This window comes from Dama dama, chromosome 8, assembly GCF_033118175.1.
Source record: "Dama dama isolate Ldn47 chromosome 8, ASM3311817v1, whole genome shotgun sequence".
In the NCBI taxonomy this organism is placed as follows: domain Eukaryota; kingdom Metazoa; phylum Chordata; class Mammalia; order Artiodactyla; family Cervidae; genus Dama; species Dama dama.
Window position 1 is genome coordinate 1,365,314 of NC_083688.1, and position 70,652 is coordinate 1,435,965.

At 51.4% G+C, this 70,652-nt stretch overlaps 1 protein-coding gene across 1 annotated transcript; it reads left to right on the forward strand.

Annotated features, from left to right (window-relative positions):
* Nucleotides 1-15,750: 15,750 nt before the first annotated feature.
* Nucleotides 15,751-19,221, forward strand: ACTL8 (actin like 8). Its single transcript, XM_061147812.1, has 2 exons — nucleotides 15,751-16,098; nucleotides 18,472-19,221. The coding sequence occupies exons 1-2, from the start codon at nucleotides 15,751-15,753 to the stop codon at nucleotides 19,219-19,221; spliced, it is 1,098 nt and encodes a 365-aa protein (XP_061003795.1).
* The last annotated feature ends 51,431 nt before the right edge of the window (nucleotides 19,222-70,652 follow it).

A 70,652-nucleotide genomic window follows, 5' to 3' on the forward strand; every position in this document is an offset into this window, starting at 1 on the left:
AATACAACAATAATGAAAACATTTGAAATATTATAATAATTATCAAAATATGACATGGAGACATGAAGTGAGCAAATGCTCTTGGCAAAATTATACCCATAGACTTGTTCAAAACAGGATTGCCACAGACCTTCAATCTGTAAAAAGGAAGTATCTGCAAAATGCAATAGAGCGAGCTCTGCTCGTATCTACAGATCCCAGCACAGGCCTGGCACACAGAAGGTGCTCAGCAAGTATTTGCACAGGTGGTAGCTCTAAACCCACCACATCCTCCTAACAGCCCGGGAGCGCTTCCTTTCTCTCTCTCATCTGCCTGCCCTTGTCCTAGGGCCAGGGCGGGAGGGCCCAGGAAGCAGGTGTCCCCTGACCCAGTGATCTGAGCTATGTGGCTGGGGCATCGGTGTGTCCACTCTGGTTCTTGGGGGTGGCTGGTTAAAGTCATTGCTCCCCCGGCTGCTTCCTTTTCCTCCTCACTCTAAGCTGCCAGGATCTTATTAGCCCTGTTTACACGGCCGGGATGTCGAGCGATTAATTTTTAATGGCTTGGTTTATTGCATGTTTGAACGGTTTATTGAGTAATTCCCACATTTAAGTGATTAATTCCCCAGAGTTCAGAACGACTGGTTAGTTTTACATTAATCAGGGTTTCTGAATGCCAAGAGACAATCAATCAATCCTTCCTGCCAGGGAGAGTAATGTTAAAATACCTCAAGGCACAATGAGGTTAAGAAAAGGAGTAATTAAAACCCTGTCCTCCCCTCATGCAGATTTGGTATCTCTTTCTGTCTCTCTCTGCTGTGTCCTGTGCCCCCAACCCTTTGCACAGTAAAGGCTCAGACGGTAAAGCCTCTGCAACGTAGAAGACCCGGGTGTGATCCCTGGGTTGGGAAGATCCCCTGGAGAAGGAAATGACAACCCGCTCCAGTACCCTGGCCTGGAAAATCCTATGGACGGAGGAGCCTGGTAGGCTACAGTCCATGGGGTTGCAAAGAGTCGGACACAACTGAGCAGCTTCACTTTCACTTTGGACCCACATGCTCCTTGGAAGGATCAATACCACCTTTATAAAAAATTTTATTTGTGTATTTTTGCCTGCACTGGGTCTTCATTGCTGCATGCGGGCTTTCTCCAGTTGCGGGCAGACTCCTCACTGCAGTGGCTTCTCTTGTTGCGGAGTGCAGGCTCTAGGCACGCGGGCTTCAGTGTTGGGGGCATGCAGCCTTAGTTGCCCTGGGGCACGTGGAGTCGTCCCAGACCACGGACCGAACCCCTGTCCTTGGCATTGGCAGGTGAGTTCTTAACCGCTGGACCACCAGGGAAGTCTCTCCACTTCAGCTTTGTCCTTAGGCTTCTTGTAATGAGTTTCAGCCCTTCTGCCTCTGGCAGGTGGGGCCTGCCAGCACCTCGCCTCCAGGGAGGGGACTTGTGAGCCCATGTCCTCGGCCTGTTGTGTAGGGACCCTGGCTTCTGTGCTCCCAGCTTGGTTCCTGGTTTGCAGGGAAGCTGGGCCATGTCTGGTTCCGAGATAAAATGTCTGGTTTCCCTGGTAGGCAGACAAAGCCTGAGGGAGCCTTGGATGGATCCCCCCATGGGGGCCAGGGGAGGGTGCTGGGGTGGGCTCTGCCTTCGGACCCTGCCACTGGCTGTGATGGCCTGGCCAGCTTTGAGCAGGAAAGGGCTGTGAGCTGCTTCGGCATCTGTTTGAGTTTCCCATGGCTTCTGCTATAGCAAGAGACCACAGGCTTCATGCTTAAAATTGCAGGTTTAGTGCCTTGTTGTTTGGAGGTCAGAGAGCAGAATGGGTCTCACTGGGCTGAAATCAGGGCTGTGTTCCTTGGGAGGCTCTGGAGAAGGGTCCGATTCTTTGCCTGTTTTGGTTTCCGGAGGCTGCCTGCATTCCTTGGCTTGTGGCCCCTCCTCTGTCTTCAGAGCCAGCAGCACTGTTGTGTCTTCACACCCTTCTCTGCCTCCGTCTTCCTTCCTCTAAAAGGTCGTGTGGTTCCCCTGGAGAATCCAGGTAGCTCTCCCTAACGCATGGCCAGGTGATTAGGAACCCTCGTTGCCCTTTGCCCCGTATCCCAGCACGTTCACGGTGGGGGGATGTGGACGTCTTCGTGCTGTGCTGAACCCAGCAGCTGTGGGATGAGAAGCAAGGTGGCTGCCTGGTGAGAGGCCTGGACTCGGGAGCCAGAGACTGTGGGTTCTGACCCTAGTCCAGCTCCTCAAAAGCTGTGGGTAACAGGGTGGGTCTTCTGTGGCTCCATTGCCTGAGACATAAAACAGACCAGCGATAGTGCCTCCTTCACAGACAGGCTGTGCTCCGAAATGAGGACGGAAGTGCCCGGCAGGTGCCTAGGTTGTGGGAAGCACACTCCGCGTTCTCTAGCAGCAGAGGGTCCTGGAGATGGATTATGGGTACATAAATGAATGAACACCGGGATGATGGCACCCACCCCCTGGCACCAACCCTCTGCTAACCTCTCTAAGCTGTTTAAGAGTCCCTGAGAGTGGATCGGCCAAAAAGCTCATTTGGTTTTTTTATGTAGGATGTTATGGAAAAACTTGAACAAATTTTTTGGCCACCCAGTAGATAAAAGTGCCAAGTGGAGAACTCCTTGCAAAATATTTATAACCACAGAGCAGTTCACAGGGGCCCTGGATGGAGCCCTGATGGGCAGACCCTCAGGGGCCCCATGTGGACAGACACTGCAGACCCTGGGGAGCGGAGAGGTGATGGCCGGAGGGGAGAGGAGACCCCGGGCAGACAGTTAACGGGAGCAGGCGCAGTCGGGGCACTACAGGTTTAGCAAAAGCCAGTGTGTTCAGGTTTGCATCCTGTTTCCTTCAGACGGTATTGCTAATCCTTCGAGCATCCATGAAAGGGAGATTTTCTCATCTGAAAACTACGGCTTGGAGAATGGAGTAACGTAAGGTCACGTGGTCCATCACGTGGTAGTTAGGAGCTGGGCCTCTGGAAACCCACAGGCGTGGGTGTGACTCCTGATTGCCCTGAAGCCAGGGTGTCTTGGAGCCGATTCCGCGCTTCTCTAAACTTTGATTGCTCCATCCATAAGCCAGAGATATGACTAGAGTTCCGTGCCCTCGTCCTGGGGCTGTGCGGGTTAATGGGCTCCTCTGTGGCCAGCACCGCATGCACGGTGAGCGCTCAGCGAGCGTTGTATGGTCCGTGGAGGCACGAGCTGCCAGATGGAAGTTGTCTGGTGTGAAGTTGCCTTTGGGAGTGAAGGGTTGATTGGGATCTCAAAGACCGCTGAGGTGGGGTGGAAGAGAGCTGCAGACGGAACAGGTGCAGGAAGGGCCCGGTTTTTAAAGCAGCGTCTGCTGCAGCCCAGCTCTAGCGTCAGGTGTGTGGAGGGGAGAGGAGGCGGGGAGGCCGGCCGGGGGCCGCGACCAGGGGCCTGTGCAGATGAGGGTGAGCGCAGACTTCATCTTGTGGCCGTGTGTGGGCCTGCTTGGACTCTCAGTTGTGTCCATCTCTTTGCGACCCCCCCGTGGACTAGCCTGCCAGGCTCCTCTGTCCATGGGATTTCGCAGGCAAGAATATTGCAGTGGATTGCCATTTCCTCCTTCAGGGGCCCTTCCCAGGGATGGAACCCACATCTCTTGCGTCTCCTGCATGGCAGGCAGGTTCTTTACAACTGGCACCACCTGGGAAGCCTCCTTATTGGCTGTGGGAGCTGTTAAGGGGTTTTGAGCGGGCAGGGAACCAGAAGCCTGCAGAAGGATCTGCTGTTTGAGGGACATGGGCACGGAGTCCATATGGAACAGTGGCGCTGCCAGCGAGTTGGTGTATTCTAAGAAATGCATCATTCAGCCCAGATGGATTTAACAAAAGTATGCCAGTGATGTGATGGGGACATGGAAGCAGAAGACCAGAACTCGTCCACCTTGGACTCTAGATTCCTGTTTCCTGAGAGGGAGCCAGATGGCTAGACAGAAAAGTGAGCGAGGGCTTACTTGGGTGAGTGCTGTTCAGATAATAAGAGCAGCTAGTGTAAAATCGGTTGAGGACAGAGTGAGTGTGAAGCCTTCTCTGTGGGGTGACCCTTGAACTGAGCCTGGAAGGGGGGTTCCCTGTAGAGCTGGGACAGGTGTTTCAGACAGAAAGGGACGCACACGCCGGACCCCACGGGAGGAGGGGACAGGCTGTGGTCCAGGGACAGAGGAACAGGAAAGGTGAGTGGGGCTGGAGGCCGGCGATGTGGAGAAGTGGGCACGGGTTTGATAGTTCAGAGTCTAATCTACTGTGATTCTGCTTTCTGCCCCCACTGGATTATTGCAATCAGCATAAGCCCTTAGCATATTGTTTCTTATCTTAAAAAAACCCAAACCTCCTGGGGTCCCATACCTCTTCACATCTGTTGTATTTCTTTGCTTCCTTTCATAGTAGAACTCATCAAAATTGTCTACCGGCTGTCTCCAGTATAAACCAATTTCCTTCCTCTCATCTTTTCTTTTTCTCAAAGCTTTTAATTTTAAGAACTGTTCTTACCTAGAGGTGTAAGAATAGTTCCGTGCACCTCAGAATGCACCCTTCACCCATATTCAGTAGTTATTTTTTTGACCACTTTGCTTTGAGGCTCTTTCTATCTATACATGCTTTTTTCCCCTGATCTACTTGAAAGTAAATTGCATGACATTCTACCTGTAAATACCTCTTCACAGATCTTCTTAAAATCAAGGATATTCTCTTTCAAAACCACAATATAGTGATCAAGGGCAGGAAATTTAACATTGAAAATATAACCCATTTTCACATTTTACCCATAGTTCCTGAAATGTGCTTTTTAAAAATTTATGTGCAGTAAGAGTCACTCTTTTTGATGTGTAGTTCTAAATTTTGACAAATGCCCACAGGTATGTAACCAGCGCTGCTGCCAAGATATAATCTAGTCCCACCCCGCACTGTTCCCGCCTCCCCTGTGTGGTCTGCGCGTCCCCCCGCCCCCAGCCCCTGGCAATAGCTGATCCGTCCTCTGTCCTCAGAGCTGTGTCTTTTCCACAGTGCAGGTCAGTGGAAATTGCGCAGATAGGTCCGGCTTCCTTCACTCGGGGGCTGATTTTGGAAGTCGGTCACTGTGCTGTTTGCCTCGGTAGTCAGTTTCCTTTCATTACTGAGTGGAAGCAACACCGTGGAATGAGGGTACCAGAGTTTGTTTATCCATTCACCAGTTGAAGAACTGGTGAACAACCAGTTCCAGTTCTTAGTGATCTGCGTTGGTATGAAGTGATTTTTACGCTGGCACAAAGGCTTGTATGCGAACCTACGCTTTTATTGCTCTTCAGAGGAGAATTGGTGGTTTGAGTGGTATGTGTTTAACTTTGTAAGAAACGCCCAAGCTCTTTCGCTAATTGTACCTTTGTATATTCCCACCAGCAGCTTGTGAGAGTTCCAATTTCTCTAACCTTGCAGCAGTTGGTATTGTACTTAAATTTTATTTTAGTCTTTCTAGTATGTATGTAGTAGCATCTCACTGTGGTTTTAATTAGCATTTCCATCGTGATATTTAGCATCTTTTTGTGCCCTCACCATCTATAAAGCCTCTTTGATGGCATGTTCACATCTTTGGCCCAGTTTTAAAATATTCATTTTCTGTCATCTTTTTAATTTTAAATTGACATATACTTGACTTATAATATTATATTAATTTCAGGTGTACAACATAATGATTCAGTATTTGTATACATTGCAAAATGATCACCACAGTAAGTCTGGATACCATCTGTCACCATACAAAGTCACAAAAAAATTCTTTTTGTGATGAGAACTTTTAAGATTTATTCTTAGTAACTTTCAGATATGCAGTACAGTATTGCTGGCTGCAGTCACTGTGCTGGATGTTAAATCATTAAATCATTAAAGTGACTCACTCACTTTATAGCCTCTTCACCCCTTTACCCATTTTGACCTCCCCTCTGGCAGCCCCCAGCCTATTCTCTGTGTATGAGTTTTGTTCATTGTTTTTATATTTCACATATAAGTGAAATCATACAGTATTTGTCTTTCTCTGTCTTATTTCACTTAACATAATACCCTCAAGGTCTATCTATATCATCACGAATGGCAAACTTTCATTCTTTTTTTCTGGCTGAGTATTATTCCATTGTGCACACGCGTGTGCGCACACACGCACACACCTTTTTCTATTCATTTGTTCACACTTCTCCCAACCTGCTTCTTTAAAAACAGACCCAGAGCCTGTAGATGAGTGGTGTACCTGTAGCCTGCCCCTCTGGCTGCAGCTCCAGGCCTTTTTCACAGGAAGCCTGGGAGTGTGTCCGGTCTGAGGGTTCTGCAGTGCCCTGCAGGTGGTATCCTGCCAGGAAATGCCTTTGATTGCTTCAGGTCCACGGGGCCCGGAAACGTGAGCCCCCCTTGGACACCAGAGCCAGGCGCTCAGGGGGTGTCCCCTGTGGGGGCCACGTGTGCCCACCAGCTTTAGCAGGGCCACGGGGGAGTGTGAGGCTGGGGCACGCCTGCCGGCTTTAGCAGGGGCAGCGGGTAGCATGGAGGCGGGGCCTGCCGCCTGGCACTCGCGGGGTGGAGAGGGCATCCACACAGGAGGCTGGCTGGTGCCCCCATCCCGGGAGAGCCCCGCAGGCCCCTGTCCCTGCCGCAGACGCTGCCCGGCTGAGCGCTCAGTGCCTCGCGTGTGTCCAGGTGCTGACGCGCTCACTGCTTTTGCCTGGGGTCCTGAGGCAGGTCAGGCTGCCCACGAGCCCTCCCAGAGTGGATTCTCTGGCTGGACGATTGCCGTGTCTGTCCTACTTCTCACATCTACCCCCTTGTCCTGGAAAACCACGGGGAGTCTCTTCTATTTTGGGGGGACCTCTTTCGGTTCCCAGTTCGGCCGCTGCTCCAGCTGGCACTGATGCCGTGCCCCCCCACCGGGCTCCTCCTCACCCCACAAGTCTCCGTAGGCCCTCTTGGCCCAGCGAAACCCGACACATCCTTTTTGCAAACGTGTATGTCTCAGGCTTAGCATGACCCCCCAAAATAAAAAGGAAAACGTGTTAAAAGAAAGAGTGGAGTGTCCACTCCCTCTGGGATGTGAGTTCTGTTGGTATTCAAAGCCAGATGCGGTGGGGCGTCTGTCTCCAGGGCAGGCCCCAGGGTCGGGGTGCCCGGTGTGAGATACAGACCTCTCTCTGCAGAGAGAAGCGCCGTACTTGTGAGATCCCTCAGCTGTGGGTCTCTGGGTCGGGGATGGGGTTTTGGGTGAGACAGCCAGCGTCTCTGCCTCTTTTATCCTTTGTTGTCGAGGAGCAGTTGAGCTAGTTTTCAGAGGGAATTGTCCCGCATGTAGCTGTAGATTTGGTGTGTCCTGTGGGAGAGGGTGAATTCAGGGTCTTCCTACACTACCATCTTGAACCACCTCCATTTCTTTTCTTATTATTGATTTTTTGATAGCTCTTTATATTCTGGACACAAGTCCTATGTCAGAAGTTTGACTTGCAAATACAGTTGACCTTTGAACACATGGAGGTCAGAGACACCGGCCCTACACAGTTGAAACTCTGAATGTAGCTTTACAGGCGGTCCTCTGTGCCCACCTTTTTGCATCTTTGGATTCAGCCGTGGGCAGCATAGCCTTGTCGTGGGTGTTTATTGAAAAAGCCTGCCTGTGAGTGGACCTGTGCAGGGCAGAGTTCTGTATCATTCAAGGGTAAACTGTATTTTCTACCATCCTGTGACTTGTCTTTTGAATTTTCATTAATAGTGTCTTTCAAAAAGCAGGAGTTTTTAATTCTGATTAAGTCTCGGATACAAATGTTTCCTTTTATGGGTTCTGCTTTTGATGTTGTATTTGAGAACACTTAGATGTTCTTAGGTAAAGTCATAGAGATTTTCTCTTTTGTTTTCTCCTGTAAGTCTTACAGGTTTTTTTTGTTGTTGTTGTTTTATAATTATGGTTTACATAATTCATTCTGACTTAATGTTTGTATTAGAGGTGAAGAATGGGTTGAGGGTTTTTTTTTTAAACCTCTCAGAGGGATTCAGTTTTTTCCAGCATCGTTTGTTGAATAGACTCTTTCATCACTGAAATGTACTTGCGTCTTTGTCACAATCAGGTGGCTATATTTGTCGCAGTCTGTTCCTGGGTGCTGTTTTCCACTGATCTGAGTGCCCATCCTTTCACCAATACTGTACTTTCTTGATTACTATAGGTTTATAGTAGGTCTTGGAATCACATTGTATTAGTCTTCCAACTTTGTTCTTCTTTTTCAGAATTATTTTGACTATTGTAGTTTCTTTGTCTTCCTATATAAATTTTAGAATCATCTTGATATCTAAAGCAAAAATCCCACTGGGATTTTGAGTGAGTGAGTGAAAGTCGCTAAGTTGTGTCCATCTCATTGCAACCCCACGGACTGAAGCCTGCCAGGCTTCTCTGTGCATGGCGTTCTCCAGGCCAGAATACTGGAGTGGGCAGCCGTTCCCTTCTCCAGGAGGCCTCCTTGACCCAGGGACTGTCCCCTGCACTGCGGGCGGACTGTGTACCATCTTAGCCCCAGGGAAGCTTGATTTTGATGGGGATTAAATCTAAAGGTCAGTTTAGGGAGAATTAACACCTTAATGATGTTGAATCATCTAATCCATGAACACAGTATATCTATTTATTTATTTAGGTTTTCTTTGATTTCTTTCATCAGTGTTTGTAGTTGTTAGCATATTGTATTCAGTATAACATGTTTTGTTAGATTTATACCAAAGTATTTTATAGTTTTTGATGTTATTGTAAAAATTTTTGATTTCCAGCTGTTTATTGCTAGCTTATAAAATACAGTTGATTTTAAAAATATTGAACTTATCTCATGGGAGTTGTCCAAGCCCAGTTACTACTACTAAGATATTTTTTTGTAAGTTCTTTGGGATTTTCTCTGTAGACGGTTGTGTCTTCTGCAAACAGGAACAGTTTTATTTATTCTTTTCCAGTGTATATGCTCTTATTTCATGATTTCCTCACCTTATAGTGCTGGCTAGAACTTCCAGCAACTGAGTGTTGAGAATTGACCTCCTTGTCTTAGTCCTGGTCTCAGGAGGAAACTTAAGTGTGTTATTTGTAGGTTTTTTTTTTTTTTTTTTTGCAGATGCCTTTTTTTAGGTTAATAAAATTCTCCTTTATCCCTAGTAATTGAGAGTTTTTATTATAAGTTTATGTTGAATTTTATCCAATTGTTTTTTGCATCCACTGAGATGGTCGTGTAGTTTTTCTTCTTTCTTCTGTCAATAGGTTGAATTATATTAATTTAAAAATCTTAAACCAGCTTTACATTTCTGGGAAAAGCCCCATTTAGTTGATGAGTGTTGGGAAGATCTCCTGGAGAAGGAAATGGCAACCCACTGCAGTGTTCTTGCCTGGGAAATACCATGGACAGAGGAGCCTGGCAGGCCACAGCCCCTGGGGTCAGTCACAAAGAGTTGGACATGGACACAACTTAGTGACCAAACAACAAAAATTAACAAATTATTCCTTTTATATATTGCTGAGTTTGCTGATCTTTTATTCAGAATTTTGTTCATCAGAGACTTTGATTTGTATTTTTCTTTTTTTTAGAGTATCTTTGATTTGGTCACCAAGGTCACACTGCCCTCACGAGATATGGTACTTTATCTTCGGCTTTCTGGAAGATGTTGTATACAATTAGAATAACTTTTTCCCTTAAATTTTTGGTGGCATTTACCAGTGAAGCTATTTGGTCTAGAGTTCTCTTCATTGGGAGGTTTTAAACGCCGAATCTCTTTAATAGTCATAGTGCTGTTCAGGTTATATGTTCCTTCTTGAGTGAACTTGCATAGATTATGTCTTTGAAGGAATTTCTTCTTTTCACCTATATTGTCAAATTGATAGTCACAAAATTGTTCATGATCATTTCTTGTTATTCTTTCCATGTGTGTAGTGTCAGAGTGATGTCACCTCATTCCTGATAGCAATCCTTTGTGTCTTACCTCTTTTTTTTCCTCAACATGACTAGAGGTTTATCAATTTATTAATCATTTCAAAGAACCGGCTTCTGGTTTTATTGACTTTTCTCTATTGGTTTCCTATTGATTTTGTTCTTTATTTCCATCCACTGCTTGCTTTGAATTTAATGCATTCTTCTTTTTCCAACTTCTAAAGATGGAAGCTTATTTGAAACATGTTTTTCTTTTTAAAATATAAACATTTAATGCTATAAATGGTGCTAGAGAAGACTCTTGAGAGTCCTATGGACTGCAGGGAGATCAAAACAGTCAATCCTAAAGGAAACTAATCTTGAATATTTATTGGAGGGACTGATGCTGAACCTGAAACTCCAGTACTCTGACCACCTGCTGTGAAGAACCGACTCATTAGAAAAGACCGTGATGCTGGGAAAGAGTGAGGGCAGAAGGAGAAGGGTACGACAGAGGGTGAGATGGTTGGATGGCATCACTGACTTGATGGACATGAGTTTGAGTAAACTCCAGGAGATGGTGAAGGACAGGGAAGCCTGGTGAGCTGCATCCACGGGGTCACAGAGAGTCAGACATGACTGAGCGACTGAACCGCAGTGCTGTAACTCCCCCGAGCCCTGTTTTAGCCGTGTGTCCCAAGGTTTTAGATTCTGCTTCAGTTTTCGTTCAGTTTAAGTATTTCATAATTTTTTTCTTTGACCCAGGCACCCTTTTAACTTTATTTTCACATATTCGGAGGTTTTCCAGATATCATTCTGATTTTGACTTCTTTTAATTCCTTTATGATCGAAGGACATGCTTTATATGCCTCAAGTCAATGCTGCGAGAGAAGAGAGGACGCAGAACCAGCAGCAACCTCCCCCTTCCGTGGGTTGCTTCTCTAAGTTTGACTTTCCTCCTCAGTCTGTGGTTTTGTTTTCCTTTTCCTTTTCAGAGTCTCCAGGTAGTTGCTTTTTGTGTTTTCAAACTTGTTAGTTATCTTTCACGGTAGAGAGGGTATAGTGCACTTACTCCATCTTGACTGGTACCAGAAACATGTTACTGATGCGCTTTGTGGGAATTCATTTCTCAGTGATCCAGGACCAGAAAACGCACATTGTGTTGGTGGCCGTGTCCTTTAATTCTCAGCGCTCCCTCAGCCTTGCTTTTTGTTTCATAGAGTGCTGGTGTTTCTGCAGAGCAGACTCGGTTCTGTGGAATCTCCCCCACTCCTCAGACCTTTCTCCTCGCCTTTCCAGTGAAACTCTCTTGCCTGATGGCTTCTGTGTTGCTTCATCCAGTCGGTCTTTATCTTCATCTTGATTTCTCAGCACATGCAGTTCTTCTCTTCTTGAAATATTTTTTCTGCTTGGCCTTTGAGACAGTCCCTCTGGGTTCCTGCTCACCTCTATGGCTACTGCTTCTGATCCTCCTTACTGGTCCCTCTCAAGGCCTGGCCTCCAGACCGTAGAGCCCCTCAGACATCAGTGTTCCTCTTCACTGAGTCCCTGCATGATCTCATCCATCCCCAGAATCTGCAGTTCCACCCATTCATTAGGGCTCCCCAGGTGGGCGCTCGTGATAATGAGTCCGCCTGGCAACGCAGGAGACACGAGAGACATGGGTGCATTCGATCCCTGGGTCGGAAGATCCCCTGGAGGAGGAACTGTCAACCCAGGCCAGTATTCCTGCCTGGAGGATCCCATGGACAGAGGAGCCTGGCGGGCTATGGTCCACGGGGTCGCAAAGCGTCAGACAGGACTGAAGCGACTTAGCATGGGTGCACCCAGTCACTGATTCTCAGTTACAGCTCCAGCTCGGGCAACTGTAAACTCTGCCTCAAGACATCCTCATGTGTGTCTAGTAGACATCTCAGACTTCCATCATGTCCAAAATCAAATTCCCGATTTCCTCCCTATCCCAAACCTGTTCCTTCCATAGTCTTCATCTTAGTGAATGCATACATCATTCTTCTGGCTTTTGGGGTAAAAATCTTGGCATTGCACTTTATTCCTCATCTTGTCTCCCATTCTGTCGTATCCATCTTTCTTAAATACACCCAGACTCGGACCACTTCGCGCCTTCTCGGCAGTTTCCAGCTTAGTGCAGGCCACCATCATCTTTCATATCTTTCCTCCTCCTGCTTCTCCTCTTGCCCTCATTTTCTGTGCTTCACATCAGCCCAGTTGTCCTTTTTATAACTCAAGTCAGATAATATTCATTCCCCAAATCAAACCCTTAGTGGTTTCTCTCAGCTCGAAGCACAATACAGACACCCCCTGAAAGCCCCATCCGAGATCTTCAGCACCCTTCCCCTTGCCCGCCGTGTCCCCCACTGGCGCTGGGCTGCTCTTAGATCACGGCAGGCAGTTTTCGCCTCAGGGCCTTCGCGCTTGCTGTTCCTTCGCTTGGAAAGTATTCCCAGGTGATCACGTGCCTCGTTCTCTCACTGAATTCAGTTCTCTGCTCAGCCGTCACTCTGTAAAGAGGCCCTGTTTAGAATAACGCCAGGCCTCTGTGCCCCTTACACTCCGTGTTGCTTTTACCAGATTTTCCTTTTCTTTATTGCTCTGATCCCTCCTGGCATGACACATTTGATAAGGCACCATGATCTGACAGTCTTTCTCTGTAGACTGTAAGCTCTAGGAGGGCCGGAAGCTCTAGGAGGGCCGGAACCCTTTCAGAATGATTTGCATCCATAATGCTCAGTAGGGGTTTGTTTTGTACAATAGGCAACTCAGTAAAATGCTTTTGAACGTGTACATTTCAGTCTCTGTTCTGGGGATGGGCTCCTTGGAGCCATCCGGACTTTCTTCCTACAGTCATGGTCCAGGGGGCGGATGGCCCCCTGCTCCCCATCCTCAAGTTCCCAGGTGAGGGCAGCTGGGCCACCCACCTGGAGGCCCCTAAGTGAGCAATTCGATTCACCATCGCAGTGGACGTTAGCCTGCCCGCATCTGCTGTGATTCCAAATGCCGAGGCGGGCGCCAGGGGCGAGGAAGCAGTTACCAGTTGCCCCGCTCTTGAGGTGCAGAGAGGTCGGTGCTACAGCCTACCTCCCGGAAATCATCCAGGTGCCCATTTCCCCATCACTCTGGGTCCCAGCAGGCAAGGGAGGAGACCCGCGCCTTGCTTCCATCTTGCTCCTTCTCTCCACTCTCCCCCATCTGTTGTCAGAGCTAATTCAAGGAAGCCTAATCATGGCCCCAGGGCTGGTGACAGTGGGTGGCTGCTGGCCAGGGCCAGGCAGTGGCTGCCACTCTCTGTAGCGACAGGTCGATGCAGCTGCTGCTCAGAAACGGAAGCAGGCGCACCGCTGGTGGAGTGATGGCTCGGAGCGTGGCCTCGGGCGGGACTGCCCCTGGGCGTGTCTCTCACGCGAGACACCCACGTGCATCCTTGGTGCCAAGTCTGCTGAGTGTGTGACGGTTTGCCTTCTGCAGGGGGATTTCATGTATCTTTCATTTGTCTCCACACCCACTGGGTTTGCTTCTTAGTTTTTACTGTAAGGATGTGAGAGTTTTGACAAATGCATGCAGTTGTGTACCCACCACTACAGTCAGAATAGAACATCGCCCTCCAGGGCCTCCATGCCCCTTGAGGTCAGCCCTTCTCCATCTCTGGCTGCTGACAGCCACTGGTTTGTTTTGTCTTTACAGTTTTGCCTTTTCCAAAATGTCGTATGAATGGGAGCTCCTCCAGCATGCATCTTTTGAGTCTGACATCTTTCATTCAGCTTAATGCATTTGAGAATTATTCATGTTGTTGTGTTTTTCAGTTTTTCCTTGTTGTTGCTGAGTGTTAGTCCATTGAATGGAGATTTGTCTGTACCTCTCCGTTGATATTTAGGTTGTTGGTACACCTGAGTGATTATGAGTGAAACTTCTAAAAACATGTACATGTGTTTTTTGTACAAACAGAAGCTTTTGTTTCCCTTGGGTAAATCCTTGGAGTGGAAACACTAGGCCATATGGTAGGTGTGTGTTTAACTTTCTGAGAAGCTGCCAAACTGTTTTCTAAGGTGGTAGTACAGTCTTGCATCCCACCTGCAGGGCAGATGAGGGTTCTGGTTCCTCCACCTCCTTGTCAGCTCTTGGTATAGTCAGCCTTCAACTTTAGTCATTTTTATAGGTGTACAGTGGAGTCACCGTGTTTTTAATTTTCATTTTCCTAATGACCTTGAGCATCTTTTCATATGTATATTTGCCATATTGTCTTTTGTGAAGTGTTTAAATCTTCTGCCCATTTAAGAAATTGGGTTATTTTCATATTATTGGGCTTTGTGAGTCCTTTATATTTCTTGAATAAAAGTTCTTTATCAGGTATATGATTCGTAACTGTTTTCTCCCAGTCTGTATCTTGTATTTTATTCTGTTAATAGTTTCTTTTGAAGAGCAAAAGTTCTTAAGTTTGATGAAGCCCAACCTCTCAATTTGCTCTTTTATGAATCAGGCTATTAATGTTGTATCTTAGAAAACTTTGAGATCACAGTGATTTTTCTGCTATGTTTTCTTTCAAAAGTTTTATAATTTTACGTTCAATATTTAGGTTTATGATCTATTTTGAGTTAATTTTGAACAAAGTATGAGGTATGGATCAAAGATTTTTGTTTTTTGCATGCGGGTCTGCGGTTGTTCCCTACCGTTTTTTGTAATTTTTCCTCATGTCGTTGTTTTTGCACCTTGTCAAAAATCAGTTGACATTTTTTGTGTGGATTTATTTCTGGACTCTCTACCCTGCCCTGTAGATCTGTGTGATTATCCTTTTACCAATACCACGTGGTCTTAGCTAGTGTAGTTTTTATAGTTAAGTCTGAAAATCAGGTGGTGACCATGCCTGTCTTCTCAGGGTGTGTTTTTTATTGCCCTCACTTTACAGATAAGGAAACTGACCACGGTCATGATTAGCTGTCTCACTCACAGCCTCTTGCATACAGTCTGTTGGATACTCAGCACACACTCGAAACCCACGTCTTCTCATCAGCCTAGCCTGATGCTCGGAGTGTTCTTTGGAGTTTGGTTTGGGTTTAAGTCTCAGCTCTGCTTTTGTTAGTTGTGTGGCCCTGGGAGAGTAGTTTTAACCTCTGCATGCCTCAGCTTCCCTGCCTGTCAATGAGTGTCAGGATGGCACTTGCCAAATAGACGTGGTGAAAATGAGATGGGACCGTTTGTTGGGTCAAACCCTGTGAAATTGTTGATACTTGATCATTTTTGATGGACACACATTCGCCTCATTCAACCTACAATTCAGCCTCGCAGCGCTCGATAGGTGAGAGGCGTCTGCTGCAGAGGTGGTCTCCACGGTTGTCGTCGTCACCGTCGTCATTCCTGTTGCTGCTCCTGTTGTTTCACTGTTATTATCGAGGGCGATGGCCCCTGCAGCTGAAGCTTCGTCTTCCGCGTGTCCTCAGTCAGGCAGCCAAAGTCCGCCAGGTCCATCCTGTGTGGCCAGCTTCTCAGGAGTCTGCAGAATGTGAGAGGGCTTCGGGGAGCAGAAGTGCCCACTTGGTGTGGACGAGAGCGCCAAGTGCAGGAGGAGGAGCTTGGTGGGAAGTGGGGTGAGTGGATCAGCTGGGCGTCCTGCTGGGGCCTCTTAGGTGGACTTCGTAGAATGGGAGTTTGGGAAGAACCTTCCAGGTGCAGGCTGCAGCTTGTTCAAAGGTCTGGAAGGTGAGCAGAGCACATGAATTCAGGGGAGCCTGAGGTTTGACTGGGGTGAAGAAGCCAGTGGCGGCCTAGAGTTGGTTCATAATCACCCCTGTCCTCTCCCTCCACAGGTGGCCCGTGAGCAGACCTCCCCCCACCTCCGCCATGTCTGCGAGAACCATCATCATCGACCATGGCTCTGCCTTTCTGAAGGCTGGCTTGTCGGGCTGGAATGAGCCCCAGCTGGTCTTGCCCAGTGTTGTGAACTACATCCCCTGCCGGGAGAACCCGGGCCCCAGCTACGCCCGGCGGCGTGTGAGTCTCGGCATCGACATCTGCCGACCCGACACCTTCAGCTATCCCGTGCAACGGGGCCGCGTCATCAACTGGGAGGGTGTGGAGCACATCTGGTCATTTATCCTGGAGAAGCATCGGCTGGAGCATGGGGACTTCCCTGTGATCGTTACAGAGAGCCCCCTGAAAGAGCCCACAGACCGTCAGAAGACCCTGGAGGTAAGGTCTTCTCTGGGCTGCCCCTCCAGGGAGCAGGCCTGACACTGTTCAGACCCGCGTGGGCACAGGAGCTCCGCCTTCTGAAGCATTCACACTGTGAATACTGACTGTGTCCGAGTGTGTGCCCGGCGCGCGTGTTAGGCGAGAGGGGGCTCACAGAGCCGCTCCTAGAGAAGGAGGCACGGCAGGTCAGTGCTCTGTGAACAGGGTGCTGTGGGGAGGGGGGCACGCGGGGTACTCATGGGCTCCATAAATGTTCCCAGAGCATCTTCCAGTCCTCAAAGAGCTCATGTTCTGCAGGAAGACTTGACTGAACAAGTTAACAAAAATCCCAGGTAGTAATCAGTTCTAAAACCAAAATGCAATGGGGTAAAAACAGACTGAGGGGAAGAAGGGGAGCCCCTTTGAAGATGGTGATCAGGGAGGCCTTCTCTGGGAGGCTGGAGCCCAGCAAACCAGGGACGGTGGTAACAGGGAGACAGGCCAGATCTCATAGGTCTGGTAGGCTGTGGGATGTGGTTGGATTTTACTCTAAATCAAGGGTTGGCAAACTATAGCCAGTTGGCCAAGTGTGGCTTACCATCTGTCTTTATAAGTAAAGATTTATTGAAACATATCCATGCCCACTCATTTACATATCACCTATGGCTGCTTTCATCCTGTAGCAGCAGAACTGAGTAGTTGGAAAGAGACTGCAGCTCATGAAGCCTAGAAAATGCTTAGGTTGTAGGTCTGCTAGATAAAGTACAGTTTTATCTAGGTTGCAATTTCCCATCAACAGCAAATGTTTGTGTATCAAATATTGCATAGGATATAAAGTGAAGTGAAAGTGAAGTCGCCCAGTCATGTCCAACTCTTTGCGACCCCGTGGACTGTACCCTACCACGCTCCTCCATCCATGGGATTTTCCAGGCAAGAGTACTGGAGTGGGCTGCCATTTCCTTCTCCAGAGGATCGTCCTGACCCAGGGATCGAACCCAGGTCTCCTGTGTTGTAGGCAGACACTTTACCGTCTGAGCCCCCAGGGAAGTCCTAGGATAGAGTGAAGCATTATTTATTGTCCATCTGAAATTCAGATTTAATTGGGCATCTTGTATTTTTATTTGGTACATCTGAAACACTGAACCATTTATAGGAAATGTTTGCCAGCCTCTGCTCTGAGTGAATATGGAGCTCCTGGGGGGCTTTAAGTGGGGTGAGGGGGTTGCATTTGATTTTTATTTGAAAAAGAGGACCTTGGGTTCTGTATGGGGAACAGGTGGTAAGGGGACAACAGTCTGAGCATAGAAACGGACGGAACGCCCTCCCACTGAGGCGAGAAGATGGGCCTGTGGGCCTGCAAAGGTGGCCAGGCGTCCAGAGGCTCCAGAGCGGGGCTGTTAGAGCCCTTCTGCGTCTGTGGTGTCAGACCCCTGGGGACGCAGCCAGGGCTGGGCAGGCGGGGAGGAGGGGGTGGGGTGCTCTGTAAAGACCGAGGGGTGACGGGCAGGGGAGAAGCAGCCGGGGACGTGCCGAGCTCCGAAGGTCAGAGCTCCAGCTTTGTCCTGGTGTTTGGAAAGTGTTCATCTTAACAGGCAGGCTTCAGCGTGTCCGGAGTTGAGTGTTCTCCCTCCCCCTTCCCTTCCCTTCCTGCTGCCCCACCTCTCGGGAGGCAGCGTCTGTGTGCAGCACGTGTTTCTTCTCTCATCTCTTCTTTCTTCTAAAAAAAAAAAATGGTTCAGGGGCCTCCCTGCTGGCTCAGTGCTGAAGAATCCACCTGCCAACGCAGGAGACGCGGGTTCGACTTCTGGTCCAGGAAGGTCCCACGTGCCATGGAGCAGCTAAGCCCGAGCTCCACAAATACTGAGCCTGAGCTCTGGGGCCTGGGAGCCGCAACCCCTGAGCCCACAAGCCGCAGCTGCGGAGCCCGAGGTCCGCAGGCAGAGAGGCCGCCACAGTGAGGCCCCTGGCAGGCAGCCCGATCACCGCAACTAGAGAAGAGCCTGTGCAGCCGCAGAGACCCAGCACGGCCAGAAAATAAAAACAGTTCAGGCCGCGCCTCCCGCCCTTGACCTGGTCCCGGCTTGTGCCGCGCTGCTCACACGCCCAGTCGCCTCAGCGCCTGTGTTCACACGCTGAGGCTCTTCCCACCCCTCCGCTAGAACGGTCCTCTGAAAGGCCATCGCCAAGCAAGCTCCCGAGGGCCAGCCTGGCTCCTCCTGATCCCCCAGAACCCTCCGAGTCCCCCCTGGTGTGAGCCGCAGGGGGCCGGCCGGTCCCTGGAGGACACGCGTCTGTGCCGACTTGAGCTTTGCCTGGCATGGTCCTGGGGAGACACGGATGAGGGCATTCTGGGGAGAGCACGCTGAGCGTCTGTCTTCTCCCCTCCTGCAGATCATGTTCGAGTTGCTGGATGTGCCGTCCGTCCTCCTGGCCGACCAGCGGGAGATGTCGCTGTACTCGTCCGGCCTGCTGACGGGCGTGGTGGTGGACTCGGGCTGTGGCCTGACCCGCGTGCAGCCCTTCCACCTCGGCCGCCCGCTGTGGCCCGGGGAGAAGACGCTGGAGTTCGCGGGCCAGGACCTCTCAGCCTATCTCTTCAAGAGCCTCTTCAAGGAAGATTACAATCGCCACAACCTCTTCCAGCTGGACACTGTGGCCAGCACCCAGATGAATAAGTGCTACGTGCCGCAGAATCTGGGGGAGGAGCTGGACTTCTATCAGAGCCTGCCAGACGGCGCCGACAGGAGCAACAGCTACCAGCTCCCAGATGGCACCCCCGTGGAGCTGACCGCCATGCAGCGGCTGGCCCCCGAGATGTTCTTCAGCCCCCAGGTGTTCAACCTGCAGGGGCCCAGCCTCCCCCAGGCCGTCGTGGAGTCCATCGAGGCCTGCGAGCCCAGCCTGTGCCCGCTGCTCACCTCCCACGTGGTGCCCTGTGGGGGAAACACCCTCTACCCTGGCTTCACCACGCGTCTCTACCAGCTGGTGGCCAGCCACTTCTCCCCCACCAGGGCCTCCGTGTTTGCGGGTTCCAACAGGCACTTTAGCGTTTGGCTGGGAGCGTCCGTCGTGGCCCATCTGTCGACGTACAAGTCCGAGTGGGTGACCAAGGCAGAGTACAATGAGCGCCTCAGGCTGTGACCCACGGCCCGCTCCCGCAGCCCAGCTCCCCTCTGACGGGCCTGGGTGGGCTCGTCCCAGCGAGAGGCTGGGCCGGGGTGGGGTTAGCTGGCCTCAGGCTGTGACCCGTGGCCCGCTCCCCTCCGACGGGCCTGGGTGGGCTCATCCCAGCGAGAGGCTGGGCTGCGGTGGGGTAGCTGGCCTCAGGCTGTGACCAGCGGCCCGCTCCCGTGGCCCAGCTCCCCTCCGACGGCCTGGGTGGGCTCATCCCAGCGAGAGGCTGGGCCGGGGTGGAGTTAGCTGGCTTCAGGATGTGACCAGCGGCCCGCTCCCGCGGCCCAGCTCCCCTCCGACGGCCTGGGTGGGCTCATCCCAGCGAGAGGCTGGGCTGGGGTGGGGTTAGCTGGCTTTGGAATTCAAAGGTCATGGGAGATTTTTCTAGGTTCTAGGGTTTTATCTTGTTTCAAGAGTGGGATCCACCCCGTGGGAGGACAGGGTACCACCCTGGAAACCCTTTGGGGGGCTGGTCTGTCACTGGGATGGAGCGGCCAGCTGCCATCTCCACGCTTAACAGTTGCTTGTTTTTTCCTGGCATTTCTCTTGGGCGGTCCCATTCTTTTGATTGAGTAGGTTTTAATGGGGGCAAGGGAGAATTATTTTTGAGTAGGTGATAGGGTGGGTGGGGATGGGAGAGTTGAAGTTCGTAGACCTCCCCCCTCCTTCCAGCTGAGTGGGGGTTGGTGCAGGAAGCCTGGCGCGCCCTTCCTGCCCTTGGGCCCCTGGCCGAGGACTTGTTTACCGAGTGCAAATAAATACCTTGTTTGAAAGTGCTGGCTTCTGTGGTCATGGATGGGGCAGGGTGGGCAGTCCCTTTGGGGGGACCCAAGGAGTGTGAGCACGTGAATGCCGGGGTGGGGCCCGGGCCGCCTGTGGGGGCTTCGGGGGCCTGAGAGCAGTGGTTCCCCGGAGCCCAGTGGGTGAGGGCCTGGAGCACCCTTCTCTAACGGCCGCGTCCTCCCCACTCATTCCGGATGTCCCGGTGCTCTGCGGAAGTAGGCGTTCCTGTTAATGTTTATTCAGTCAATACTGGAGAACCTACCGTGTGCCTGGTATTGTGCTGGGCCCTGGGGACTTCAGGGTGAAAAGACGCATGAGGTTTCTGGTTCCAGGAGGTTGTTGTCTCCTGCAGGGGCACACGTGACAGGTACTGGCGGGCCTGGGGATGCCGAGGGCTTGCTTCCAGCTTGCTCTGAGAAAGCGAATGTTGCAATACAGCCCTCTGAATGTTTTGGTTTCCCACTGCGTATAAAAGGCTTCCCCTGGTGGCTCAGATGGTAAAGAATCTACCGGCAATATAGGAGACCCGAGTTCAATCCCTGGGTTGGGACGGTCCCCTGGAGGAGGCCTTGGCCACCCACTCCAGCATTCTTGCCTGGAGAATCGCATGGCCAGAGGAGCCTGGTGGGCTACAGTCCGTGAGGGTGCAAAGAGTCAGACACGACTGGGTGATGAAACGGCATCAGCAGCGCATGTGAAAGCTACGTTTATACTGCAGGCTACTCAGCGTGAAGTGTCATTATATCCAAAGATACGTGCACGACTTAGTGTAAAAATACTTCACTGCTGGGACTTGCTGGTGGTCCAGTGGTCAGAAGTCCACCTTGCGAAGCAGGGGATGTGGGTCGATCCCGTCAGGAACGTGAGATCCCATGTTCCTCGGGGCTGCTCAGCCCGCACGCCGCAACTGCAGAGCCCAAGCGGCTCGGCTGCCGAGCCCCACGCTGCCACAGAAGCTCCCGCCTGACACCGTGGCGGGGCCGCGCCGCAGCTGAGAGCCGACAGCCGAAACAGAAGAAGCGTTTTCCTGCTAGTACATGCTCTTACCTGAGCCCTCAACGTACTGTAGTAGTAACGTCACAGATCGCTGACCACACATCACCGTGACAAATACAATAATAATGACGGTGAGAATTGCCAGACTGTGGCCCAAAGTGAGCAAACGCTTCTGTGAAAATGGCCACCTACAGACTCGCTCAGGGCAGGGCTGCCACCGACCTTCAGTTTGTTAAAAAAAAAACAACGCAGTTATTTGTGAGGCGTGCTGACGTGAAGCGCGGGAAAATGAGGCGTGTCTGTCGGGAAATCCGGTTTAGGTGCCGATGAATGAAACGGATGAAGTGTTCGAGGTCACATGACCCAGGGTGTGGCAGGACTCCCGTGTTCAATGGGGCGGGCCGAGCGGGAGGTTTCTGGGGGCTGAGGGCGGCTGTGCTCGCCCTGCTGAGCATGCCTGGGGTTAGGACCACGTGGCCACACACAGGTGCTGACCAGTTCAGTGTGTGCCCGTGCCTGTTCCTTACAGTTGCCCTGTGAGCCCCCGGGATGCAGGGGCTCTGATGGGGGAAGGGAGCGCGGCAGGGGACGGAGGCTGAGGGACGGAGGCTGAGGGACAGAGCGGAGGCATCTCCTGCCGGAGCCCACCAGCCTGCACGGCCCCGGGACACAAGGAGGAACCTGCTGTGTTCCACCACTGAGGTCTGGGGATGGTTACAGCGGCTTTTTGCTTATTCTAATGATAGAGAGAAAGCAGTCCTAGCTTACTGTTTATTTAAGATAGAAGGCAGGAAGACAAGGGGATAACAGAGGACGAGATGGTTGGAGGGCATCACCGACTTGATGGACATGAGTTTGAGCACACTCCGGGAGGTGGTGAAGGACAGGGAGGCCTGGCGTGCTGCAGTCTGTGTGGCCGCAGAGTCGGACACGACTGAGCGGCTGAAAAACAACAACAGCAAAAAACAACTTTCCCCTTGTAAACAGAGGTGGGCTTCAAGTCACATCTGGGCTCTCAGCCACTCTGGTGTGGCTGCTTCCGGAGGGGGACTGGTTCCCCCCATGCTTTGTTCCCATCTGCCCCTCGACATCAGGGAACAAAAAGTATGGCGGAGGGCTGACGCCCAGGGAACCCTGGTGTTCTAGGAATTTGTTGTTCAGCCACTCAGTCATGTTCAACTCTTTGGGACACCGTGGACTGCAGCGTGCCAGGCCTCCCTGTCCTTCACTGTCTCCAGGAGTTTGCTCAAACCCATGTCCATCGAGTCGGTGATGCCATCCAACCATCTCGTCCTCTGTCGCCCCCTTCTCCTCCCGCCCTCAATCTTTCCAGCATCAGGGTCTTTTCCAATAAGTCCAGTGAATCAGGTGGCCAAAGTGTTGGAGTTTCAGCTTCAGCATCAGTCCTTCCAGTGGGTGTTCAGGGTTGATTGCCTTTAGGATTGACTGGTTTGATCTCTTTGCTGTCCAAGGGACTCTTCAAGAGTTCCAGGAATAGAAGGAGGAGGAGGTGAGTCAAACTCGCCTCATCTTTGACACATGAACCACATTCTCTCAGCCACATCCTTAGCCCTGAACCTTAGCCAACAGTGGTTCCCAGAGGCAGAAGTGGGGCCTCAAATGCCCCATGGTCTTGGAGTCAGACTTGAGTAACAGGCTGGCCCAGCGCTAGTAACGAAGCTACCTTGGGCTTCTGCATCTTCTCTGAGTCAATCAGGTGAACAGTAGGAGTAGAACGTCCTCCTCTCCAAGGTTTGGGGTTGAGGATGAACCAAAACAAAGGGTGAGAAGTCACATTGAAAATGAGAAAGTGCATTGAAATATATTACCTTAAAATTTCTAAGTTGTTATTTCTCTCCTATTAATCAGGAGTATGAATAGCAACAGCAGTCACTATGTCTTGTCAGGCATTGTGCTGAGTGCTTTACAAAAGGAATTGCATTTAATCCTTGCATACACACTGTGAAATAAGTGATATTTGACCTACTGAACTTCAGACATATTAAGCACCTTGAGTTCACACACGTGCTAAAGCTAATAATGAATTGCCAGTTAGGAATGGATTCAGCATTCCTGAAGGAAAACTAGACTGAAAGTGGCTGAAACATATTGGGATTTTTCTTTTTTTGTCTCAGGTAGCAAGTAGACAGTCCAGTGGAACAGTTGTATATCTATATAGTCAAGGACTCTTGTGGTCACAAAATAGCTGCAGCAGCTCCTGGTATCACACCCACCATTCATACAGGAAAAGGTAGGTTAAAAAGAGTGTGATGTTTATCTCTATAGGAAGGTGTCATCCAGCCAGTTCACAAACTTCAGCATGTGTCCCTTGGCAGAAGAGGGATTTGAATCTATGTCTATCCATACTAGGGCCCATATTGTTACCCACAGTTTCAGACTACCTTCCCAATTTTCTGGGCCTGTTGGACCCCTTGACCGGAGAGATGAAGATGTGTGATTTTTTCAGGCTTGAGTGAAAGCTGCTTTTGAATTGAAATCAAGGTGTTGACATATCAGGCAATAATCTTTGTGCTCCAAACTGGCTTATTTGTGTCCTCTTGGCAGAAGGGGGGAAATGCCGAAATGAGTATGAGAGAAAAGAGTTTGCTGGAGAAGAGCTGGGCAAGGGGTATTTTTTATTCCTTGTGTAGCTCTGGGCAACTGTCATCAGAACTCTTTTTCTCATTTTATTCTGAATGTAACATTTAACCTTTCTGTTCAAGCATCAAATCTGGCTGCCTGGTGTATAATTATGAACTTTTCTTTGCTTTCTCTCCCCCCCCCCCGAAAGCTTTTAAAACTCCCTTGCTGGGTACCATCTCTCTCCTCCGACTGTCCAATTAAATTAAAAATAGCACCTCCGTGGGGCTGTGCGGGGCCATCAACCTAACATGGAACTGCTGGCATACCAGGCCTGGTGGGACAGTGAGTGGTGCCCAGGAGATGCCTGCCGGCTCAGGCACGGCCTGGCAGCCGCTGAGAGCTGGGCGAAGCTTATCCTCTGTGAGGGGTCTGGGGCTGCCTGCCAGGGCAGCCAGGTGCAGGGGAGCGGGAGGCAGGGTCTTGGCAACGGGGGAGGGGGCTGGGTGGGGCTGGCAGAGGGGACAAAGGGAAGAGCCCCTGGGGGGCCGTTCACAGCTGTGAGGCTTCAGTCGTGCCAGTTTATATTGCCAGTTTCTGTTGGGGCTTGGCACCCTTGTACTTGGGTTTGGGTGGGATTTGGATGCCCAAGTTTCCTGAGATAACCCCAATAGAAGCTTTAGGTTCTGTTGATACAGGAAACAGTCAGTGTTAGCACTGAGTACATTCCTGGTGGCTCAGATGAAGAATCTGCCTACAAGGTGGGAGACCCGAGTTCAATCCTTGGGTGGGGAAGATTCCCCTGGAGAAGGGAAATGGCAACCCGCTCCAGTATCCTTGCTTGGAGAACCCCATGCACAGAGGAGCCTGGCGGGCTACAGTCCATAGCGTTGCAAAGAGTCAGACACGACTGAAGCGACTTAGCACGCATGCATGCATCCCCTCCTGGCCCTGGAAGAGACGTTCAGTGTCTCTCCCACCCCTTGGTCCCCTTTCCCTAGAGAGGAAGGTGATGGGATGGATAAGGGGTCAGACTCTGAAGCCGAACTGTCCGGATTAAGGTCGTTGCTGTGTTGCCTTGAAGGAAGGTACTTAACCTCCCGTGCCTCAGTTTTCCCATCTGAAAAACTGACCCAATAAAGACGTCTACCTCAGCGTGGTTATGCTGATGACCGGATGGTTTTGATGAGTTAACATATGTAAAACACTTAGAAAGTGCCAGACACAAAAAGTTAGCTACTATCATATCTGTATTCACCAGCCCATATTGAACAAGTCCTGAGGCAAAAAGACCCTGGCTTTCCCGTTCATTTTAACTTGGTCACATCAGGTAGGAGACACGAAACACCAGAAAATGGCTACTGTACCTTCCAGGGCATTACAGGGTAACTGCGTGCTGGAGCAGGTTCACATTCCATACACAGGGATGTGTCACAGGGATGGAGAGAAGCAGGCTACAGGGAGTGGCAGGAAGTGGTGCTTGAGATGACTTTCACCAGAGGTGATGATGACTTAGCATCATGATGACTTAGCATCATCAGAGCTAAGATGACTTAACACAAGCTCCCCCTTCTGTTTGGAAGGCCTGTCCGTGCTATCAGTAGCATAGCAGCTTTAGACCTAGGAAAAACGCTGGCTTAAAACTCAACTTCCAAAAAATGAAGATCGTGCATCCAGTCCCATCACTTTGTGGCAATAGATGGGGAAAATGTGTAAACAGTGTCAGATTTCATTTTCTTGGGCTCCACAATCAATGCAGATGGTGACTGCAGCCATGAAATTAAAACATGCTTGCTCCTTGGAAGAAAAGCTGTGACAGACCTAGACAGTGTATTAAAAAGCAGAGACATCACTTTGCTGGTAAGGTTCATCTCGTCAAAGCTATGGTTTTTCCAGTAGTCATGTATGGATGTGAAAGTTGGACCATAAAGAAGGCTGAGCACCGAAGAATTGATACCTTCGAACTCTGGTGTTGGAGAAGACTCTTGAGAGTTCCTTGGACTGCAAGGAGATCAAACCAGTCAATTCTTAAGAAGATCCACCCTGAATATTCATTGGAAGGACTGATGCTGAAGCTGAAACTCCAATACTTTGGCCACCTGATGCGAAGAGATGACTCATTGGAAAAGACCCTGATGCTGGGAAAGATTGAGGGCAGGAGGAGAAGGGGACGACAGAGGATGAGATGGTTGGATGGCATCACTGACTCAATGGATATGAGTTTGAGCAAGCTCTGGGAGATGGTGAAGGACAGGGAAGCCTGGTGTGCTTCAGTTTATGGGGTTGCAGAGAGTTGGACATGACTTATCAACTGAACAGTGAACAGCAACCATAAAGTGTGGGATTAAATAGATGGAATACTTAGAATGGCTAGAGAATGAGAGCTGTGGGGAGTGGGGCAAAATGAAGGTGGAGGTTGGTAGGGCCAGCTCTTGAAGGACGTTGAGTGTCACACCAAGGAGTGAAGACTTCATCCTGAGGGTGATGGGGAGGCCTGTCCGAATTGGAAGCAGAGTCATGACATCACCTGAAGGGCTGGAACTATGGGGATATCCTGGAGAATGGCCCAGAGAGGGATCTGAGCAGAGCAATACTATAGATGATGAAAACGTGCATTCCATTAGACTCTAGGATAAACATCATTTGTCCAGGACGCTTTAGAGTGGGAATTTGGTATTGACAATACTTGGGGTTGTGGGTTTAGGGGACCAAAAAAGCATCTTCCTGTCGTCTGGCTGAGGTCTAGTTGTTGTCAGTTATAGAGCAACTTATCCTGGATGATGACTGTAGAGGCAGCCCCCAGTGTGGGGCGTGGGGAGAGTCATCTCCAAGGAGATGAATTCAGGTTGAGAACAAGACATGCCCTGTACCAACTGAGACCGGGGCTTGGCTCCAGGGGCTTTTTCAGCACTGTGAGTGCCGGACAGCTCCCTGGCCTCTCACTTCCCACCTCGTTCTTGGTCTCCTCTTCGGAGAACCAACCCCTGCTGAGAAAGAAGGAACCATGGCCGTCTTTTCCTAGGAGCTCTGGTCAGAGCCGGGCAGACTTGGGCTCGAGTCTCTGTTCCCCACTGGCTGCTGTGTCCCCGGGACAAAGGACAGCCCCCCACGTTGGTTCTATGGCCTCCACTGTAGGGAGGGGATGATAGTACCCACCTCACCGGGCTGATATGGGCTTTAAGTTATTTATTCATTCAGTGAATATTTATTAGCCATGTACTTCGTGGTGAGCCCTTTTCTAGGCTCTGTTAGATTGAAGAATGTTTCTGAAGTGGCTTAACAGCGCCTGGCACATCGTAGGTGCTCATTAAGGGTTAATTTTCTGCCTGAGTTACTCGTCTGTAACAAGAAGCCAGGATCAAAGGCCCTAAGAGCAACCAACCAGGCTACAGGCCTCGCAGAGCACACCCCAAAAGCTCCTGTGCTGCAGGCACACTTCTTTTTTCATCCTGTCCTTTTGATGAACTTTTCCAGTAAGGTGTTATGATCTTGATATACAACCACTCTCAGGGCTCTTTGGAGCTTTAAAGCGGCCCTAAAATCAGAGTGTGAGAGGTGGGTCCAAACTCTTCCCAAATAGGGTAGAATTCATTGGAATCCTTTGCCGAAATTCAGGCCACTTCTGACGGCCAGTTCTGTGGCCAACCCCTCGACTTTCACCTCTGTCCTGGGAGAAAATGATGCTTAACACAAGAACGCGGGTGGGGCTGAAGATACAGTTTCATTCAATTCATTCACTGAACCCCAGCTGGGTGCTTCCTGCTTCCTGGGACATAGAGGACAGACCTGGTCCCCACCGCCCAGGATTCGATAAGGGGTGGACAGGCAGCGTAGCCAGAACCATCTCCTCTAACCCTGACTGCAGGAGTCACTGCTTGGCTAGCAGACCAGGCTCCTGGAGTGGGTGGGGGAGCCCAGCAGCACCCTTCCTGCTGGAGACATTCGGCTGGGGGAAGGAGTTGGCTGTAATCCGTGTTTAATTTCTCTGGGGCCTCCATTATAAATTCCATAACTCCACCAGTCAAAACATGACTAATTCCTGGGACTGCAGCCCCCACCAGGGAGTAGAAAGCCCGGCGCTGTTTTGCTGCCTTTTATCACCACTAATAAAGGCTTGGCAGTCAGAATTTAGCGGCTGTGGGTGGTTTTCTTATGCATGTGAGTTTCTCCCCCACCCCCCACAGGATTGCTCAAGAATAAATGCTTGCTTGCTGGGCTAGTTTTCTACCAGCTTGGTAATATTCCCAGCCTGAAAAGCTGTGGGTCTGGGGGAAGTTTGCAAAGAAGGGGCCTCAGTGCTCAGGGCTAATTGGGTCTTTGGTGATTCTGACAAGGGCAGGACGCTGTGTGATTTACAGAGAAAAGAACGGGCTTGTTGAAAGTAAACAGGACAAAACTGCAGGTGTGATTCTTCCCCTGCTGGCGCGCTCCCTCACCCAGCCAGCGTCACAGCCCCTGGGAGAGAGGGCGTGCAGGCAGGGCCGCTCCGGGCCCCTGGCCGTGCTGCCCTTGGCCGGCGGCTTCAGCTTCCTGAGCGTCAAGCTCCTTATCTGTAAAATGCCGCAGACACGCCGTCAGCCCTGCCTGTCCTGCAAGGCTTGTGTGAGTGTGCGCTTAGTAAAGTGCCTGGCCCCTCGGAAGAAAGCCAACTAAGCAAGGTTGGGGGAAAAAATCCCCCACGGTCATGCCATTTTATCTAACACCTTAGTCATTATATATTCATTAAAAATGTTCCCCAAGGGCCTTGCTAAGGTATTAGTTTGTTGTCTTTGCAATAGGCAACCGACTTGGCTTTCATCTGTAAATATAGAGCCTGTTTCCAACCTGCTCGGGCCCCCTACCTGGAGTTAAGGTGGTCTCACTGTAGGTGGGAAATGGTTGATGGCTGGAGCTTTGCTGCGGGGGGTCGGGGGCACGTGGATGGAGGGTGTGCGTGTTGGGAGCAGGCCCTGCCTCAGAGGAGAAGGCTGAGACTGCTGGTTGTTGTTCAGTTGCTCAGTCGTGTCCGACTCTTTGCGACCCCATGGACTGCAGCACACCAGGCCTCCCTGTCCTTCACCAATTCCTGGAGTTTACTCAGACTCATGTCCATTGAGTCGGTGATGCCATCCAACCATCTCATCCTCTGTCGTCCCCTTCTCCTCCCACCTTCGATCTTTCCCAGCACCAGGGTGTTTGCAAATGTCAGTTCTTCGAATCAGGTGGCCAGAGTACTGGAGCTTCAGCTTCAGCATCAGTCCTTCCAATGAATATTCGGGACTGCTCTTTAGGATGGACTGGTTTGATCTCCTTGCAGTCCAAGGGACTCTCAAGAGTCTTCCCCAGGGGCCCGGGCTAATGATGGTGTGATGATGAGAGGTGGGCCTGGGTGGCGAGCTCTGGGAGGGGCCTTCCGGGGACCCGAGAGCCAATCAGTGAGGAATTGTAAGGGCCGAGAGAGCAGCTAGAGAGACCTGGGTTCCAGCTGGGCTGTTGTCATTTTCTAGCAGTACTGAAACCGCACCCCAGCTTGGATGGAACTCAAACCCAGCCAGAACTCAGACTGGGACTTGAGCGCCCAACCCCTGACTTAGGCAGGGACTCGAATCCATTGTCCTTTGACTGCAAGTGCTTACCTGGTGCCAGGACTTGCTGAAGCTCAGAAAGAATTCAGCGTGGGGCCCAGAGGTGAAGAGTTATCAGCACAGGAAGTTTGTGAGAGATTCAAGTGGGCAGGCACGGGAGCGCAGCCCTGAGAACAAGGAGGGCTACGTTTTCATAATCAAAGAAAAAGTGAGGCGGGGAGAAGACCACCCTCTTCCTCAGCCTGAGGCAGACGTCAGGTCTTTTATTAGTTCCTCCTTTGACCCTACAAGGTCGAACTGGAACTGTCATGGTGCTATTTACTTCATATGTTTATTAGCAAAAGGGCAGTAACATTTAATAAAATATCGTAATTAATCTCAGGTTTCAGTATCAAGTCCCCTTTTACCTAGTTTTTTCCCCTTTCCCCTGTATTTCTGTCCTGACTACATACAGAAAGGCTACTTTTCAAGGACCATTAACTCCCTGACCTCTCGGAACAAGATCCAGGCCCCTTATCTATTGCCTTGTGCTTTAACTGATCAGGCTTTGTGGCTTGAGTGTGCCTGGACCTTGGATGCAACTGGGCTTCCTTCAAGGTGGTATAGATTGTTGCTAGGTGACTGGATTCTTTTCTTCAGTAGTTACTAGCTTACAACAGTCTCCCAAACTCCCTTAAAATTCCCACTCTGTCTTTAATCCCCTAGTGGGACTCCTAAACTACTGAATTATCCCATTCTAGCCCTCTCAGTGTGACCTTAGGCTGATTCTCAGTATCTCTGAGCTTCACCCTCCTTATCTGAGAAATGGGGATTGCAATATTGCCTACCTTATGGCGGACAGAGTTGCGTGAGCTACTGCAAGTGAAGTGCTTGGCACAGTGCCTGGCACATAGTAAACGTGCAGGGAATGCTGGTTGCTCTTATTATTGCTGTGATTGTGATGGTGGTAAGTTATTACATTTCTTTGCAGCTGGTCTAGTGGGGGAGTCACTGGCGTGAACAGCCACTGTTGTGGTTCTGGGGTGATTGGCCATGCCAGGGGCCATGGGTTCTCTTTCCAGGTGTGGTTGGACCCCCTGCGAAGGCTCACTCCCCCACGCTTTGCCCAGCGCATCTTAGACCAGCCTTAGCAGAGCTGGTCTTGAACCTGCCCTGAGGTGGTTAATAGCTTTAACGTGAAAAGCCTCTTTTCTTCTAGCTTCTGGGGGATTAGGGTGAAGAAGGAGAATGTTAGTGTCAGCCACGGGTGCCTCTAAGCAAAACTGTTGACCTGGGGGCCAGGACCTTGAAATCCAGATTCACCTTGGATGAGTCCGAGTAGCAATAAATAATCTTCCTGTTGTCTTTGCTTTCAAAACACATCCAGAAACAGTCACGTCTCACCCGCTCTGTAGCTTCCGCGGCGGGCCTTCCCCTCTCCCCAGGGTTCCGGCGCGGGACCCCTGCCTGCCTGAGTGTTTCCAGCGTTGCCCCCCACACAGGTAGTTCTCTACGCATGCTGTGGCCAAGGCCTGTTAAACGTGATGTCACATCGCTCTCTGCTTGGAAAGGCCTCCCTGCTGAAAGCTGGCCACTGGCTTGCATCTCCCTCAGAGTAAAAGCTGCAGTACCCGCTGTGTCTGTGAGCCCTGCTGGAGGCGCGTGGACCCCTCGCCCCCTCCCACCCTGCCCCCCGGTGGGGCCCCCCAGTGGTCCTCGACTTTGTCCGGTGAGCTCTGGCCCCGGCCTTTTCACCCCGCTGTTCCCTCTGCCTGGAGCATCTTCCCCAGACATCTGCTAGCTCGTTCCCTTGCCTCTTCAACTACCCAAGTACCACCTTACTAGAGAGGCTTCCCTGGCCCCCACACCCCACCTGAGACACTTGCAGGCCCCGCACCCCATTCTTGCCTCTCACTGCCTTGCTTTTGACATTTGTCTCCCTGCTAGAAAGTGAGCTTCATGAATGCAGGACCTTGTACTGTGCTCACTGCTGAAGCCCCAGTGCCTAGAGCACCCTCAGTGAATGTTTGTTGAATGAATGAATGATCACATCATCCTTCCTTGAGAGCAGTTGTGCCGTCTACAGAGAATGGGCGGTTCGGTTCGGTTCAGTTCAGTTCAGTCGCTCAGTCGTGTCCGACTCTTTGTGACCCCATGGACTGTAGCACACCAGGCCTCCCTGTTCATCACCAACTTCCAGAACTTGCTCAAACTCATGTCCATCGAGTCGGTGATGCCATCCAACCATCTCATCCACTCTTCTCCAGTAGCATATTGGGCACCTCCCCACCTGGGGAGTTCATCTTTCAGTGTCCTATCTTTTTGCCTTTTCATACTGTTCATGGGGTTCTCAAGGCAAGAATGCTGAAGTGGTTTGCCATTCCCTTCCCCAGTGGACCATGTTTTGTCAGAACTCTGCACCATGACTCATCCATCTTGGGTGGCCCTGCATGGCATGGCTCATGGTTTCATAGTTAGACAAGGCTGTGGTCCGTGTGATCAGTTTGGTTCGTTTTCTGTAGAGAATGGGCAGCCATTGCCTTCTTCTCCCCTGACCCAAGCAAAAGCTTGTCGCTCCAAATACCAGCAGGATGTATTTGGATGAGCTGATCACAGAGTTTTCTGCCATGAGTTAAACACTGGTGTGATCTTGTGGGTACATTTATTGAGTTGACTTTTGAAGAGGTTTGAAAGCCTCTTACCAGCAGGATTATGTATTTAGGTAGCTGCCTGATAGACCTTTCTGTGGGAGATATGGGTCTGATTATAGAGATAAAGAAGAAATCCAAAGAAGTGACAGGATGCCCTCAAGATCACCTCCTGATTAGTAGTAGCAGCGTGCAAGCTAAGTTGCTTCAGTTGTGTCTGACTCTTGGCAGCTGTGGACTGTAGCCCAGAACAAGGTCTAAATCAGGTCATCTCATTTAGCCACCCTCATATCCTGGGCTTTCCAGATGGCGCTAGTGGTAAAGAACCCGCCTGCCCATGCAGGAGGCATAAGAGACCCGGGTTCCATCCCTCAGTCGGGATGATCCCTGGAGGAGGGCATGGAAACCCGCTGCAGTATTCTTACCTGGAGGATCCCATGGACAGAGGAGCCTGGCGGGCTACAGTCCATGGGGTTGCAAAGAGTCAGACATGACTGAAGCGACTGAGCATGCATGTGTATCCATTTACTGAGCACCTGCTAAGTCTTAAGCTCTGAAGATTCACAGATGGGTGGCTCCTGTCCATGAAGGGCTCACTGTCTAGACCCTCAGTCTTACCACATAAGCCTCCCATCCCAAATCACATCATTTAAAGCTCTCTCAACCTTCCTCCCAAACGCTGGGGTGTTTCAAGCACACCCTCCATCTAAACGTTTCCACCACCTTCCGCCGTCCCTGCCCCGATGACTCCTGCTGGTTTTCCATTTCCCTTCCAATTCAGTCTGGCTCAAAACACCATCCCCAGACTTCCATGGTGGTCCAGCAGTTAACAATTCTCCTTCCAATGTAGGGTTCGAGCTCTGGTCAGGGAACTAAGATCCCGCATTCTTTGGGGCCCCTAAGCCCGCCTGCCCATGTGCCACAACTAGAGAGAAGCCCACGGGCCACAAAGAAGGACCCGCATGCCTCAGCAAGCACGCCCCACATGCTGCAGTTAAGACCCAGCGTGGCCAGAGATGATAAACCAAGGCGCCGTTCCCAGCCCAGCTCAGTCTGCGCCTGGCCGTTGCAGGCGATGAGTTGGGGCGATGCCTGTCTTTCTCGGGTATGCATGGGAGGCTGAGTGTTGTATCTCTCAACTTGACCGTGGCTACTGGAAATGCGTCTCCCAGTCCAGGGGCAACAGAACAGCTCCGTGGGGAGACCCAAGCCTGTGTTGTTACGTGGGAAACCCAGCTTCCAAGTCTGGGCTCGCTGTGAGCCTCAGGGTTCTCGTCTATAAATGAGGATGAGAAAACGCTCCATCGTTACTGGGGAGGTAGGAAGAGTCACAGTGTGTGAGGGGTCCATCACGGCTCCTGGCCTGTTGAGAATGGGCCGTGCAAAGCCCGTGGCGGGTGGTGAATGGCGTGCTTCCTGGAGCCCAAAGGCCTGGTTCAAATCCTGCCTTTGTGGCTCTCCAGCGCTTTGACCTTGGAGGAGTCACTTGGCCTGTCTCTGTCTCATTTGCCGGCTGCAGTGGACGTCTGCCCTCGGGAGTCCCTGAGAGTCTGTGGGTATCTTGTAATAAACCCGTTAACGGCTTACGGAAAAGACTGGAATCTTGTAGAAAAAAAAATAGGAGCAGCTCCCTGATTTACAAATGGGGAAACTGAGGCCCAGGGAGGCAGAACAGAGACCCTGCCGTCTCTCAGTCCCGAGTCGCTGTGTCTGCTGCCCCCCGGGGCTGGCCGCGCCCCGGGACCCGGTGACACCTCTGAGAGCTTGTCCCTGGGGTGGGGCTGGAGTCAGCCTCGTGCTCCCCGGCTTCGTTCCCCCAACTGAGAAAAGATGCCTTGGATATGCTTTGTGTCACAGCCGCTCCTCATCTGCAAACCCTGTAATTCTCCGAGAGAAAGGAGGGGGAAAAAATGCCGACGTAGTCTGCCCGACTCCTGGGCCAAGATTTAGTGACGGGAACTGTAGCGAGGTCTCGCATTACTGAGCCTTCATTACTTTTACAAAATATGTTCCGGTGGGTTCACCCACAGCTATAAAGCGCTGTCGTAAATAATTAAACTCCGCTTGTCAAGGGGGCCGAGGTGGGGCTGGAGAAACCGCGACTTCAGGGAGCAGGGGGCCGGCGGAGGGGAGGTCGGGACCCGTGGGCTGCCTGCTCCTTGTGACCTTGAACAGCACTTTCCTCCATCCGGGCCCGGCTCCCCAGGGGCTGATGCGGAGGTCGGAGCAGGTGGTCTCCAAAGCCCCTGCCGGCTCTGACAGTCAGCGATGCTCTGTTCCACTGATCATGCCTTTTGGGGAGGGCGGTTCTATGCATCCTTCCATTAATCCAAGTTCCGGGCGCGCTGTCAGACCCTTGGAGAGCAAGTGGGCATGGCATGCACAGTCTCAGCTCACGGTTCAGCGGAGAAAGACATCCAGGAAACTGATCACAACGCTAGGATAAGCCAGGGCAGGGGAGAGCCCCAGAAGGCTTCCTGGAGGAGGTGCTCTTGGACTTGCCCTGAGACCATGGGTCGGAGTTAGACAAAGGGGGGCTTTTGAGGAAGGTATCATCCTGTGCAAGGGTGCAGAGGAGGACCTAAGAATTAGAAGGCTGGTGGCCAGTTCTGTCAAGGGCGAAGGTGGCCCGGGAGTGTTGGTGGGTGATAGGAGCTGATCTGGTGGTCTTGAATGTCAGGCTGAGGGATGTGCTTTATCACAAAGGCAGTTGGGCTTCCACAGGTCTATGCCTCCACCTCGGCAAAGCAGAGTTAGGGTGAGGTACCCTAGCCCCTGCCCATCCCCCCCGTTTACTCCTTCCTTGGATTTGGTGGAGTGTAGTCACTTTTTCTGGAGGAGGGCTTGGCAAGCGCTCCAGTATTCTTGCCTGGAGAGTCCCATGGACAGAGGAGCCTGGTGGGCTACAGTCCATGAGGTCGCAGAATCAGACATGACTGAGCATACACACACACACACACACACATACACACTCGCTTTTTCAGGCTGCTTGACAAAATATCAGCCTGGGGGCTTAAACAGCAGGAGTTTCTTTGCTCACAGGTCCTGGAGGCTGGGCACCCCAGGCTGGGCGGGGGCAGGGCTGGTGTCCAAGGCCCCCCGACTCGCAGGCGGCACCGTCTCTGCGCCTCACACGGTCTCTGCTCTGCCCGTCCCTGGTGTCTGTCTGTGTCCCAGTTTCTTCTTCTCACAAGGACCCCCGTCAGAGTGGGCCGAGGACTCACTGACTGCACCTAACTGGGTCAGTCCCGCCTGCAGCTGGTCCCTGGGATTCCCGCCATCCTCCACCCACTCTGTAGTCCCCGGCTGCTTTGTGCGGGGGCCTCCTTGCTCCTCCAGGGACCTTTCTGATCTGCCCTGCCCCCTGCGCCCCGTGATGCCCCTGAGAGACTCTGTGCTGGACCAACACCAGGCCTTAGGTGCCCCTCCCCTCCCCCGCACTGCCGTCCTGATGATTTCTGAATCGCTCCTCCCTGTTGTGCTCCTACCACCCAAGCACCCAGGGGTCTCATATCAGACTCTCTTGCTGAAGACCCCCCCTCCCTGGGCTTGAGGGAAGGGCGGGCACCCCACCTTCTCTTGGTAGGGGCGGAGCCCTCAGAATTCCAACAGCTCTTCCCCAGCCCCCCGCATCTCCAGGCCCCTCGGTCTTTCCACCCCCTTCTAAGCTGGAGGTGGGAGCGCAGGGCGGCAGGGCCAGTTCTCACCACCTTCTCTGTAAACCCTGCTTGCGCGGCTCACGCCTCATCTCAGATGCCGGTGTGCTGGCATCTGCTGCCTGTCGTTTTTGAACCTCATCCCAAATGGAGACCCAAACAGTTCCATTTTAACATCCGTTTAACATACCCTCAGACATACCGTAAGCATTCCTGCCCCAGGACCTTTGCACACGCTGTGCTGTTTCCACTTCCTCTGCCTAAACATCCTGTCCCCAAACCCCTGCGTGGCTGAGGCCTCGTATACCAGCCTCAAATGTCTCCCCTGTCATCACGTCCCCCTCCCCAGCTGGTCACACTGTCAGATCACTGAGCTCTTTCCCTCTGGAGAATGCGTATCAAGCCCTGAAGCGATCCATTGCCTGTCTTCAGGCCACACCCTCTTCCTGCACTGCCTTACCACATTCCCTCCGTGAGACTTGGTTGGTTTTGTTCACTCATCCCAGAGGTGAGGTGGTGCCTGGCACAAAGCTGACACTCAGTAAGAATAGGTTTGGGTGATCTTTCCCCTTCCTCTGACCAGTCAGCGCGGGGGGTCTGCCGTCTGGCCTGTAGGGTGTGACAAAGGCGTGGGGACATCTCAGAGGGTCCAGGTAACAGGGACTGCAGAGCTCTGTCCATCTGTTGGATGCCGATGGCAAAGGCGAGTCAGTGCTCAGAGTGGCTCGAGCCAGCCTGTCCAGCTCTTGCTGGGTCCTCTTCTACGGACGAGGAGCTGGATGAGTCAGGAGCTGGACCACAGATGCTCAGACTCCAGGCAGGAACTCTTGGGCGTGGGGAGGTGTCAGCGAATATTGAAACAGGAGGAAGCGGGGGAGTGAGGAGTCAGTGTGCTGCTGACCACCCCCTGCCCAGGTGGGGGCCACGCAAGGCCCCCCTGTCACTGGGAGTGGGAGGGGGCCCAGCTGTGAGCCGGCTTGCCTGGGGCGGGGAAAGTTCTCTCCCCAGGGGAGAACCAGCCTTCACAGCAGGCAGCCCGATGGGAGAGGCTGATCAGACTAGGGATGGGAGGGCAGGAGACAGGGGTGTAGACAGATCCCTGGGGCAGGGGGCAGTTGGGCAGAGAAAGCCAGTCTAGCCAGGGGAGGAGAAGTTGGAGATGGGCTTCCTCAGGGGCTATGACCCTGGTCTCAGCTTTCCTTGGCTCCAGGCCACGTGGGGAGAGTGGCCCGGTGGCCTGGGACGTGGTACCCAGCCTAAAGCTCACAGGTATTGCCGCTACTCCTAACCGTAATGAGGTCAGAGTTTTAAACAAGGCTGTTTGCTTGGTGGGCAGTGGGCAGCTGAGCAGCCGTTCGTGGTGCGGCCGCTGGGTGCTCGCTGAGGTGAGGGGTGTGTGCCTCCCGAGGGTGCGGGCAGACACCCCCAGGCACACTGCCAGCCCTCACCTGGGCGTCAGTGTTCCAGCGGGGGCGGCGGCTGGTGGACGGGCGGCTTCCTCGCCTGTCCGTGAGGGGCAGCAGTCCTGAGTGTGCCCCAGGCTGTCTCAGGAGGGCCCCGGTGGGGTGGGGCCCGTTTCTCCCGGGGAGGTGCTCAGCGCTCACCTTCGTGGCCTCTCTTCCCCCTTCCTCTCCCTTCTGACCCCCTTGCCCGGCACGTGGTGTCCTGGGATCACCTCCTTCATAACTGACCTGCACCCAAGTCCTTGTCTGCTCTGGAGGGAACCCCAAGAAAGAAAGGTGGTTGGGAGACTGGAGAAGATGGAGTGTTCTGTTTTTCTTACGGAGGAATCATGAGTTCAGAGAGGTTAAACAGCTTCGCCTGTGTTACCCAGCCAGGAAGGGAGGAGCCTGGCTCAGAACCCAGGCCTGTTTTGGTCCACAAGGTCCAGATGGTAATCTGGAGAGCAGAAAGTACAGCTGGGACTCTGGAGCCTCGCTAGCTTCTTGCTTATGGGGCAGCAAAAGGTCCCTGGACTTGGCTTCCAGAAGATTCTGCAAGGGGCAGAATTTAAGAGGTACTGAAAGTGAAAGTGATAGTTGCTCAGTCGTGTCTGACTCTGTGACCCCGTGGACTGTAGCCCACCAGGCTCCCCCGTCCGTGGGATTCTCCAGGCAAGAATATTGGAGTGGGGTGCCATGCCCTCCTCCGGGGGGTCTTCCCCACCCGGGGATTGAACCAGCTCTCCTGCACTGCAGGCAGACTCTTTCCTTTCTGAGCCACCAAAAGAGACCCTGTGGACCCCAGATTCAGGGGCTGAGAGGCTAACGCTGTGTGTGTCAAAATGAGGAGAGTCAAGGGCCCAGGCGTCTAGCCACGACCAGGGGCAGGGGCTCCGGCAGCTGTGGGGTCAGAGAGGGAGGGCCAGGCAGCAGGAGCCCTGCAGGTGGGGATGTGGAATTAAAAGCCGACAAGGCGGGGGTGAGCGGAGGAGGCCCAGCCCTCCCCCGCACAGATGGCGCAATTAGAAGGTTGGACAGATTCTCTGCTGAAGACGCCACTGGGGGAAAGGAAACAGTTCTGCGGGGGGTCTTTTCTCTATTTTAAAAGCAGCCGGCAGTGTGTAATTCCTTCAAGTAAATTGTGTATTTAAGTGCTCAGGGTGGAGATGCAGCCGCGGCACTGGCTTCTCTGTGGAAATTAGAAAGATGCGGGGCCCTTGTCTCCGGCGCTCCCACTGGGGGCGGCGGGGCAGATGGCACCCCTCTTGTATTGTCTCCCAAGGCAGCGGGGGGTCCGCCCCGTGCCCCCTTCTGAGATGGCTGTGCCTGACCCCCCCAGCAGAGGACACTCTCCCCAGGACTTCTCAGGGCTCAGACCGCCCCCACTGCCCCTGTGTCCGCACGAAACGGCAGGATTGCCAAGCGTTTGTGGAAGTCCAGGAGGGTGGGGGCCCCATCGACGGACGAAGGCCTACCCGGGGCATTTTAAGGAGCTTCTTGGAGACGGCGCCTTGGAGCAGCACCAGGCACACAGTAGGTGTTTAGGAGACACCAGCGCTGTGTCCCCGACTCTCTCAGCCCTGCTTCCACCCGGTGACCTCTGGGGCAGGGTGGGGTGGGCTACACTCGGGGCCTGGGGGGCCTTGGGGGTGTCATCGTTCTCCCCCTGAGCCAGCCCCTGCCCGCATGCCCCCAGCTCCCCCTCCGCGGCCCAGAGGTGGAGGAGGCGGGCGGGACCGGAGCCTGCCCTTCAGACCCGCTCTCTGCGTTGAAAGGAGCGGGATCGGGGTTTACTTCAAGGGCAGGGACACGGTGAAGAGCCCTGGGGACCCCCACCCTGGTCCCTTTCAAGAGGGCAAATCTGCTGTTCCCCTCCGGAGCCTGGGATGGACAGATGGGGGTAGGATTCAAGGGAGCTTGGGTTCCCGTGTGTGTGTGTGCGTGCGTGTGTGCATATATGTGTGTGTGTGTGCACACGCATGTTACAGCGCCCTTCTCTGTGTGTGTGTCTCTGTGTGTATCTCTGTGTGTGCGTGCATATATGTGTGTGTGTCTCTGTGTGTGTGTGTGTGTGTGTGTGTCTGTGTGTGCGTGCATATGTGTGTCTGTGTGTGTGTGTGTCTCTGTCTATCTCTGTGTGCGTGCATGTGTGTCTGTGTGTGTGTGTGTCTCTGTCTATCTCTGTGTGCGTGCATATGTGTGTATGTGTGTGTGCACGCATGCGCGTGATGCAGCACCCTTCTCTGTGTGTGTCTCTGTGTCTGACGCCCCGCCTCTCTGGCCGTCTAAGGACACCGTCCCCCCCACCTAGATGTCGCAGGTGCTCACACAGGGACGACTTATGTCCGAGAAACAGGCCCTGGGCCAGCCCCTGGCTTCTTCTCTCTGCAAGCTGCAGCCAGACCAGACCCCTGGAGGCAGGCTCTGCTGGCCTCTCCAGAGCAGGCAGCCCTGAGCTGAGCGCACCCGGGTCACCCTTCACCGGATTCCCTCCTCAGTTCTCTCCTGCTCCCCGGACACCCTGGGCAGGCTCTGTGGGCGCGGTGGGGTAGAGGGTTCCGTCTGGGGGTGGGGCCACAGGAGGCCTGAACACCAGCTTATCTGGGGGCTCTTTGGCCACTGTGGGCTCCAATGCCAAGCAGTCTCCCCAAGGGCCCGGAAAATGTGGAGCGACTTCCACCCCAGCCAGGGCCCTGGAACACGAGACAGACGCCTGTGGATAAATGGTGAGCTGCCTCTGACCGCGGAGGCAGCCATGCTGGGCGGGTGGGCAGGCTTGGGGTGGGGTGCGATTTTGCCTCCTTATGGAATGTTCCAAACTCACAGACTTGCCTCTACCAGGGATTCCTGGACTCTCAGATGAGGTGCTGGCTGCCCCAGGCTGAGGAGGTGGGGGGACATGAATGACACCGGGAGGCCCAGGTTCCATTCTGTTCTCTGCCCCCGTGAGCCTGATGAAGGCCCCGAGGTGGACTGGCCTCGGTTTCTCGACCTGTCTCCTGGGGCCAAATGTCTGCTAAGGGTCTTCAGCGCAGGTGACACATGCGCTCCCGTGAGACACCCTGGGCCGCGGTCTACCTCTCGGCATTACGCGGGGGCCTTGGTGAAGGGCGGTGGTTTTCTGTGAGCATGGGCGCTCCGTGCAGTGGGGTTTATTTCATGCACTGCGTAGCACACAGCTCCTGGCACACAAGAGGTGTTCCAAGTATTTTTGTGGAATTTAACGTTCTGCGAGGGCAGGGATTTTTGTATCTTTTATTCACTGCTATATCCACGGAAGAGCCTCAACAGGTGTTCTAGAATGAATGAAGGACGGCTCCCGGAATGTCTTTGGAGTTGAGAGGTTCGGGTGGAGCTCTAACACTCTCCTCCTCTCTTTACTCCAAGAAACTGCACTGAATCCCTGGCCCGAGTCTGCAGCCCTGCCTGGCCCCGCCACGCCGCCCCGCCCCGGGCCAGGTCAGCCTGGTCCTCCCTGTCCTCCGGCTCCCGTGGCAGGCAGGAGGCGGTGGGAGGCGAGGTTGGACCAAGGGTTGGAATGACTGCTCCGGACTCAGCTTCCCAGGTGGACCAAGGTACTCAGGAAGGTCAAGTTGAACAGGCCCCTGGAGATCTGGGCCAACCTCCCCACTGTCACTGAGGGGACGCCAAGCCCCAGCTTGGGGAAATGTCACATATCAGTCCCTCGTGAGGCAGCTTCAGGATAGGGACTGATGGATTTCAGTCCATCAAGAAGCTTGTCAGCTGAAGCGTCTGAAGACCTCCCAGCTCAGATCCTTTCTCCGTGGCCCCAGCCCTTGTAACAGTTCCTGTCACCTCTCCCCAGAAGGCGGCAGGGCTCCTGGTGGCCTGCTGTTCCCGCCTGGCCTCTGCGTGGCAGCCACCCGCCATCGACAAGCAAGGCCGCAAGCCCCCTTCTAGCGGCTGCCTGCCCGCCACCCCTCCAGCCTTCTCTCCACCCAGCTGCCAGAGCGAAGGTTTAAAAATACAAATTAGACCATGACACTCCCTGCTTAGGACCTTCCGGGGTTCTCCTGCAGTTAGAATAAAATCCCTTCAACAGGAGTCGACAACCTTTTCTGTAAGAATCAGATAGTAAATATTTTTGGTTTCGTGGACCATATGGTCTTTGTTGCAACCCTGCCAAAAAGAAAAAAAAAAAAAAAAAACGAAGCACAAAAGGGGCCACAGTTCATAGGTGAACAGATAGACGTGGCGGTGTTCCAATAAAACTTTATTCACAAGAAGGCAGTGGGCTGTATTTGGCCCCGGGACTGGAGTTTGCTGATCTGTGACCTACAAGGGCTTGCACAATCGAGTCCCCAGCTTCCTCTCCTGCCTCATCACCCACCATTCTCCTCCTGTCTCTGCCCAAGCCACTCCATCCACCCTGATATCTCTCAAAAATTGCAGGCTTACCCCCATCCCATGGTCTTTGCATTTGCTCTTCCCTCTGGCTACAATAATTTCCCACAGATCTTTGTAAGACGGACTCTGTGTCAAAATGCAGATCTCAGGGCAAAAGTCACCTCCTCAGAAGGCCTTTCATGGCCTGTCTGGCTAATGAGCGCTCCTCCCTGCTAATTCTTGCTTTATCTCCCCTGTTACATTTTTGTCAGAGCAGGCTCTCAGAGCTATCTGAGATGCTGCCTCCTGGGCTGCAGTCCTCATTTTGCCCCAAATAAAACTTACGTTGGAGCTCCCAAGTTATGCATCTTCAGAGCACAGAATTTGCTCAATCATTTATTTGTTAATCCACCCATCCATCTATCCATCATCCAACCATCAGTCATTCATCGACCTGTCCATCCATCATCCATCTATCCATTCATCCATTTACCCAACCTTCCATCCATCCATCCATCCATCCATCCATCCATCCATCCATCCACCCATCCATCCATGCATCTACTTGTCCATCCATCCATCCATCCATCCATAGTCTAACCCTCCCTTCCAGATGTAAGCTTCACCAGGGCATCATTTTGCCTGTCTTGACCACTAACCTGGCCCCACTATCAAGAATCATGGGAGACAGAGGACATGGGACATGCTCACGAATGTGTGTTAATTGCCTAACTGAACTGCTCATCAAGGTCACAGAGGTGCTGTGTGACCAGGTCAGGACAGGCCTGCTCTGGCTTAGAGGGAAACTCAGGGAACCTCTTCTGGTTCCCCCAGCCCCCAGCCCAATGCAGCAGCTCTCCACCTGCTGGAAAGCTCTTTGCCAGCTTCTGGGCCACCCCGTCCTTCTCCAAGGTAAAATGAATCTAAAGAATTAAGAAGTCACCACCTTTGGGAGCCTCCACATGAACACAGTTCTGGTTGAGTCAAGGAAGCTGTGCTCTGGAGGCTGAAATGATGTTGAAGCCCTTGAAAATGAAGTGTCTCCCATACGAGTGTTTAATTATCCTTTTATAGGACAGCAACTGGGCATTAGGATTTTTTTTATAATTATTAATAGGGTATTAAACAATGAATTATCATGAACAATTAAAATTAATTGCATTTCTTGGAGTTAATTAAATTATTTCTTTAATAGAACAAGTGTCTGAGCAGACATAAAAATGAAGAACCAGTCCTATGCAAGTGTGCAGGGGCGCGTGTGATGAGGCAGGGCGCGTTCCCTTTCCCACCAGGGGAGGGGATCAGGGAACAGGCCGGGTCCTTGGGAATCCCACCATCTCCTAGGAGGAGGATGAGCTGGACCCGGGTGGACCCAGGCCGTCTCCTCAGCCTCCTGACTTGAACCTTCACCCATCAGGCCCAGCTCAGAGCCTGATGCCTCCCTCCCTTCATTTCCTTTCTTTGTTCCTCTTTCTTAAGCCCCTTCTTCTCTGTCATGATCCAGGAATGTCCTAGGCCCTGGAAACACAGAGACAAATCAGTCAAAATTCCATCCCTCCTAAAGTTTATGGTCAAGCAGAGAGACCAGCACTGTATTAATAATGGGTAAGAGTCAGACAACTGGGGTTCAGCTTTGGACTCTGCCTCTTACCAGCTGGATGACCTCGCGCAAGTTACTTTCTCTGAGCCTCAGTTCCACCATCTGTAAATTAATCCCTACATCGTGGAGCTGTTAGGGGACCTAATGAGTTACTACATGTGAAGCATTTAGCACCAGTGCTTAGAACGCAGTGGAGTGAAAGAGAACGTGTTAGCTGCTCAGTCATATCTGACTCTGCAATCCCATGGATAGAGCCCACCAGGCTCCTCTGTCCCTGGAATTCTCCAGGCAAGAATACTGGAATGGGTAGCCATTCCCTTCTCCAGGGATCTTTCTGACCCAGGGATCGAACCTGGGTCTCCCACATTGCAGGCAGATTCTTTCAGAAAAATCTTCTAAGAGAATTAAGCGAAATTTTCTAGAAAGAAAGTCCTTATCTGAATCTTGAAACATGAGTGGACCTTGGCTAGGTTGAGATGTGAAGGAGAAGATTTCCAGGCAGAGGGAACAGCATGTGTGAAAACTCAGCAGCTTCGCAGGGGCAGTGCCAGGAAGTGCAGTAGCTCCTGGTCCAGCGGCGTGGCCTGAAAGGTATGGGGTGCGGAAGGGTGTGGCGTGGGAGCCAGCCTGCGAAACAGCGTCCTGCCCTGTGTCGGCTTCTCCCTCACTGCACTGGGGCTGGGTGTATTCCTGAAGGGAGAGGGCGGAAGTGGTGGGAGGTCACTGCTGAGGCTAGATCCTGACAGGCAGGGCGGCTTCTCTTTCGCTCTGGGGTCACTTGCCCGGGGGGGAGCCTGCTGCCGTCTCAGGCAGCCCTTCGGGGAGGACGCTGTGCTGAGCAGCTGAGGCCTTCAGCCAATAGCCGTGTGAGTGAGTCCTCTGAGAAGTGGGTCCTTCAGCCCCATGCAAGCCTGCCTGTGGCCACCTGCCCCAGTCGACACATTGACTGCAGCTTCAAGAAAGACCTAGTGTTGGAAACACCCAGCTGAGTTGAACCCCCAGAACCTGGGTGAGATCATGGATGTTTCTCATTGCTTTAAGCCACCTACCTTCTGGGATAATTTGTTACACAGCAGTTGGTATCTAATACAAGTGCTTAGTGGAATCATGGTTGTGAAGGGTCTAGTGGGAAGCACTTTCCATGGGAGATGACGGCAGATTTGCAGATTAGGAAGATCACTCCAGCTGCATCAGAGAGGATGGAGTGAGGAAAGATAACAGTTGCTAGCTATTGCTGATTTATTATGTGTCAGGCACAGTTACGACTTCTTCATATATATTAACTCAAGCCTCTGAACAACCCTATAATGTGGGTACTATTACTATGCTAATTTAATTTTAATTTTTAATTGAAGTATAGTTGACTTACAATGTTGTGTTAGCTTCTGATGTGCAGTAAAGTGATTTAAAAGATATCAAGAAGAACTAAAGAGCCTCTTGATGAAGGTGAAAGAGGAGAGTGAAAAAGGTGGCTTAAAGCTCACCATTCAGAAAACTAAGATCATGGCATCTGGTCCCGTCACTTCATGGCAAATAGATGGGGAAACAGTGGAAACAGTGTCAGACTTTATTTTGTTGGGCTCCAAAATCACTGCAGATGGTGACTGCAACCATGAAATTAAAAGACGCTTTCTCCTTGGAAGAAAAGCTATGACCAACCTAGAAAGCATTTTAAAAAGCAGAGACGTTACTTTGCCAACAAAGGTATGTCTAGTCAAAGCTGTGGTTTTTCCAGTGGTCATGTATGGATATGAGAGTTGGACTATAAAGAAAGCTGAGCACCAAAGAATTGATGCTTTTGATCTGTGGTGTTGGAGAAGACTCTTGAGAGTCCCCTGGGCTGCAAGGATATCCAACCAGTCCATCCTAAAGGAGATCATTGGGTCCTGGGTGTTCATTGGAAGGACTGATGCCGAAGCTGAAACTCCAATACTTTGGCCACCTGATGTGAAGAACTGACTCATTTGAAAAGACCCTGATGCTGGGAAAGATTGAGGGCAGGAGGAGGAGGGGACGACAGAGGATGAGATGGTTGGATGGCATCACCGGCTCGATGGACATGAGTTTGGGTGGACTCCGGGAGTTGGGGACTGGGAAGCGATGGACAGGGAGGGCTGGCGTGCTGCAGTCCATGGGGTTGCAGAGTCGGACACGACTGAGGGACTGCCCTGAGCTGACACGTGAACACCACATCATCTCTGTTCATTCACCTGTCGACGGACGGTCACGTTGTTTCCGCGTCCTGGCTATTGTAAGCCATGCTGTTATGAACACAGGGCTGCATGTATCTCTATAAATCCTAGTTTTGCCCAGATACGCGCCTGGAAGTAGGGTTGTTGAATCACGTGTGTGTGTGTGTGTGTACTCAGTTGGTCAGTCGTGTCCGTCTCTCTGTGACCCCGTGGACTGCAGCTGGCCAGGCTCCTCTGTCCATAGGGATTGTCCAGGCAAGCTCGCTGGAGTGGGTTGCCCTGCCCTCCTCCAGGGGATCTTCCCAACCCAGGGATCGAACCCAGGTCTCCCACATTGCAGGCAGATTCTTTACCTACCGAGCCACCCGGGAAACCCAGAGCATATGACAGCTCTATTTTTAGTGTTTTGGGGGAACCTCCGTATGATTTTCCATGGTGGCTGCACCAATTTGCATTCCCACCAACAGTGTAGGAGCGCTCCCTTTTCTCCACACCCCCTCCAGCGTTTGTTATTTGTATACTACTTAATGCTGGCCATTCCGACCATTGTGTGAAGTGGAACCTCACTGTAGTTTTTTTGCGTCTCTCTAATAATTATATTCAAATTTTAAAGACAAGTAAATTGAGAAAGGTTGGAAAACTTGCTCAAGATCCCACAACTAATAGCTTATGGTGAGGCTAGGTTTTGAACCCAGGCAGTTTAACTGTATGTTCTGCATCCTTCCTGGAGGCTGGGAAGACTGCCAATGTCAGACATGTAAGCACAGGAGCTCAGGTGTGTCCTGGGTGTGGGAGTGGCAGAGAGGTAGAGTTGAGAGATGAGTGAGGACTGGAGTTGGCAGGACTTGGTCCCCGACCGGACAGAACAATGATGGGGAGGGGACACCCACAGGCTCCGCTGCGACCCGCACCTTGGGTCCAGGGTTGAGGTGGTTCCACCCTGCGATGGTGAAGCCGGAGGTGGGGCGGGTTTGCGGGCAGAGCGCGGACGTCCTTGGGGATGTATGAGTTAGCGATCCTGAAGGGCATCCAGGTAGCTCAAGGGAGATGTCGGTCTGAGATCAGGTATTCCCTGTATCCCACGGCTCCCCCTTCTTAGTTCTTTTTTTTTTGCTAAAATAATATTTTGAGGAAAGTTTAATTTTACATTGGAGGTTATAATTTTCTTTCTTTCTTTTTTCCCTAAAGGGTTTTTTTTTTTTTTTTAAGACCTAAGAGTGACCCACACGCCTTTCTCCCTGACATTCCCCCGGAGCCCAAGCCTTGGATCTGGGTCATCTTAGGTCCCCCCTGCCCAGCATGCAGCTGGGCCCCCGAGACTGCCGGGGACGCGTGTGGAAGGCATGGCTGAGCCCGGCGCTCAGCTCTTGTGCTACATGCTGCTCCGGGGTGGGTGCGGTGGGGAGCGCGGTGGGCAGGTGGGAGCCTGGAGCCACGCAGCGGATCCTGACGGCCAGCTCAGAAGTGTGGCCAGGCCCATGTCTCTAACCCATTGGCTGGCCTCTCCCCAACTCAGCTCATCCAAATCAGGCTTCCTGGAGCCTGTGGGGTTACGTCACCATCCCTTCTGTCACACTGGGTGGGCTGCCAGGGCCGGGGTCCCCTGCTCACAGCACCAGTGCCTGACTCCTGGTTGATGCTCAGAGACTTATCTCCTGGGCCCGGGAGGGGCTGGGAAGCCCCCTCCAGACACATCAGGGGCCTCTCCTCCCACCCGCCCTCCCCTGCAGGGTCGGAGTGCCGGCCTTGGGGTTTATCTCCTGTGCGTCCCTGGAATGGCTTCTGCTGCTCCAGGCCCCATGCTGGCTCTGATAGCATGTGGTTCCTTGCAGGAATTTCCTGGGACAGATGGCCAGGTCCACATGGGCAGCTTCCCCTCACATAATCACATGGACTGGCCATGACCCAGACGTTCCCACCTGTCCAAAGGATTCCATCACGTGACTGGGTACCAGGTTTTTGAGGGGCTTAGGTGAGCAACCCTGACCTGGAGAACCTTCTAGAAAACCATCAAGAGACCAGAGGGATCATTTAGAGCAGGGATGCTGAGCACGGGGGAGCTGGGGCAGGGAGGACTTTGTTCCCCGGGGTCATCTGGCGATGCATGGTTATCATTGGAGGCTGGGCGATGCTACGGGCCTGTGGGGAGAGGCCAGAGGGGCTGATGACCGCCTCCTGCGATGCATAGGAAAGCCGCGCAGTGCAGAATGGTCAGCCCCAAGTTCAACAGCGCCACGGCGGGGAAACCCAGCCCTGGGCAGCCACAGCATCCGGGAAGGCGGAGCTACTGTAGGAGCCCCAGGTTCCGGGTGGATGTGAGCTCCCAAGTCCTGCTCCTGGGACAGTCCCCAGGGCCGCCGTCCTCTCTGATCTGCGGTGACAACTCAAACCTGGGAAAGAGGGGCTCCCCAAGAGCAAGGGTGGGTGGCCTGCGGCCATCCTCCACTCCACACCCCATCCCCTGGGCCGGGGGAGAAGTTTTCAAACTGTGTTTCCAGAACCTCCCTGTGGGACCCGGGGGAGGCTGAGAGGGTGGGTGTCTGGGGCGCCTCCTTGCCCTGGCAACTCTGTTATTTTCAAATCGCCGGGCTGTGTGTAGATGAGGAGGAATTCCTAAGCCGCCTAGTGTGGTGTGCCAAATGCTGTAACTTTATTTTTCTCTCACTGAACAGAGTTTCTGTCCCAAGCTCCCTTTCTGCCTGAGGGCAGAAAATGTAATCTCAGACAATTCCAGGTAAATTCAGTCCTTCGAGGTCACGCTTGGTTTGACTCAGGGCTGCGGTCCCTCTCTGCTCCTCAGGGCGCTGAGTTCCGGAGGCATCGCGGCCTCGGCAGGCGGCATCCGTGCCTGCCGTCAGCATCGGTCCACGCGGGGCCCCTCCGCGGGGGGCAGCGTCCAGTGGGCGCTCGGCGGGCTGGCTCCTCGTCAGGGGCACCCACACACTCTCAGGTCTCCAGGAATTCGATTTGCACCTCCTCTCTGCTCCCCTCCTCTTCCTCCCCTCCCCCCCCCACCCTCCCTCCTCCCCCTCCCCACCGTCCCTCCTCCCCCTCTCCACCCTCCCTCCTCCCCCTCCCCACCCTCCCTCCTCCCCCCCACCCTCCCTCCTCCCCTCCCCCCTCCCTCCTCCCCCCCTCCCCCCCTCCCTCCTCCCCCTCCCCACCCTCCCTCCTCCCCCTCCCCACCCTCCCTCCTCCCCCTCCCCACCCTCCCTCCTCCCCCTCCCCACCCTCCCTCCTCCCCCTCCCTGCTGACGGTGAAAGTGTCAGTCGCTCAGCCCTGTCGACCCTGCAATCCCACTGGCCCTAGCCTGCCAGGCTCCTCTGTCCAGGGGATTCTGGAGTGGGTTGCCATTTCCTTCTCCAGGGCATCTTTCCAACCCAGGGATCAAACCTGGGTCTCCTGCATTGCAGGCAGATTCTTTACTGTTTGAGGCACCAGGGAAGGCCCCTCCCTGGTGGAATCCAACAAGTCTTTCTGCTCCTCCAGGCAGAAGCCCAGAGGTTAATCCCAGTTCCCCAAGGGCAGCAGCCTGCGCGAGCTGTGTTTGCAAAGCGCCTTTGGAATCCCTGGCTGGTTCCAGACATTGAGGCGAGCTGTGTGGGGCAGAGCTGTAAGCTTCGGTGTAACGGTGTAACGAGAGCCCGGCCCTCCCCCTCACTCAGGTACTATCCAGAGGCCCGGCTGCAGAGCCTGCCCGTCCCTGAAGTCACTCCGGGGCCTCTCGGGGAGGCTAGGTGTGGTTGGGGCTGCATGCCTAGGGGGCCGGGGGAGATAACTGTCTTTCCCGGGGGTGGGGGTGCCCACTGGATCTCAGAGCAGGATGGGAGTCTGTCCAGGTCATTCTGCTGCAAAATGATGGAGACTGCTTAGCCTTTCCAACATCCGGGGAAGGGTGGCAGGGGGATGAAGGCAGAGTCTTCCCCACATCAGTTGCAGAGGTTGCCCTGTGTGAGCCGGACCGCTGGGTGCAGAGGTGTGACTTTCCCCTTCTCCCCTCCCACTTCCCACAGAAGGGAAATGGACCTACTCTGTGCCATGATCTCTTCAGCTCACCCAGTGAATCTACAAGACGGACATTGTTAGCTTATAAAATTATTTCCATCTTGCAGATGAAGAAACCGAGGCTCGTCAGAGTGGTATGCCCACGTCCCACTGTAAAGCGCTGACAGAGATGGGAGTTTTAAAAATTGCTGTTGCTTTGTTTTTTAAACATATCCTCATTAAGACAGTTTAAGCAAATGCTAATGTATGTGAATATGATTAGACTGCCTCGTCTTGCTTTGTCTTCTGTCCTTCACATCGGCTTCCCGTCTTAGGCTTCAGTGGCCCTTGCAGACCTATAAATACATACAAATGTACACACACGTACAGAGAGGCACTGGGTGAAATGTGGGATGCAGCTATGCTATTCCATAACTTTTTCTTTAATGTGTTTTTTCCTTAATGGTATCCTTTTGCTTGAAAATGTATTCTGAACACCTCAGGTCAATGTGATGGATATAGGCTACAACTTTTATAGTTTTCAAGTGGCTGACAGCATGATCTCCAGTGTTCAATCTGTCCTTTGAATGCTCCTCCCTGCTGTTTCAAGGTTTCTGCTCTTACAATCCTGTGATAGCTACCCTGCGAGGGATGCCCAGCGTTAATGGTGCTTTAATGTCTGAGGATCGATTCTAGAAGCGGGACTGCAGGTCAAGGGTTATAAACATTTTATGTTTTCATAGATATCAGAGGCAGGATTTGAATTCAAGAATATCTGAGTCCAGTGCATGAGAAAGACCCAGGGCACAAGAAGGCGGCACGACCCCTGGGTACCATCCTGACAGTCAACCCTCCTGCCTCACCTGCGAGGACCACCTGCCCGGGGCACAGGGAGGCTGGCCTCCCAGCTGGGCAGGAGCCTCTGGTCCTCTGACCACGGCTTGGTCCATCCTCTGAAGCAGCCCACGAGGGGAAGGGTAACCGGGGTGACATTTCCGTTCTGCAGATGGGGACTCCCAGACTGCCAAGTAGGGGGGGCAGGGCCAAGGTGGGGATGGAGGTTCGGGGGCTGAGCGGAGGGGAGACTCGCAAAGACCACGCAGCTGGTCAGTTAAGCCTGGGAATGGAACTCCAAAGTGCGGGTCCAAAGCAGTGTCAGTGGGGCAGTGAGGACTCCTCTTGGTTCCCTCAGGGTGGGGCCAGGGACAGGCAAGCCTCCCAACCCTCTGCCCTGCCCGTGGCCTGGTCCAGGCGTGGGCTCTGGGCCGCCTTTGGAGGGAGGACTTGGCTGGACCGCGGGCTGTGCTGCCCGGAGCAAGGGGGTGGATTCCCTTTGGCTCCAGCTGTTGAGGAGATAGGAGATGGCCGCGGATGGCACCTGTTTGTGAGATTATGGATGTGATGCTTTCTTGAAGAGAGAAGCCCCAGGAGGGGGCCCCAGGGAAGAGACCGCACTGGGCCAGATGCCGGGAAGGGGAGGTGGGGCCCCACCCCTCCATCATGAAGTGACTGACAGGTGGGGGGCGGCGGAAGGCAGGCTGAGCAGGGCGGGGCCACGTGGGGAGGGCGAGCTGGGCTCCAGGCTGGTGAAGGAGGCACAGATTCCCTCTGCAAGGGGCTGATCTGACGGGTCTGAGAGGAGGGGCACAGCTTCCACCCTCGAGGAACTCCTGGCCTGGTGAGGTCAGTAGTTCTGGCCCTTGGAGACCTCCCAGCCTCATGGAGATGATAGAATAATGGCAGAAAACTCTGACACAGTTTTCCGTCATCGAGAAACCCGCTTCAAACATGGAAAGACGCAGCTCCGTCAAGGAGTGACGTGATGGGCGACGCGGCCTGGGGGCGAGAGCACAGGCTTCGGAGTCTGGTGGGAATCCCACCCAACCTCCCAGAAGCCGTGTGACCTTGACTACGTGACCCCGTGTGACCTTGAGTACGAGACCTGCCTCTCTGAGCCGGTTTCGCACCGCACACAGGGAGGTTACTGAGTGAGTTAATACTCAGGTAGCCCCAAGTACCATGATTGACTGTGAGTGCCCAAACCATGGGAGCTACTCCAGTCTTAACTGGGCAGGTTTAAACCATGGAGTAACAGGCAAATCTGGCCTTGGAGTACGGAATGAAGCAGGGCAAAGGCTAATAGAGTTCGGCCAAGAGAACGCACTGGTCATAGCAAACACCCTCTTCCAACAACACAAGAGAAGACTCTACACATGGACATCACCAGATGATCAACACCGAAATCAGATTGATTATATTCTTTGCAGCCAAAGATGGAGAATCTCTATACAGTCAGCAAAAACAAGACCAGGAGCTGACTGTGGCTCAGATCATGAACTCCTTATTGCAAAATTCAGACTGAAGTTGAAGAAAGTGGAGAAAACCAGTAGACCATTCAGGTATGACCTAAATCAAATCCCTTATGACTATACAGTGGAAGTGAGAAATAGATTTAAGGGACTAGATCTGATAGACAGAGAGCCTGATAAACTATGGACGGAGGTTCGTGACATTGTACAGGAGGCAGGGATCAAGACCATCGCCAAGAAAAAGAAACGCAAAAAAGCAAAATGACTGTCTGAGGAGGCCTTACAAATAGCTGTGAAAAGATGAGAATCAAAAAGCAAAGGAGAAAAGCAAAGATATTCCCATTTGAATGCAGAGTTCCAAAGAATAGCCAGGAGAGATAAGAAAGCCTTCCTCAGTGATCAGTGCAAAGAAATGGAGGAAAACAATAGAATGGGAAAGACTAGAGATCTCTTCAAGAAAATTAGAGACACCAAGGGAACATTTCATGCAAAGATGGGTTCGATAAGGGACAGAAATGGTAGAGACCTAACAGAAGCAGAAGATATTAAGAAGAGGTGGCAAGAATACACAGAAGAACTGTACAAAAAAGATCTTCATGATCCAGATAATCACGATGGTGTGATCACTCACCTAGAGCCAGACATCCTGGGATGTGAAGTCAAGTGGGCCTCAGGAAGCATCACTACGAACAAAGCTAGTGGAGGTGATAGAATTCCAGTTGAGCTATTTCAAATCCTGAAAGATGATGCTGTGAAAGTGCTGCCCTCAATATGCCAGCAAATTTGGAAAACTCAGCAGTGGCCACAGGACTGGAAAAGGTCAGTTTTCATTCCAATCCCAAAGAAAGGCAAGGCCAAAGAATGCTCAAACTACCGCACAATTGCACTCATCTCACAAGCTAGTAAAATAATGCTCAAAATTCTCCAAGCCAGGCTTCAGCAATACGTGAACCGAGAACTTCCAGATGTCCAACCTGGTTTTAGCAAAGGCAGAAGAACCAGAGATCAAACTGCCAACATCCACTGAATCATTGAAAAAGCAAGAGAATTCCAGAAAAAACATCAATTTCTGCTTTATTGACTATGCCAAAGCCTTTGACTTTGTGGATCACAATAAACTGTGGAAAATTCTTCAAGAGATGGGAGTATCAGACCACCTGACCTGCCTCTTGAGAAATCTGTATGCAGGTCAGGAAGCAACAGTTAGAACTGGACATGGAACAACAGACTGGTTCCAAATAGGAAAAGGAGTACATCAAGGCTGTATATTGTCACCCTGCTTATTTAACTTCTATGCAGAGTACATCATGAGAAACGCTGGGCTGGAAGAAGCACAAGCTGGAATCAAGATTGGTGGGAGAAATATCAATAACCTCAGATATGCAGATGACACCACCTTTATGGCAGAAAGTGAAGAACTAAAGAGCATCTTGATGAAAGTGAAAGAGGAGAGTGAAAAAGTTGGCTTAAAGCTCAACATTCAGAAAACTAAGATTGTGGCCTCCAGTCCCATCACTTCATGGCAAATATATGGGGAAACAGTGGAAGCAGTGTCAGACTTTTTCTGGGCTCCAAAATCACTGCAGATGGTGACTGGAACCATGAAATTAAAAGACACTGCTTGGAAGGAAAGTTATGACGAACCTAGACAGCATATTATAAAGCAGAGACATTACTTTGCCAACAAAGGTCCCTCTAGTCAAGGCTATGGTTTTTCCAGTGGTCATATATGGATGTGAGAGTTGGATGGTGAAGAAAGCTGAGCGCCAAAGAATTGATGCTTTTGAACAGTGGTGTTGGAGAAGACTCTTGAGAGTCCCTTGGAATGCAAGGAGATCCAACCAGTCCATCCTAAAGGAAATCAGTCCTGAGTGTTCCTTGGAAGGACTGATGCTGAAGCTGAAACTCCAATACTTTGGCCACCTGATGCGAAGACCTGACTCATTTGAAAAGACCCTGATGCTGGGAAAGATTGAGGGCGGGAGAAGGGGACGACAGAGGAGGAGATGCTTGGATGGCATCACTGACTTGATGGACATGGGTTTGGGTGAACTCCGGGAGTTGGTGATGGACAGGGAGGCCTGGCGTGCTGCGGTTCATGGGGTTGCAAAGAGTCGGAAACGACTGAGTGACTGAACTGAACTGAAATCAGGGAGGGCTTCCTGCAGGAGGAGAACCCCGAGGCTAGACTGTGATGACTTGGGCTTCTTTCTAAGTTCTTTCTGAGACCCTGGAGGATCTCTGCCTTTTTGGGCCCCGCTGCTTTTCCTCGTACCTCTCCTGGGTGGCTGGGCCAAGCTGTTCAGGAGTGATGATTTCTTCAAAGTAAGAGGACACATTTAAATGGAAGGTGTAATGAAGGGAATTAAAGGAGATGGAAGGTACCCACGGAGGGTCCAGCTCTCAGTGGAGAAGCCATTGGGCTTGGGAGCCCCTGTGCCCCACGTCGGGAACACTCCCTGCATTGCCCCCTCGGTCGTCTCTGTTCACTTGACCTGTCACGGTTCATGCAGACGAATCGGGAACTGGAGTCGGGCCAGGCTGCCAGAAGCCTGGGTGTTAGGAACCAGTCCAGATGGGTGATGCGGCCACAGCCAGGAACTGCAGAGGGCGGGAGAGGCTTGGAAGCTCTGAGAGTCTCGGGAGGTGGACCGGGAGCCAAGCCAGCTGCTGGGAGCCCCTCTCTGTAGACGGTCAGCCGGCCTACGGGCTGGACACCGCCTGGTGCACCTCCCTCAGTGCGTCTCTGGCCGTGACCTCCAGGCTGCCTGACCTGAAGGACTCATGATTCGGGTCCTTTTTCTCTGTTTAAACTCCAGTTCAGTTCAGTTCAGTCGCTCAGTCATGTCCGACTCTCTGTGGCCCCATGGACTGCAGCACGCCAGGCTTCCCTGTCCATCACTGACTCCCAGAGCTTGCTCAAACTCATGTCCATTGCATTGGTGATGCCATCCAACCATCTCATCCTCTGTCGTCCCCTTCTCCTCCCACCTTCACTTCTCAGGAGGCAGGTCAGGTGGTCTGGTAGTCCCATCTCCTGAAGAGTTTTCCACAGTTTGTTGTGATCCACACATGTGTCAGAGGCTTTGGCGTAGTCAATAAAGGCAGAAGTAGATGTTTTTCTGGAACTCTTGCTTTTTCGATGATCTGATGGAAACTCCAGGCCCCGCCATGTGTGGCCTGGGTCCCCAGGTGGAGCTGATGAGCACTGGTACTGTGACAGGCTGAGCCAGACGGAAGCCAGGGGGAAGGGAGACCCAGCGGACCCATTCAGGACTCAGTGTCCGGCGTGGCAGGAGACTAGGCTTTAGGTGAGCAGGGCTGGGATGTGGGAGGGTCACCGCGTGTCCTGTCCCTCACGTTTTCATTCACTGAGCAATTCCTCTGCCTGGGATGCTGTGCCAATTATGTGCATTATCACCCACCCTGTGAGTGAGTGCGATTGTTATTCCCACTTTGCAGATAAGGAAACAGGTTCAGAGAGGTTCAGTCACTTTCCTCAGTCACACAGCTACCTGGCGATTGGGCCACGATTCAGGTGTAAGCCTGGAAAATCCCAAAGACAGTGTTCCAAGCAGGCTGGTCCCAGAGAGAGAGCTCATGGACAGGCAGGGGTCAAGCCCTCCTGGGAGCGTTGCCGCTGGCTGGGAGACCATGGAAGTGGAATTGGGACGCTGGGGTCCTCTCCTCGGGTGGGCCCTGTCCGTGCCTTCACCCCTTCTGCAGACTTGGCGTACGTCTCTGTGTCAGGGCTCTTCCAGCTTAAAGGCGTGGTGCTTTGGGCACAGGGAAGTGTCCCTACTGGGCATAGTCGTTTGGGTCTCCCGACTGTGGCCCCATGCCTTGGAGTGCTCCACACGTTCCCCGCCCTGCACCCCACAAGGGGGAACAGGGGCGCTCGTGATACTCACCTTCCTTCCAGGGACCGAGCCCGCGCAGGGTCCGTCCTTGCTGTGAACGTGCCACCTGGGTCTCCTCGTCGCCCTACTTCAGGCTCTCCCCTTTGCCTGCACAGCTCTCGGTTTGGGCTCTGGGGGTCCTCTCCCACCTCCACCTGCTGCCCACCCCTCGGAGCCTTGCTCCGGCCCGGCGTGGTCCCCGACCCCACGCCTGAGCCCCTGGCTCCCAGTGCCTCCAGAGGAGTCCGGTCCCTGCCTGGAGGGACCGTCTGCCTGTTTTTCTGAGCTCCGTGTTGACCAGAGCAGAGACGGGAGGGTTAAGGCAAGCTGGTGCCTGGGAGGAGAGAGAGAAAACACCCCCGAGGCTCTTCCGTTGCAATCCCTGCTCTCCGGGACAGGGTTGCTCTCAGACAAATGGGCCAAGGAGCACGAAGGTGTGTAATGACAGCGTTATTTCAAAGCGATTATCTGGGATAACAGTAATTATGTCCAAGAACAGAGAAGGTCAAACGGCTGGCCCCACCACTCGACTCCAGGGAAACTCTTGCCAAGAAAAGGCTGTGTGTGCAGGGCTGGAGGCAGGCGCGGGGAGGTGGGGAGTCGGGGGAGCACATGGAGGCAGGGGGCAGAACCCGCTCTCGACCAGGGTCTCAGGTGGGACTGCCCGGGGCTGAGTCTCCGAGACAGCTTGGCTGTCGTTTCTTGTGTCAGCCCGTCTCCGGTTGGTTCCTGGTCCCCGTCTGGGTGGGACTTTCTTTCCCTGGGACCTTAAAAGGTACCTCTGAAAACGGACCTTTCCCGGTGCCCACGGCTGGGCGAGCCTGCCCTTCTGGCCTTCATGTCTGCTCTCCCTTCCTTCTCTATCTCCATCACGATGCTCTCCGCATGCTCATGCATCTGCTCATCCGTCCCGTCACTTACCGTCTCTCAACCCAAAGGCCTGGAAAGCTCTTCCATGCTCCTCCCCACCCGCTCACCCGCGGGCTCATTCATCCCCCTGTCTGTGCTCCCTTTTCTATCATCCACCTGCCCACACTTTCAGTATTCCACTGGCTCAGGTCCACTCTTAGCCCTTCCACGTGCTCTTGTTAATCCCCGTCTAGCATCCGTTCTGCCTGTCCACGTCTGCCTGTCCATCCACCGCCTGCCTTTCACTCACCACCCTTCCCCCTGCCTACCTGTTCTTCCATCACCCATCTCTCATCTCGTCCCTCCCTTCCCTGTTTCTTTCCCCGTCCGTTCCTTCATTCCTTCCTGTATCCCTCCACCATTCACTGTCCTTCCTTCCATCCTTCCACCCGCCATCTGCTGTTTGCAGCCTGCCCTTCCGTCCCTCCGCCTTCCCGTACTTCACCTTCATCCTGACACCTGTCCACCTGGCCACTCGTCCGTCCTCATGCCCACTCATCCTTTCTCACCACATCTCTGTATCCACACGTTTCCCATCCCCGTGAATCCATTCATCTCCTGTGTGAACCTCTAGCTCCTCAGTTCTCTGCTGATCCCCATTATTTCCTGCCTCTTTCAGTTCATGCTAGTCTACATCATGCCACTGGCAGTCTTCTCCTCAACTCTGATTGCTGAAATCATACTCACTCCGCAAGGTTTATTCTAGGGTAACTATTTCAGGCAAGTGCAGCATACATGCATCTGCAGCCAGAGAGAGTGCTATAACTTGGGCTTTAGCTTTTCACTGACTGCTTGACCTTGGGAAGGATACTCAACCGCCCCAAGCCTCCATCGCCTGGTAAATTAAGGCAGTTGATGATACCTACTGTGTGAAGTAGTTAAATAAGATTACCTTTAAGGCGCCCAGCACATACCTGGGCTTCGTCGGTGCCTCAGCAGCAAAAGAATCCACCTGCAATGCAGGGGACACGGAGACGCAGGTTCCATCCCTGGGTCGGGAAGATCTCCTAGAGAAGGAAATGCAACCCACTCCAGTATACTTGCTGCAAAAATCCCACGGACAGAGGAGCCTGGTGGGCTACGGTCTATGGAGTCGCAAAGAGTCGGAAACCACTGAAGCGACAGAGCACCGTGCGTGTATCTGGCAGCCTGAGATTCTCCACAGATGCTCAGCTCCACTGAGGAAGAAATGCAAAACGAATCCAGGATCCTCCTGGCCTCTCGGGGTATGCAGATGAGGTGGTTGGCTGGGACAGGCATGTTTCCCAAGTCTGACTTCTTTTACTTTTGTTCTCTGCTTTGCATCGCCTCCACTCGAATTTTTGATACACCCACCAGAGACCCTGAAAGCAGAGATGAAGAGTGTGCAGTGTGGATAGGAGGCTATGGCTAAATCAACTTCATCTCAGCAGGGGGCCCAGGATGAAGCCATGGGCATCATGCCAATTGCTCTTTAGAGACAGAAGGACCCGCTCTGACATGGGTAGCAATGACTACAGGGGGCTGGGCTTTGATATTTCCCAAGGGAGTTGGATATCTGTGGGAAAGCCCTTTACCTGGACCCTGTGGTCACTGAGGACCCCCTGTCGAGATGAGCAAGGCAGCTGGACCCCAAAAGGAAAGTGCACTGAATTTTCTACCTCTCACAGGGGAGCTCAAAGATTCCAAAGCTGGTGCTGTTTCCTGTAGTGAAATGTCCTTTTGGAGTGAAGACGGCTTTCTCTTAGTCATCCTGGTGTATAGTGGAGAATCATAAAGCCATCCTTTGGTTTGTGACCACATCCAAGGCTGTAATATGCTGATAACTGTGTGAAAACAGTCTCTCCGGGATACTAATAAAAGCAGGAACACGTTTGTAGCAGTTGCCAGTTTCCGTGGTGTAAACACTCCCACTGTGCCTGATTGCAAGCAACCAGCTTCACAAAGAGGTGAAATCTTTGAAGGTGGAGTTGGAAGAGATGAGCAGTAAGATGTCATCAGAAAGCAGTTTCATCACACAAATACAATGGGCATAGAAACCTTCAGAGCAGAGATAGTAAAATACAGTAAATAATTATGACGTGGTTAATTTGGAGAATGTGTTATCTTTGCTTTTCATGCAGTTTATTTCATTAAGTTTGTAGAGTTTAATTTTAAAATAATGACTATGTTAAAACAACTGGTTCAAAAAATTCCTGCAAATTTGACAATCAGCTCTCATGAGCTCTGCTTATTTTAGTTCAAATAAATTTGTTTTTCCCCCAAAGATGAGAGCATTGTGCAGAAGTCTGAGCTGGAGAAATGGAGAAAACCACCTTGGCTTTGAACCTCTGCAGTGTTACTCTCAGGCATGAGTAATCCACGGGGCTGACCTGGTGCCTTGTTCATGAAGAATAGATGGGAAAGTGTGATTTTCCTGCATCATTTGGCTAAGAGGCAAGTGGTGGGATGGACTTTGACCTCCGTGAAGCCTGGGTTATAGTTCAGGTTTTACCATTTGGTAGCAGTGTGACTTTGGGCAAGTTACTCGACCTCTCTGAGCCCCTTGAGTAAATTAGACAATTTATTAATTCAACAAATATTTATTGAGTACCTACTATGTGCCAGGTACTAGAAATAGAGCAATCGATAGCTAAATAAAAACCTTTCTGTACATATAGCTCATACTCTTAGTGAAGGATCCAGTTGTCTGCCATATAGTAGATATGTTGCCTGTTATTTATATATGGCTGACACCACTTAGATTTGTTACATGGACATGATCATTTCCTCCTCCTGCAGGAGTTTGATGAAGTGACAGTGGGCTGGATTCTGGTCTTTTTAAAATCAAAGACACGGTGCCACCAAAAGCAGAGTGTGCTCTTCCGTGGGGGTTTGGTATCTGCGGCTTTTCTTTTTTTAAAGTTTTATCTTAATGGAGCATAGTTGATTTATAATGTTGCGTTAGTTTCTACTGCACAGAGAAGTGATTCAGGTATATATACTACGTGTGTGTGTGTTTGTATATAATATATATATATATATATATATATATATACACACACATAATTCCATTATGCTTTAACACAGGACATTGAATATAGCTCCCTGTGCTAAAGAGGAGGCCCTGCTGTTCATCCTTTCCGTATGTAACAGTTTATATCTGCTGACCCCAAACTCCCCATCCATCCCGTCCCCACCACCCGCCCTCTTGGCAACCACGTCTGTTTTCAATGTCTGTGGGTCTGCTTCTGTCTCACTGATAAGTTCATTTGCGTCATATTTTAGATTCTACATATAAGTGACATCATACAGTATTTGACGTTTGTCACTTTTAAAACTAAAAGCCGACTACTTGTTCTGGTGTGTTATGTCTTACCTGGGTTTCACCTCATCTGTTTCTTAATCATCCATCAGTCCATCTGTTCATCTGTTCATCCATCCAGCCATGTATCCCTTCAAGAGGTGTGCACCTCCAATTCCAATATTTCCTTTTATGAAAAAGTAGCTTAATTCATGTACATTTTGGGTTTGTGGCTCAGAAGGTGAAGGATCTGCCTGCAATGCAGGAGACCTGAGTTTGACCCCCGGGTTGGGAAGATTCCCTGGAGAAGGGAATGGCAACCCACTTCAGTATTCTGGCCTGGAGAATTCCACGGACAGAGGAGCCTGGCGGGCTACAGTCCATGGGGTTGCAGAGACTTTGGACACAACTGAGCAAATTTTACTTTCACTTTTTGGGTTGGGACAATCCACTGGAGGAGGGCATGGCAACCTACTCCAGTATTCTTGCCTGGAGAATCCCATGGACAGAGGAGCCTGGCGGGCTGCAGTCCATGGGGTCGCAAACAGCTGGATACGGCTAAAGTGAATTAGCACGTGTGCGTTGGCCTTTGACCAGTCTGCCCCAGGACAGGTGGAGGTGTTTATCTGATGGGTGAATGTGGCTCAGGTAGTCTCTTCCTTCCCCTCTTTTTCCTGCTTGAGTCTTGGGAGCAGGCATAATTCCTTAATCCTCTGAGACTTTTACTGTCCAATACGGCTGCCTTTTCCACATGAGGTTATTAGCATTTGACATGTCGCTAGCCCAAACTGAGATGTGCTGTTAGTGTCAAATGTACTCTGGAATTTGAACACTTGGTATGAAAACAGAATGTAGAACATCTCATGAATATTTTTTTGTTGTTGCTTATGTATTAAAGTGATCACATTTTGGAGCTATTGGGTTAAACAGAAAGTTTTTAAATGAATTTTTTTTTTGTTTGTTTGTTTTTTATCATGGCTACTAAAAATTTAGGCTTGTGTTGTTTCCGTTGGACAATGCTAGTTTAGATGCAGGCTTTGTTCCCGCGACGGGGCTTGGGGGTGGGTGGCTTGTCCTCACTGAGTTGTCTGTGACAAGGTGGGTCGGTCTGCTTAATTCCAGGGTTCATTGAGCGGACCCATTTGGCTCTCACAGAAAGCTGTGTTCTGCTCTCCAAATTAGCCTTTATTGGTACCAGAGGTGACGTGTTGGCCTCCATCTGCTACTCCTTTGTCTTATTTTCCAATGTGTTCAGAACTTGGGTGGAGAAGAGGAAAACTATTTCTGGGTCTCGTTAAGGACCCCCTGCCAGTCTTCCAAACAGTACATACCAACCATTTACTGTGTGCCTGCCCTGAGCTGAGAACCACGCATAAAGCAGTCCAACCGTTCAGCACCCTGCCTGGCCTCCAAACTGAGACTTTTGGACAGTGATGATCACGTGGGAAAAATTCACACATATACATAGATCTTAAGTTTTGCTTATGATTTCAGGGAGCTGCTTAGATTTCTGGAAGGCATCCATGGGCCTGCTACGGGTCCTAGCACTCCTGGTTGAAATCTCTTTCTTTAGAGCAGGGCTTGCCAGCCTCAGTGCTGTTGGCATTGGGGTTGGATAACTCTTTTTTAATATTTGTTCTTATTTATTTATTCATTTGGCTGCACCAGGGCTTAGTTGAAGCATGCAGGATCTTTTGTTGCGGCGTATAGGATCTAGTCCCCTGACAAGGGGTCGAACCCACGCCCCCTGTGCTGGGAGAGTGGAGCTCTAGGCGCTGGACCACCAGGGAAGTCCTGAATGGGTAATTCCTTATATAGAGCTCACCGGCACCATGTAGGGTGTTTAGAGGCATCCCTAATCTCACTTGATGCCGGGAGCATGACCCCGAGTTAACGAAAACCAAAAAATGTCACCAGACATTGCCAAATGCCCCCTGAGGGGTCAAACAAGCCCAGCTGATACCCCTGAGCTGGACGGACCTGCCACGGCCTGGGTGCAGACGCCAGCATCGTGGGGTTGCCCTGTGTCTAAAGGTGTGTGGGCTCCGTGCGTTCTCAGCCTGGCCCCCTCATCCTGCCCCCCACCTCCACCCCCAGTGCTTGGTCTGGCCTCCCCTGGTCCCGCCCCATGCTGGGTGCACAGCCGTTTGGGTGAATGGAGACAGAAGGAAGAGATAGAGGCCCCTTTATGTTCCCCTCTCATGACACGCAAGGCTCCCTAGGACCCAGTCCTCAATCTCCGATCGGGCCCTAGGGGCGTGCCATCTCTAACTGTTTGTAACTCAGACAGGCTGAACCCTCTCCCTCACCTCCCAGCTAGAAATTGCTGCTTCTGAACCAGTGAGATGAGGGTGTCCCTGAACAACCTCCAGCCAGACGTGCCCGGACCTCCCCTGGCCTCCGCCTGCCTCTCCCGCCTCCGGCAGCTGTGAGCCCCACAGACACCCGGGCGGTGCGCAGACGTCCTGCCTGGGGCCCCGCAGACCCCTCCCCAGCTCTGCGAGCGGCGCTGCTGCCTTCGGAGCAGACCCAGGGTTGGGAATTTTCACGGTCTCCAGAGAGCCGGCCTCCCAGGGCTCCCGGGAACGCAGCTGACTCTGGAGCTGGGTGAGAACTGGCTGTGTGTTGAGTGGATGTCACAGAAACCAAGCAACAAAGAGAACAGGTCAGACAGAGCTGACCCGGTTCTCAGATCCCAGTTTTGACACTGTCATCTCGCGTGTGACCGCCAGGAAGTGCCTTCCCCTGAACCCCTCTTTCTCCTTTGGAAACGGGAATGTGGGTTGATTTTCTCCAAGGCCCTTCTGCACTGATGCTGGAGGTTATTTTTGGTCCCTGTGGCTGGCATTGGCTCTTGCTTCGCTTTGTCCAGGCAAGTTTACTTTCCCTTGTATGGCGAACGGAGCGAAAATGATTCCACTTCAGCTCTTCTGCTGCGTTTGGAGGTCCACCCCCCCGCCCCAGGCTTCTTCTACCTTCTGCACCCTCTCAGTTTTGATTTCTAGGCTCAGCAGCCATCCAACCAGTGGCAGTTTTCTTATTTCATCCACCCTCAGTTTCCCCATCTGCACAATGGACGTAATAATAATTAGTTCCTGTCTAATAGAATGATGATAGTAGTATTTACTATTTGTGGGGGAAAGAGCCTGGCGAGATGTCTTGCCCAGGTTACAGAACAGCAGGTGGTGGAGCTGGGATTAAATCCAGGGAGGCTGAGGTCCAGAGCGCAGGCTCTGACCCATCTGGGGACATGGGCTTCCAAGTCAGAGAATATTCTTTCCAAAACCCCTGGGAGAAACTTACTGTGAGCTTGCATGGAAGGTACACAGTATGCAGGATGCAGGCGGGTCCTCAGATGGGAGTGTGTTAAGGGCTCACCTGTTACCCAGAAACCTGAGGGTCTGCACGTGTGAAGCCGTGTTCACCCCGCAAAATGTGTGGAGCGCTTAGGCTGTGTCTGGCACCCTATGGGAACAAAATCTCTGCCTCTGCGGTGCTGAAGATCTGACAATAGGAGCCAGATAATGATGATAATGATACACGCGTGTGAGAAGGAGGTACAGTGGGGGGTGAAGAATGAGCAAAGATCTCGAGTGAGGAAAACGGAGGGGCAATTTCAAACAGGGAGTCTGGTGTGTGCCGCTGCGTCGCTTGGCCATGTCCAACTCTGCGACCCCACGGACTGTAGCCCACCAGGCTCCTCTGTCCCTGGGATTCTCCAGGCAGGAATACTGGAGGGGGTTGCTGTGCCGTCCTCCAGGGGATCGTCCCGCCCCAGGGATCGAACCTGAGTCTCTTATATCTCCTGCACTGGTAGGGTTCACCGGCTGAGGCACCGGGGAAGCCCATCAATAGTTCAGCAAAAATCTGAAGGAGGTGAGGGAGTTGGCTTGTGTCAGAGCAAAGGCCCTGTGGCCGGCCTGTGCTCGGCCGGTGGAGGGAACCGCCAGGAGACCGGTGGGGCTGGAGTGGGAGGAGCAAGTGTTGTAGAGGTCGGAGAAGGTGAGGGAAGTGACGGAGTGAGACCAGATAGGGCTGTGAGGGGCAGAATAGGGACGTGCGCCTTGATTCTGAGTGAGGTGGGAGCCACGGAGGGTTCTGGGTAGAGGGAACGTGGATGTGTGAGAGTCAGAATGGCTCATCTGGGGGCCCCGCCTCAGACGGAAGGTGCTCTAGGACTCCTTCCCTCTGGTCTCTGGCACAGAGGTCCAGCGCAGGAGTAGTCACCTCTCCAGGAAGCCCCAGAAGCATCTGAAACACCGCACTCAAGGCCAGCGGATGCTTGCTTTGGGCTCAGCTGCCCGGCTCCTTGGATATGCCAGCTCCCCGAGGCTGAGCTTCCCCTCCCTCGGCCCTCTGAGGCCCTGGGCTTTTCATCTCATGCTTTGTCCCCTTGGGCAATTATTTATTATTTCCTTCTCCACAGTGTTTCTGAGACACGGCTCTTATGAAAGATGCTACACTGAATAAAGTGGGACGGCATCATAATTCACCCTGGATCCTGCTGAAATATTTGAACGACAACACATCACTGTCCAATTTTGCTGCTCTCCGCTTCGAGGGAGAGGCAGGAAAGCCCCGCTTGGGTGTTCTGAGCTCTTCGCAGCGTGGAATGAAGCAGCTTTAGCAGCCGCAGCACTGAACGGAGGCACAGGATGGGGGCCCGTGACCGAACACGGCTGAGAGGGCCTTTGGCTCTGCTGCCCGGCCTCCTCCTTCAGACGGGAAGGGCCTGCGGGAAGGCAGTCTGACTCTTCTCCTTCCTGATGGCTCCCCTGGTGCCTGGTCCGGGATGCTGAACGAGAGGGTATGCCAGAATGCAGCTCTGGAGTCAGGCTGGCTTGGTTTAAACCCCAGCCCGACCGCTTGGTAACTGGCTTCTCTTGGACCAGACCCTTAGGGCTCCGTCTAGGACCCAGATGTTGTTGTTCAGTTGCCCAGTCATGTCCGACTCTTTGTGACCCGTGGACTGCCAGGCCTCCCTGTCCTTCAATTCCCGGAGTTTGCTCAATTGTGTCCATTGAGTCAGTGATGTAATCCAACCATCTCATCCGCTGTCGTCCCCTTCTCCCTCCTTCAATCTTTCACAGCATCACAGTCTTTTAAAATGAGCCAGCTCTTCGCATCAGGTGGCCAAGGCATTGGAGTTTCAGCTTCAGCATCAGTCCTTCCAATAAACACCCAGGACTGATCTCCTTTAGGATGGACTGGTTGGATCTCCTTGCAGTCCCAGGGACTCTCAAGAGTCTTCTCCAACACCACAGTTCAAAAGAAATTCTTCTGCGCTCAGCTTTCTTTATAGTCCAACTCTCACAGCCATACATGACCACTGGACAAACCATAGCCTTGACTAGATGGACCTTTGTCAGCAAAATAATGTCTCTGCTTTTTAATACACTCTCTAGGCTGGTTGAAAAATTTCTTCCAAGGAGCAAGTGTCTTTTAATTTCATGACTGCAGTCACCATCTGCAGTGATTTTGGAGCCCAAAAAATTAAGTCTGTCACTGTTTCCATTGTTTCCCCACCTATTTTCCATGAAGTGATGGGACCAGATGCCATGATCTTAGTTTTTTGAGTTTGAGTTTTAAGCCAGCTTTTTCACTCTCCTCTTTCACTTTCATCCAGAGGCTCTTTAGTTTCTCTTTGCTTTCTGCCATAAGGGTGGTGTCATCTGTGTATCTAAAGTTATTGATATTTCTCCCTGCGATCTTGATTCCAGCTTGTGCTTCATCCAGCCTGGCATTTCACATGATGTGCTATGCATATAAGTTAAATAAGCAGGGTGATAGGATGCAGATGACTAACTACCAAGAACTAGACTAGCTAACTAATATACATTATCACATGGATCGTCATACGATAATTTGGATTAGTTAGCTCTGGCCGAATAACAAGTAAACCCCAAATTCAGTAGCTTAGAGCAACAAACAATTATCCTTTCTTCATACAGTTTCTGAGGGTGGGGTAACTACTGATGGTCGCAGCTCGGCCGGATGGTTCAGTCTCTCATGAGGTTTTTTTTTGTTTCCAAGATGCCAGCTAGGTCTGCAGTCGTCTGAATGCTTGCCTGTGACTGAAGGACTTGCTTCCTCAGTGGCAGCCTCATGTGCAGTCCCAGGAGGCCTCCTTCGTCATGACATGAACCTGTGTGTTGGCTCACGACAGGGCAATGGGGCACGGATGACCAAGAGAGCCACCAGGATGGAAGTCACATGCCTTTCCCTGCAATGCTTTTAATACATTTACAGAACAACCATCACCACAACCCAATCTGAGAACATTGCAAGCTTCCCCTGTGGTCAGACAGTAAAGAATCTGCCTGCAATGCAGGAGACCTGGGTTTGATCCCTGGGTCAGGAAGATCCCCTGGAGAAGGGCATGACTACCCGCTCCAGTATTCCTGCTTGGAGAATCCAAGGACTGAGGAGCCTGGTGGGCTGCAGTCCGTGGGGTCACTGAAGAGTCAGACACCACTGGGTGAGTTTCACTTTTCATCCTCCCTACAAGTTACCTCGTGCGCCTTTGCAGTTAACCCCTGCCTCACCGCTCTCAGCGCTAGGAAGCCACCATTCTGTCTTCTATCTACATACCAGTCATTTCATATAAATGGAACCATGGGATATAGTGTTTTCTGCCTGGATTCTTTCACCTAGCGAAATGTTTTTATTGTTATTTTTACCACCAGTTTGTTGGAAATCTATTTCATTGGGGATTTATATAACACAATGTAAAAGTGAGCATCTTCCTTCCTTCTCAGGGTTTCACAGAGTGTATGGTCTATCAGATATAAACTTCAGTGTGAAAATAAATGCCATATGATGATTTATTTTAAACCAAAGAGTTAGCGCTACGGTTTTTTACTCATTTTTTTTTTTGGTTGTTATTGAAGTAGAGTTGATTTACAATGTTGTGTTAGTTTTAGGTGTATAGCAAAATGATTCCCGTGTGTGTGCGTGCTTAGTCACGCGGTCGTGTCTGACTCTTTGTGACCTCTTGGACTGTAGCCCGCCAGGCTCCTCTGTCCATGGGAATTCTCTGGGCAAGAATACTGGAGTGGGTTGCCATTTACTCCTCCAGGAAATGAATATATATATATATATATATATATATTCCAGCAAAATGTTTTTGAGATTCATCCTTGTTGCTGCATGATCAAGAGCTCATTCCTTTTTCTTGCCAAGGAACGTTCCATTGTATGGATGTACCACATTTTGCTCATCCATTCATCTGTTGATGGACATTTGGATTGTTTTCACTTTTTGCTTGTGATGAATAATTCACGTACAGGTCTTTGTGTGGACATATGTTTTCATTTCTCCCTGTGGGTGGGAATTGCTGGGTCATTATGCGTTTACGTTTATCTTTTCACAGGAATGGCCGGGCTGTCTTCCACAGTGGCTGCACCGTTTCAATTCCCACCAGTTAGAGGCCAGGGCTCCGGTTTCTCTATATCACATCCACACTTGGCATGATCTGTCTTCTTGATGAAAGTCATTCTAGTGGGTGTGTAGCAATGTCTCGTTGCATTTCATTTGCATTTCCCGGATGATTAATTGTGTTGAACATCTTCTCGTGGGCTTGTTAGCTATTCATATATCTTCTTTGATGAAATGTCTATTCTTATCTTTTGCCTATTGGGCTTTTTATCTTATTGTTAAGTTATAAAAATTCTTTATATGTTCTGAATGCACGTCCATTATCAGATGTATGACTTACAAATATTGTCTCCCGGTCTGTGCTTCGTCTTCCTGTGCTCCTGGCGGTCTCTTCTAAAGTGTGGAAGTTTTTAATTGTGAAGTCCAACTTAACAAGTTCTTTTCTTTTATTTATCGTGCTCTTTGGGGATGATCTGTTATGTGATACTTTACTGTCATATTAAGAACTCTGTCCAACTCAAGGTCATGAAGATTTTCTCCTATGCTTTCTTCTAAAAGTTTTATAGTTTTAGTTCTTACATTTAGATCCACAATACATTTTGAATTAACTTTGGGATATGGTGTAAGGTCAATGTCTGAATTGATTTCATTGAAAAGGTTATCATTTCTCCATTGGTGTCTTAGAATCTTTGTTGAAAATCAGTTCACTGTAAATGTAAAGATTCATTCCTTGACTTTTAGTTGTGCTCCGTTGATCTATATGTTTATCTTTGTGCCAATACCACACTGCCCTATTTACTGTGCCTGTCTAGTGAGTTTTGAAATCTTGCAGTGTAAATCCTTCAACTTTGTGTTTTTTAGAATGGTTTTGGCTGTTCTAGCTCCTGTGTACATCCATATACATTTGAGCATCAGCTTGTCTATTTCTCCAAAAGCCCCGCTAGGATCTAGGCAGCATCTTTATTGACGTGAGACTCTTGGAAATCTCATGTTATCAATGTGACGTGTTCTTTCAGCCTTGGCTCGGTTGGGATGGGACCAGCACCCCAGAGGTGAAATCACTGGGGACTGTCTTGAAACCTGACTACCACCTAATGGACGTGAACATTCATGTTCACAGGAAATAGTAAAGACTTGGTTTGGCAGAAGGACTTTCTCACTCACCCTCCAGGCTACCCATCGACTTCCTCAAGTTCTTCTCCCATCTTTCTGACGATACGAATGTGGCAGTCGAGGTCCAGGGCTCAGGGTGGCGGTCCACCAGAGCTGGGAGACACAGGAAGCTGGGCTGTCATCTAAGTTCAAGTTTCCTTGGTGGATACTTGATACTTGGATATTTGAAAGGGGGTATTTGTCCTTTCCCATCAGACTGGGAATCCCTATGAGCAATTACTCAGCATCTCTAAAGACTGTCAGATGAAGGTTTGGTTTCAGCAGTGGTAGTAGATTGTCTCAGTGAGTTGGGATTGCCACAGGTAACTTGCTACTGATAAATAATAAGGTGCCAGCTATTGCCACCTTCAGTTCAGTTCAGTCAGTCAGTCGTGTCCGACTCTTTGCGACCCCATGAACCACAGCACACCAGGCCTCCCTGTCCATCACCAGCTCCCGGAGTTTACTCACACTCATGTCCATTGAGTCAGTGATGCCACCCAACCATCTCATCCTCTGTCGTCCCCTTCTCCTCCCACCTTCAGTCTTTCCCAGCATCAGGGTCTTTTCAAATGAGTCAGCTTTTCGCATCAGGTGGCCAAAGGATTGGAGCTTCAGCTTCAACATCAGTCCTTCCAATGAATACCCAGGAACGATCTCCTTTAGGATGGACTGGTTGGATCTCCCTGTTGTCCAAGGGACTCTCAAGAATCTTCTCCAGCACCACAATTCAAAAGCATCAATTCTTTGGTGCTTAACTTTCTTTGTAGTTCAACTCTCACATCCATATGTGATTACTGGAAAAACCATAGCCTTGACTAGATGGATCTTTGTTGGCAAAGTAATGTCTCTGCTTTATAATATGCTGTCTAGGTTGGTCATAACTTTCCTTCCAAGGAGTAAGTGTCTTTTAATTTCATGGCTGCAATCACCATCTGCAGTGATTTTGGAGCCCCCAAAATAAAGTCCATATATTTGCCATGTTTCCCCATATATTTGCCATGAAGTGATGGGACCAGATACCATGATCTTAGCATGTTTTCTAAGATGAGCTGAATGTTTTCTGAATGTTGAGCTTTAAGCCAACTTTTTCACTCTCCTCTTTCACTTTCTTCAAGAAGCTCTTTAGCTCTTTTTCACTTACTGCCATAAGGGTGGTGTCATCTGCATATCTGAGGTTATTGATATTTCTCCCACCAATCTTGATTCCAGCTTGTGCTTCTTCCAGCCCAGCGTTTCTCATGATGTACTCTGCATATAAGTTAAATAAGCAGGGTGACAATGTACAGCCTTGACGTACTCCTTTTCCTATTTAGAACCTGTCTGTTGTCCCATGTCCAGTTCTAACTGTTGCTTCTTGACTTGCAAACAGATTTCTCAGGAGGCAGGTCAGGTGGTCTGGTATTCCCATCTCTTGAAGAATTTCCCACAGTTTATTGTGATCCACACAGTCAAAGGCTTTGGCATAGTCAATAAAGCAGAAATAGATGTTTTTCTGGAACTCTCTTGCTTTTTTGATGATTCAGCGGATGTTGGCAATTTAATCTCTGGTTCCTCTGCCTTTTCTAAAACCAGCTTGAACATCTGGAAGTTCAAGGTTCACGCATTGCTGAAGCCTGGCTTGGAGAATTTTGAGCATTTCTTTGCTAGTGTGTGAGATGAGTGCAATCGTGCGGTAGTTTGAACATTCTTTGGCCTGGCCTTTCTTTGGCATTGGAATGAAAACTGACCTTTTCCAGTCCTGTGGCCACTGCTGAGTTTTCCAAATTTGCTGGCATATTGAGGGCAGCACTTTCACAGCATCATCTTTCAGGATTTGAAATAGCTCAACTGGAATTCCATCACCTCCACTAGCTTTGTTCATAGTGATGCTTCCTAAGGCCCACTTGACTTCACATCCCAGGATGTCTGGCTCTAGGTGAGTGATCACACCATCGTGATTATCTGGGTCGTGAAGATCTTTTTTTGTACAGTTCTTCTGGGTATTCTTGCCACCTCTTCTTAATATCTAATGCTTCTGTTAGGTCCATACCGTTTCTGTCCTTTATTGAGCCCACCTTTGCATGAAATGTTCCCTTGGTATCTCTAATTTTCTTGAAGAGATCTCTAGTCTTTCCCATTCTATTGTTTTCCTCCATTTCTTTGCACTGATCACTGAGGAAGGCTTTCTTATCTCTCCTGGCTATTCTTTGGAATTCTGCATTCAAATGGGAATATCTTTCCTTTTCTCGTTTGTTTTTCGCTTCTCTTCTTTTCACAGCTATTTGTAAGGCCTCCTCAGACAACCATTTTGCTTTTTTGTGTTTCTTTTTCTTGGGGATGGTCTTGATCCCTGCCTCCTGTACAATGTCACGAACCTCCGTCCATAGCTCATCAGGCACTCTGTCTATCAGATCTAGTCCCTTAAATCTATTTCTCACTTCCACTGTAATTGCCACCTTAGGGCCACATAACAAATCATCCCCAAACTCAGGCATATTGCAACGATAAGCATTTATTCTCATGTTCACAAGCTGTGCTTCAGCTGATGAGATAGCGGGTCCGATGTCTCTATTTCTGCTTGCAGGTCAGGTAGGCTGGGCTCCAGGCTGCAAGCTGGGCCCAGGTCTGTCCGGTGTGTGCTCCTGCTGGAGCTCGGGCTGAAGGACAGCAGTTGTCAGGATACAATGAAGGAGTAAGACATGCAGTGCCTTTGAGGCTTGGTCCTGGGATTGCCAC

Bases quoted from the DNA above. Each gene is read 5' to 3' on its own strand.
- ACTL8 (XM_061147812.1), top strand. From the start codon at position 15,751: ATGTCTGCGAGAACCATCATCATCGACCATGGCTCTGCCTTTCTGAAG. The intron at 16,099-18,471 runs GTAAGGTCTTCT...CCCCTCCTGCAG, and splicing joins ACCGTCAGAAGACCCTGGAG to ATCATGTTCGAGTTGCTGGA.